This window comes from Ostrinia furnacalis, unplaced genomic scaffold (assembly GCF_004193835.3).
Source record: "Ostrinia furnacalis isolate ACB-3 unplaced genomic scaffold, ASM419383v2 OfSCF2259, whole genome shotgun sequence".
NCBI classification, from domain to species: domain Eukaryota; kingdom Metazoa; phylum Arthropoda; class Insecta; order Lepidoptera; family Crambidae; genus Ostrinia; species Ostrinia furnacalis.
The window spans coordinates 74365-146453 of NW_021132498.1; the positions used below are offsets into that span (position 1 = coordinate 74365).

The 72089-nt window shown below is 35.5% G+C and overlaps 3 protein-coding genes across 5 annotated transcripts; 1 reads left to right on the forward strand and 2 right to left on the reverse strand.

The window, feature by feature from the left end:
• Nucleotides 1–13242: 13242 nt before the first annotated feature.
• Nucleotides 13243–41554, reverse strand: LOC114354909 (chaoptin). 3 transcript variants are annotated; one of them, XM_028307502.1, is made up of 6 exons: nucleotides 41328–41554; nucleotides 20662–20835; nucleotides 19053–19197; nucleotides 18863–18973; nucleotides 15784–18776; nucleotides 13243–13803 (listed from the first exon to the last, which is right to left on the reverse strand). In XM_028307502.1, the coding sequence occupies exons 2-6, from the start codon at nucleotides 20831–20833 to the stop codon at nucleotides 13517–13519; spliced, it is 3708 nt and encodes a 1235-aa protein (XP_028163303.1). In that variant the 5' UTR covers nucleotides 20834–20835; nucleotides 41328–41554; the 3' UTR covers nucleotides 13243–13516. The 3 variants fall into 3 exon arrangements, with proteins under 3 accessions (XP_028163303.1, XP_028163304.1, XP_028163305.1); XM_028307503.1 differs by lacking the exons at nucleotides 20662–20835; nucleotides 41328–41554 and adding an exon at nucleotides 20389–20470; XM_028307504.1 differs by lacking the exons at nucleotides 20662–20835; nucleotides 41328–41554 and adding an exon at nucleotides 20104–20163.
• On the forward strand, nucleotides 24620–26397 carry LOC114354910 (uncharacterized). The gene is made up of 3 exons (XM_028307505.1): nucleotides 24620–25067; nucleotides 25156–25265; nucleotides 25348–26397. Exons 1-3 carry the CDS (start codon nucleotides 24999–25001, stop codon nucleotides 26006–26008), a joined length of 840 nt encoding a protein of 279 aa, XP_028163306.1. The 5' UTR covers nucleotides 24620–24998; the 3' UTR covers nucleotides 26009–26397.
• On the reverse strand, nucleotides 26724–27691 carry LOC114354907 (putative nuclease HARBI1). The gene is made up of 3 exons (XM_028307500.1): nucleotides 27186–27691; nucleotides 26860–27115; nucleotides 26724–26770 (listed from the first exon to the last, which is right to left on the reverse strand). Exons 1-3 carry the CDS (start codon nucleotides 27438–27440, stop codon nucleotides 26724–26726), a joined length of 558 nt encoding a protein of 185 aa, XP_028163301.1. The 5' UTR covers nucleotides 27441–27691.
• Nucleotides 41555–72089: the final 30535 nt, after the last annotated feature.

Sequence of the window (72089 nt, forward strand, 5' to 3'; positions counted from 1 at the left end):
AGTATTCTCAGCACATTGTCTCCCGCGATATTATTAACACGGTGTAGCACCAGTTCGGGTGTAGTCGATGTCAGGGCCGGATTAGGGACTCGTTTGCGTGCACCTGCCGGCAAAGGATCACAGTGCAATTTAATGCAGAAAGTTTGCGAGGAGCATCGATGTACATAAAGCGAAATGGACATACTTTTTGTAAGTTATACAAAAATGGTGCAATGGTAATTTTGTAATGCTAAACTATGATGACACTTTTTCGTCAATTTTATTGACGTCTTGTCTTGGCCATACAAAATAAAAAACAGTTCACAAAATATTAACTTACCTATTGGTAAAAAAGCCAGTACAAGAAGTATTATTGAATGCGTCTGTGATTTGTGTAATTCGAATGTTTTTTGCAAAATATCTTCATTCTTCATCTGTCGTGAAAAATGCACAAGCAGTGCGTGCGTGCCATTAAAAAATGTCTTCAGTTTACGAAACTACTTATAAATTATACAGCTTTATGGGAGTTTTTCTGTGACTTGGCTTTAGCTTGGTTCACGGGCCAATTCGCTGGATTGAATTTTAAATATTTTTTCTTTCAGCAACTGAGCCCACCTTCAATGTTTTATGAATAAATTAAACATCAAATCAACAAAAATCTACTTTAGAATCTCAGAGTGGTGAAGATGTGTTCAGACTCATGCGGGACAATCTGCAATCGAAGCGAGTTTGGTTTGACTCGAGTATGGTTAAGTCACGTTACTGTTTAATTTTGTACTGTGACGAGATGAATTTAGGAGGCTGAGGCAAGCGACACCTGTCTGACACGAGATAATACGCTACTTATTCGCCGGTGGAATATGAAATTCTTTGTGCGGGATTATCAGGCAAGCTGCCGCCGAGTCGTGACGCGCCAGGGTTTGAATGACATGGCAGGATGTCGCCGTATAAGTGCTTAAAGTGACAAAGGTGTGCATTCTGGAAATCTGAGGAGGATACGTAAGAAAATGATTTCTTAATGTGTCCCTGAGTCAGCTTTATGAAGGCAATTCGTGGAAACTAAGTTTTTTAGTAACATAACATTCAACTGTTCACATAAAAAACGCTTTTTATTTCCATCAAACGATATTTGTATATATTTCTTTTTTCCTTCGCAGAGTTTTTTTAAAAATAAATAAACTCAATCTAACTTATTTTTATAATGGTGTGTACTACACATAATGCTTACACGGTTTTCCGCTAATTCGTGAACTCAAATGATTTAAACATCATTACAAATTAATATTTGCGTCAAGTCCCATAAAACTCAGCTTACACAGAAAATTCGTAAATGAGAAACAGAAACAATAAAAGTTTAATCATCAAAATTTTAAGTCATGCAAATTAGCTTGGAGCCTCTGTTTACGCTGCTCTTTTAGGATAACCCTAATTTTTCCTGCTCAAAAAGTAATTACCTCGTAAACATGACGACTTAAGTATGGAGTGCTTAAACAAATGTGTAAGTCGCACTTATTACCTAAAATTGGGAATTTTCTCCCGTTAAGGTATGTTTTATTTGCATTGTATTATTCGTATTTGAGCTATTCTACAAAACGAATGCAAATTTATTAGTTTACGCCTTAAAGTTTGATCATTACATGCCCGGACACACTGTATAGAGCCGGAGGGCCACTGTCGGATCAGATTTGCCTAACATCTATAAACATTGGCTGAAAACCTGCAATATTCAATCCAGTCTGTTTGTGGCGATTTCTGTAAACAATTAATGGTTTTCGACGAAAAGCGGTTTCGTAAAACAACTTAGCTGAATTTACGCATGAAAAAACTGCGTAATTGTTAAAACTAATTTGCTGTGAAGCTTATTTTATTGTACATTTCATTATAATTCGACAAAAAAGTAATCAAGGTAGATTATAAACAAAGTAATATCTAATATAAATTCGTTAAATATACGTTGAATAGACATTTATCGTAATTTGTGGTACCTACTACACTCTCATAAAGACCGAAAACTTTTCGGACACACGTGTACGCTATACGTTAATGTATTTATAAAACGATTCACGGGCGGCTGCGGTTGCCCTATACCTTATTTATGCGACACGTTTTTTGCGAGGAGCGGTGAAACAAAGGACAATAAAACAAATTGCTCCTTTTGAATTACCCCATCAAATACCACTCGGCAACAATAGGCTTTCTGATGAATTATCAATTTTCTCTTTGTCACGCGCCAAACAAAAACTGCGATGATCGTGCCTCGGGAGCGTGTTATCTTGGCAGAGACATATGACCATTATTTGTTCAGGTGATACCTATGTGAGTGCATATGTGTGTGTGCTTAGATATCCATCAATCGGCGAAGACAGATCCGAAGATGCGAGCAGATTCGGTTTAATGATAAAAGCTACAGTGATATGTCATTATTATCAGTAAATATCTACTATTTTCCTTTTCGTCAACCGCATTGATGGGAAAGTATAAATCTAAATTTTGAAACGTTCAGCGTCTTTCGTTGTAATTATTCTATTGTTTTACAAAATGAGAACGACATTACGTTAATTTAGGCTATAATTATTTTTGAGGTTCACGCAGAGCTGTGTGGGAAGCATCAGGTGTTGACTATACTGAATTGACAATAATGTTGAAGAAAACCAACATCTAGTAAACCGACCGGAACAAACGCTCGCCCTTCTCAAGAAGCCGTGACATTGTTCTACTCGTATTTCTTTGAAATCCTATTAATAATGTCTCGTCGCCTATTTGTGGCGGGAGATAAAAAAGTATAAATACATTTTTATGGCCATTATGTCATTTGTTTTTTATGTTAGATCTTTGTCATTGATACAAATAAAGACTTTTTGCCGATTCTGTCGGCTAATTGGATTAGTGTAATACCAATCAGATGGTTGTGATAAACGAGTCCCAAGATAAAAGGCTCCACGCGGGTGTATCCTACTCACCACTCCTTGCCGATTAAAGAACACAGCGCAGTCTTTTGTTCGTAATTAATTTGATTAAAACATCCAATTTAACCTATTACACTTCATTAGCTTGATGAAAGTTAGTTTTTGTTACTGCGTAACTGATCGGTTATTAGATACCTATTGGGCGGCGTTGTTTGCGCAGCGCTTCCTGTCGGTTCAGCCTAAACTAACAAAGTAATGATGGCCGTCACTAGCAGCCGCACCTCAATCCTCATTCCGAATGTCCTTGTTTAATTCCATCTTCGTCTCCGGATATGAGGGGTCCTCTTAACCCGTTATCCCACCAAAATTCAACGGTAAATATTTTCAGTCCTAAGTCCATTAAATAAACTACGCTACACTCGTTCCGACCCGATTTGTTTGATTTATTACGTCCAACTTCCCTGCTCATTTCTTTCCATCTTTATTCTAATATAAATCTTTAGACATGGGTGCCCATTGAAGTCATAAGAGTCGTTTTGAGCTTTTTTTATTATACTCTTTTTGCTGTCTATTTTTTTTACTGCGTACGTTGCTCGTTGTATCCCCGTGTATTACAGAAAAACAATAAAAGAAAAGTTGTCGTTAGATCAGGTAGCGAGTGAAGTGGCTCGGAATTTTCCTCCTCAACAATACAAAGAATTAAAGAAAACGAAAGTCATTGGTCGTTCATTTCGTTCTCTTCTCGCACCATCAGTTTTTACTGGAAGCGAAAAAGTAGCTATTATGTGGCTGATAGTTTGCCGAACTACCTAATTGTTCGTGTCTTAAGCACATAAGCTCCTGTATTGATTGATTAGCACTGCTCGATACTGCAGTAATTTGTGAGTGATAGTCAAGTTATATTACTATCTATAAGCGCCATGAATCTTATTGGTTAATACCTAAATAGCCTGTGGAGTTTGAGCCCATTACGATAAATTAATTCGGACTTTAACGAAATATAATTAAATGTTCTACAAAGTTTGAAATATTAAGGGCCTGTTTCACCACTTGATTGTCAGTGATCTATTAAGAACTTATCCTTAGTTAAACTAAAACTTTTGGATTCATAGGTCTCGGAGAGATATCTAACATCACCAGCCTTTATTTGTAGATATCCTAACCTTTATAAAGAAATAATTAAAATGAATCAAGAATTCATGACACAAGAATTCATTAAAAATATTTATTAAATTAGCTGTACGTACGTAGGTATAGCTTACTTGTCTAATTAAGAAGTTCATAAAGGGTAGTTAAATGAGTAGATATTACGCAGTGAGTTTAAACAAAAACCTAATTATGTAATGCTATAAAAGGAGAACTCTTGATATCAAAAGGATTAGTTAATTAATAAAACTCTTTTGTATTGGACTAAAGCCTATAAATTAAGAAACTCGCGATAAGAAGAAGTTTTCATTATTGTAGACGGGAAAGTTTGAGCCATATATTTTAAATTTTGCTACGATAAAGAGCAGTGAAGCGATTAAATAATATTTTCACAAATGGTGTCTTTGCCATTAATATCTTACGCTAGCTCTATTTATTTCTGCTGGGGCAAGTATTACAACTTGTGCAATGTGCAATGAGTACGAACATTTTATACTGAAATGTATGTTTATTAGTATGTTTTGATAGGTACTTATTTATTTTAATATGCTCGTCGATTGTTATCTGCCATAGTAGACAGAATATCTGTCAAATCAAATGTTATGTGATTTGTATTTAGTGTTTCTAATCCACAGATTCTCCTCATTGTGTAGGTACCATACAAAACTGCCAATCATCAGAAGTACCTACAAAGCAATAATATTGGACAATCTTGACAACACTAGAATACAACATAGCCTAATAATATCGGTCCCACAAAATGAACCAATTCCAAATCACCTGAATAATGAAGTTACTAATTGTGAACTCTGATACAAAGTCGGCTGTCTGCCGAGTTATCTAACTTTGAACCATTAATTTTGCCACACAATCAAATGAGCTCATGTAATAATTAACTTGGGGTATCTACGACCGATACAGAATGCCCGATTTTCAACCCAATAAGGAATGGGCATTTTAATTACAATAATTTATGCTGGACCGTGTCCGAGTAGTTTAAACGTCAGCAGTATCGCGAATACAATAAATGAAACCATTTTAATTCATACAGTCGCTTCATTTTGCGGAGTCACAGAACAAAAGCTACAGTAAATAACGACCATAACCGCTGTCATTTTCATAATTTTCCTTCTTTCCTTGTGACTATCTCCGCATGTCTAAAGCGGCGTCATAAAATTCAGTTGTCCGAGAATAACATTAAGATAATTGCACCCAACCCGAGGCAAGAAGCAATAGCAATCGTTTGCTGCGAGCACGGACAATTACTTTAAGGCCCGAAGACGATTCCTCTTTCCATTTACCATTCTTTATTGGACTCGAAACTACGTTAGATCCAACTGTACCTATTCAGTCAGTGCTTGAACTCGAAGCAAATCTATTGCACCAAATCTCAATGGTTTTATTAATCCCATCTTAGGCTTGATCTATGAGACTACTTAAACAGACAATACAATCACGGTTGATTCTATCCGTTCCAGACTATTGTCTAACAAATCTCTTTGATAAGTCGATTCTATAGCTGTATATTATGTTACGGATTATCCTTTAATTCTAAATGTAATTTTGTAATGAATGAACGTACTGAACGTACCTGTCGCGGGAAGATTGTCGTTGGAATACTTTGAGAAAATCTTGTTTGATTGCTGGTTTCTTGAGCTTTGGGTTCGAAAGAAACTTTTTGAGATTAACTAAAAAGCTTTCTGAATGAATCGTATTGAATGTTAGCTATCACATGAGATTGATTATATCAGAAAGACCTTGTGAGTAGACGTTCACAAGATTACCCGCTGGTAGGACTAGATTTGCTTTTGTAAGAGTGTTTTCTTTTCATTTTGACTTTGGCTAGTCGTTATGATATTTTATTCGCAACTTTTGTTTTATATCTTGATGAAGGTTTACTTAAATAAATAGTTATTGCCCCATAAAGCTTATAGTAACCTTTTCTTTTTGTCGATACGAGTTACCGCGTCGCCTCGTGCACACACTACAGTTAAAATGGACGTAGGAAAAAATGACCGAGTCATCAAAATAAATGAAGCAGATTTCGTTGAACCGCTGCTGTTAGAATTTGTGTGATATAAGCGTTAAATTGAATGACAGTGGTAGTGTAAGAGCTTACCTTTGTTGCCGATTCAGGCAGCGTATGTGATAGGGATGTGCTGTGTCATTAATAACAGAGCTCGAGAAAATTCGTTACAGTTTTCATTTGTTTGCAGTTATTTTTTCTTCTTAGCTTATATTTACACGGATATTGCTACCTTTTACAAAATTATACATAAAATATATTGTCATATTAGAAACTTAAGGAACTGAATAAAAATATAAGTCTGTTCATATTACAGTTACAGTGATAGAGTTCAGACAGATGTTAAGGAGTCAAATAAGTAATACGATGTTCTAATAATCAATGTTTTAATTTGAGCAAAAAATTACTGACTGTAGTAGTACTTTGGTGTTTACCTACTTTTCTTTTTATGATGGGTTACGTGCACCTAAGCACATTGTAAAATATCGATAAAATATGACACATCACTGGTACATGGAATGTAATTGAAGCGTGCCAGTCGGGCTCCACCTCTTGGGACTTCACCGACAGAACATATGAACACGCACGCGCAAAAACGCGTTACAACTGTATGATGGAGGCACAACTAGGTAACCATCAATATTCTACTAAAATAATACAGTATACACTCTGGGAATTCGTTATGGGCACAATGAATTCAATGGCTGTCTCAATTTGATAATAAAGGTATAATTATGAGTTTGAGAAGGGTGGTCTAGCTACTAATGTGAGTTGAAGTGGGAATTCACTGCGTGAATAAAGTAGTTAACAAATAATTCTTCTTCTTCCCTTGTCAATCGGCTCACTTGGAACATAGTTCGGTTTATATTGCAACCTTCACCTAACTCAAATGTACTAGAAAACTTTTAGTTCAAGAATAATTTTATTTAATTTGAAAGGGGCGAGCAAAAGTAAGTAAAATATATTTCAAAGGTATCTATCACACTTTTGATTTATAGATCAAAGTTTTCTGTATTCTGAATGTGATAATATGGTGTGTATGTAGTGTTTGATGCTTACCCAGTTGTCTTTTTCCCTCATGCAGATGTGTTTAGTCATTTTCGTCTATTCCTGCTTAGATAGCCTCTGGTTCTACTGTTTTCATGACGTCATAAAGCAAGTGTGAGCGAATTTCTTGCTTTATATCTCAAGCTATCGCAGGAAATGTTCTCTTCGTAGAACTAATTCTTCATTAAACTCGGTGTAGAAAATAGAGTTTAGAACATTTATTTTTCTAAAAGTATCGTTTTAATTTTGTAATCTGCAAATCCTTACTCCATACTTATATAAAAAACTAAACAGACTTTTGCATATTCAATCTAAAAATACGATTAAAACATGTCTGGTTTTAGTAAAAGCGAGGACAGAGTGTTGGATAGGTACTCACATTTTTATTTCTGTCGTAAACAGACGAAGCATAAAATATTTTTTATAATATTAGATTTTAACTGTACGGCACTAACGTCTATTTTGCTGAAATAGCATTTTTCCTACACGAAAAACTATCGACGTTAAAACTATTTTTATATTTGTTTTCTGTTTTTTAAACTTTCTGTGTGTAACTTTTATTGTATTGTTTGTACCAAATAAACGTTTTATTCATTCATGCATAGAGTAGTAGTTTTCTTAATTGATAGACTTATTGAGAGCTCTCCAAAACAAATACGAAAACAGAAGAGAAAAAAAAGAAAGATCGAAGACAAAAATGATATTATCACTTGAAGACTTATATCGACGTATGACAGCGCTATAATGAGAATAGAACTGACTAACAGGCTTGCAGAAGTGTTAAGTTATTTTTGTTCGGAGTCAGTTGTGAGTTAGCGCTGGGCCAGGCTATAAATTGTGAGGAGCGTGCGAAGTGTTACGGTTGCAGATGAACAGTGAAATATGCCAGATGAAATAAAACCTCCTATCGTTCTGCTAGACATAAGAATTATTCAGACAGCTAAAAAGAATAGTATAAAACCAATAATTAATAGACTGATCGGTAGCCATTTCTGATTTCACAAATATATTGCTTGCTCAGTTCCGTTTTTATCGTTACTATAAAAAACTTTTTGACAATTTGTCCGATATGAATTACGTACCTTCTAGTCAGTGTAACTTTAAGGTTACTTACTCATTAAGCTTGTGAAAGCCCAAATTCATCAAAAGTCGTATTCCAACCTAGATTATTATCAACGGTTATTATGCATTGTAGATTGAAATCTCAAAATTACAGTAGTCAGAATTAATAACGTCCACAGCATTGTTGCTATCATTATATTCAGGTAAAGGTAGGTCACGACACATAATATACGAGTACCTATTATGTATGACATTTTCTGTGTGGCTTTGAAAGTAGGTTAGTTAACATTGGTACCTTCGTAAATTATTATTTATTTGCTAATTTTGCCTGCGTTGAAAAACAAATTTTGAGTGGCTAACTTTAATACTACTTACTATAGAAAAATTATCATCTGGACATTCTGAAAATGTCGGCAGTTTCCCATTTTGCCTGCAACATAGGCACTTCGATGTCGGGATGCGAGATCGCTGCTTGAATCTGTAGGAACGCGGACTGTGATTTAATCCCGCGTGTGGAGCGCCGTCACGGCGAGATATATCACGGTTCTAATTGCGAATATTATAGATGTTTACTTTTGCATATTATGTTAAAAATAATTTTTATTGGCTAACTTAAAGACATACTATAGAAAAATTATCATCTAGACATTCTGAAATGAATGTCCGCCGGTTCCCATATTCCCCACAACATAGGCACTTCGATGTCGGGATGCGAGATCGCTGCTCGAATCTGTAGGAACGCGGACTGTGATTTAATCCCGCGTGTGGAGCGCCGTCACGGCGAGATATATCACGGTTCTAATTGCGAATATTACAGATGTTTAGCTAAATGAATGCCATCTGCTCTGATTGCCCATTTAGCGTAATATCTTAGTCTTTCGTGTAAAGGCGGGTAATAAACTGTACTTACGCGTCATTTTGTAACGATCTTTCGTTTTTTCTTAAGTGTTTCTTTTGGTAGATATTTTTCATAACCATTTTACAGATATACCTGTATTTATTTTGGATGCTTGTTAATCAACCGAGTTTGTTAGTCATTATGTAATATAAACCTTTTAACATGATTATGTCCTAACATTTTATGACAATACGCTATGTGCCCCTATGGAATAATTGTGACTTACGTAATGTAGGTACGTGCGTTGTAACTTATATCTTTTAAGAGGGATGTTTTACTGAAAATACAGCGTTGTTTTAATTAAGTAAGTGACACGAGTAATAGAAACGTTGTTCGTACAGTCTTGGGGCGTGACTCTGGGACAGCAGAAGTAGAACAGCCAGCTGATTCAAGTCCGACTACAATAATGTAATCTACACGGGACAAAAGGTACCATAAAGTGAATCCGTAGCTAAGCATAAAATGAACGGCAACTAAGCACTATATTATTAATGACGACATAATGTTTAATGGAGTAGTAATGACACAAATTAAAGGTTAAAGGTATTTTTAGCCATTATTGTTCAGTAAATAATTCAACTCAGTTTATTTGGTTCAATACAAATTGATGACTCAGGGTAAATATTAGTCGTTTATTAGTATCTACAGAATATTCTGTGGTTATGCAATATTATTAAAAATATAATGTGTTGGCTGTTTTATAAAGTTTCTGCACGTTTGGGCGTATAGGACCGCTGAAGGACTCGGTGCCTTCATAGTAGGTACTCCTTAACTTAATTGCAAACATAGCTACAATGATTTACGTTGATCCTACCGTCACGTGTTGCTCTGCTCGGATATACTCTATACTCACTTGGGAGTTGTGGCATGGATCGCATTATCTACTGCCTAGATCTTTGAGTGTATTAGCTCCGTATTGGCAGGTAGTAGTTGCAGGGCAAGCTATATTTGGGACGTGTACTGTATAAGTGCCCTGGAAAGGGCCTATGTAAATAGGCCCTTTTTTCCTACTGAATAAACTACATAGGTATTTGAATTTACTAATAATTACTAGTACTTATCTAACAGGATATCGTGATGAAAATTAAAACTACTGCAGCAGAATAAAGCAAGTATTTGAATGCAATCACACCTGATGATAAATGAGATGCAATCTAGGATCATACCTGCCTTGTAAGTGCCTGTTCACTATGCCTTGAAGATTCATATTTGCGTACTCAGATACCCAAAATTAATTATCAATTCAGTGGTTTATGTACCTCGTAAGTAAACACTTAATCATAATTCATGCGGTGAAATTTGATATGACTGAACCAAAATATTAGCAGTTATGTGATAATATTATTATGTAGAGTGAAGTGCAGGATCGAGTTTGCCTTTGCCGTGTCGTGTATAGAACTCGAATTCAACCGGGTGTCAATGGGCCGAGCAGGTTGGAGTGTTCACAGTAGCTATTCGGATCGGTTAGATTAATTCTGGGAAGCTAAAATTGTCCGTGGCGAATCGATGCTGCAAAACAAGAACGTTCTGTGCAGTCAGGAGAGTTGTGAAGCTTGAAAACGGTTTGATAAATATTTAACTTGGTGTACTACTGTATCAATCAGCGAGGCATATTGAAAAATACTAAACTTACATATAGCATTGATTGTCCTACTGATATTATAAATGTGAAGGTTTGTGAGTATGGATGGATGTTTGTGACTCTTCCAAGCTTAAAACATTGAACCGATTTATTATTCGAGCTAGTTTGAGACCTACCGGTTTTAGAAGGAAGACTCTGAACCCATAAAAACCGAAATTCACGCGGGTAAAGCCGCTGACTAAAGCTAATACCACATATTGGTGTTTTAGTATGTTGCCCAAAGTATTCGGCGTAATTAATGGTCGGGATAATTTGTAAACAACACTTTGGGTGAGTTTTATTGATCGTGAAGGTCGAGACAGCTGACATTGCCCCAGTAATATAAAATAAATAGCGTGTAAAACCACTAGTTTTAATTAAATTGGGTCTAGATAACTTTATTGAAGAGCTGTAATATCACAAAGATCCCAGGTAATTTTATTAAAAATATCTAGACCAGCGTCTACCTTAATGTTGAAAGACGAGAATTCTAAGTAATTTTAGATTGCGATAAAATTATATTTCGGACTCTAATTAATGGTGGAATAGATAAATGATTTATCATGAAATCTTTTGAAATATTTTCTTATGTAAGAAGAATATAATTGGCGCATTTGTTAATATGACTTCAAGGTACTTATTATGCGTTAAAATAACTTATTTTATTATTGCTATTTATTTGGAAGCTTACTCTTGAGAAAAATAATAAATATAAATAAAATTACTAATAGAAATTTTCATTTGCAAACAGCCCATTTTTTATTACAAGAATCAACCCATACAAGTTTTTTCACTAATCATTTACTTTTCTAGTTTCAGCATAACTGTCATTTATTAAAGGACAGAGGTATTCAATTTAGCTTCGATAATATACTCAACATCAAATAAACCGCACCTTCCGCGACGCGAACTTTAACGATTTTCTTCTGACACAATCATGGTGCCCCAACAATATTGGTGTTATTTGAAAGCCCAATAAATATCCTTAAAGAAAAACACATTTAATTTCTTAATAAATGATTAACATTTACCATAAATGTGACTTGAAAAAATACCTCACTTTGGGCCCACCTATGGGATCAATGAGACCAATTTTTATGGTTATAAAACCAAATAATGATCTCACGTGTCCTCTTTAACAGATGGATAGCGATTAATCCCAACTTAACAGTTTTATAGCCATAAAAGTTGGCTCTAGCGTAACTACCTATTTTTTGAAGAAGTGACTCTGTATCCTTCTAAAGACACATTTTTGGGGTAAAAACCTTTCCTTTAATGAAATGAAGGTTAGAACTAGGCCTTTAAATGGTGCCAATATTGGTGGGAAGTGGGGATGCATACGTTTGAAAATGCTTGTCGCGGGAGGTGCGATTTATTTGATGTCGAGTGTATTATCGCCGGCAGCTCAATATGTCACAGTCAAGTTGCATGGAATACCAATCCGCCTCTACAGATTTGCTCAACACGCTGTCAAAGCTGGCAGTCCGGGCTAAATTAATTCAGGCGAATTAGCAACAGCCAAAATAGCTGAATCGATAAACCATCAAGACCGGCACGGAAATTAAATGTATTCATTGCTAGTCTCTTGATTTGTGGCACACGCTTCGTTGACTACCAACGTTTTATTGGCATGCACTATTATGCCTCTGCCAATAGGATTCGTCGGAAATCGATTAGCCTTGTTAGTAATGACAGTATTTTCCCAAAATGAGACCATTTATGTTAGAAAATGATTTCTCAAAACTTATCTAATTACTTACTCACTTAGACCCAAATTGAACATGGCTTGAAAACGTAATTTTGGGTTTACATACATCCAATCTCGTTGGACCCGTTTCTCGCGCCATTGATCGTCTCGTTTTCTCTATAAAGAGGATAATTTGAAGAGCATGGGTAAGTATATTATAGGTCAAATCAATCGAAACTTTCTTTAAGCTAAATTCGATAACCATTCGTTAAACAAGTTACGTAGTACATTCCTATTATTACCAATATTCTCAAGATGTGATTTCAATTTCTGCATTGATTCCCGCTTTGTATAAACAGAATGTTGGAATACTATTACGTTGAATTCAAACTTGTTAGTTGCTTCACGAACTATTATAATGTTACCGGGGATTGTTATTATTTAAGTAGCAACAATTTTCGAACCAGTTCGACAGTGCTAGAACAAAGTGAAGCAATTTGCTTTGAGCTCTTGCACGGGGATTAAGCATGATGCTCCGGGGAGCGGGTGCTGTTGAAATCACAATGCGCATTATAATGTAGCTGCGCTATACTATCCCCCAACAAAGGCCCACTTAAACACTGTTACACAATTATTAAAGACATCTCTCCGGATTACCCACGCTTGACCTACATTCAGAATCAAAGGCGGAATAATATTTTGGAAAAATATTTAATTTTATACATATTTACAAAGGTAACACATTGTCAATAAAATTCACTACTTAAAATTTACAAAACGATAACTTATGAGATCGTATTCACCTAATAGGTACGCTTAATATAGGTAGTTTGTAGTATACATTTAAAGTAACGTATTGAATTCTGCGAAACTATTAATTGACTTTAATAAAACAAAACGTGATTAATTTACATTTACACACACCTTATTAGAAAACACGTTCCTTAGAGAATTCCATGCATTAGATGAACTCTTATTAATTACACTACCTATACACGCCGACATTACCTACATAATATTCCAGTTGTACCGTGTATAAAATTGTTTTCAACTACAGTCCGTCCAATTAAGTAATTTTACTATAGACCTTGTGATTGAAACATATTTACAAGTTATCTAAAGTGTAGCAATGGTTATCGTGGTATCATCTAAGGATGAGGGTCCAGAGAGCTATGACGACTGTGTAAACTACGTCGGTGTAGTTTGGTTGGGCGTCGCTGGAGAGAGCGCTGGCGTGGCATTCTGCCTCGTCGGCGCGCAGCTGAAGTAACGGCACGTGGCGGCCATTTTGGTCTTTGCAGGTGGCGCTGCGGACGGCCCGACGGAGCTCCGTCCCCGCCTCGTTCTCTTGTAGCCATCGACGGAGCCAAGCCCCGAGCCAAGCTAGCTCGCACTCGCAGCGGAGAGGGTTGCCAGTCAGTATTAGACCACCTGTAATAATTCAGCCATTTATTTTTCCATCATCGTAGGTACCGAAAAAGGAAACTCGTGTAAAAGGAAACTTTTCAAATAGGTATATAAAAAAATTTAGGTATTTGATAAATGAACACGTCCCTAAATTATATTCAAATGTTTTACCATTTTTATGGTGACTGTACATTGAGACAGACACATGGGAATTTTGGTTTCAAAACTAAAGTGCAATGTTCGTGTCATATAGATAAAACTTGCACTCGAAAGGAAATATGATTCTTTTACGTTTTCCAAACGTGCCTGATATACAAAGGTGGGCTTGCAACTTATTACATTTTCAGGCCACAAATCTTACGCCAGAAAATAGATGCCCAGCATACTAAGTGAACACTTGCGACTTATATTTTTATGACTACACCTTGAAAGTAGTTCGTAAACTTGTAAGTGTATTATAAATAAAACAACATTTCTCGCACCACAATCTGAATGTGATCTCGTAAATAATGCGAAGGAAGTTAACAACCTGCCTTACAACGAGATAAGTTCCTATTAAAAATTAAAACCCATTACGAAAGACTCCATAAAGTTTAATAAAGATTGCACAAAGTCTTCAATGCTTAAATTGTTGAAGAAGACAGATTGCCTAGTTAAGTTATATGGTAACATTATTCAAATAAGGGAGAGTCCGCTAATTTGGACCAGTTTTTTTCAATCCCATTTTACACATAGTTTTCTTTTGTTTTTGTTAATGTCCTTGGTATATAATAAAATATACATTATTCAATTTACTATTTCATAAGTATTAATTAACACGATTGTTGTATATTTAGCACAAATCAATAAAGTACGAGTTCAGAGCTTCGGTCCAATTTAGCCAACCGGTTGGATAATTTGTACCACAGGGTTACTAAATTGAATTTCAATAAATTTCAAGCCTATAAAAAAACTATGGCAAAATATTATACGATACATTCTTAACAAATTAGGAAACGAAAAGGAACAGTAGTTAATAATATAGACAATCGATATTGTTTTACACGTTATCACGATTTTGAGTACAAGTTTTGTAATTCTAATTATCATAACGCACACTTGTACCTAATCTACTTTGCCAGTCTTTTGCTTTCATTTATTGTTAGTCAAACATAACTACGCTATTATAACTTCAAAATATGATTTGCTAAAAAAAATTTCAAAATCCTTTGGTAAAGTTCCATACAACTTGATGTGGTACAATTTAGCCGACTAGGTGATAGTTCTTTTAAAAAATCGGTAAAAAATATAGCTTATAAATACTGAAAAATGTTTCAAATAATTGTAATCCACACTAATTTACGCTTCTAAATAATATATTAGAAACACCCTGTGATTAAATTTAACAAAATTACAAACTAAACATGTATTGTCAAAAGTTACTTGAAAACAATGAAAAAATACTTTTCAAAATAAAACACACGTGTTTGTTGTCACGGCAAAAACCACATGGCCGATATTAATTTATTTAAGTTGTGTATCGCTGAGTGTTGCAGTTACAGACATTCAATAAATACTTTACGAAATATGAGGGTGGTACAATTTACCCGGCGGTACAATATACCGAACTCTCCCCTATGAATGTTTTGTATTCGTACCTGCTACCAAATCAGTAGTTTGTGTTAAATTTGAATTCCTGTCAGGAAAACATTATTATGTCGATAGCGTTAACGTCGACAATATTGATGAACTTTGGCTGCGGAGCGAGCAACAGTAATTCGACCTTATTTACCTATTCACTGAACTATTTTGATTGATTAAACCGTGATTAAACCACAACACGAAACCCCATCTATCATAATTTATTATTAAATGTTTGTGTACCTGTCTACACACGTATTATCAGTTATAGACGCACACGTAAAACGTTTTGTCGGTAGCTTCACACAAAGTTATTAGAACTTTTCTTATTACATTAATAGGGCAAGTAGAAATTATTACACCATTGGTTAACTTCATACGTACCCGATAGTAATTTAGTTGCTACGTGACTCCAGCTCGTGAAATTTGGATAGAAGATGGCAGGATTAAGTGTCGTGAGTTGATTATAACTTAAGTCGACGCCCAATTGCGGAATCTGCCCTAAATGTTTCATAAACTCCGTCGGTAGTTTCGTCAGAGATGTAGCAGTTATCTTGATGAATATTTCTTGGCTGCTGGCAAATGATTCGAATGCCTCATCATTTATTCGCTTCAGGTTCGCGCCTCTTATTTCTAAGTAGCGGATGTTTCTCGCGTCGACCCCATGGAGCTGCGTGTCCATGACATTATCCGTCCAGTGTATCACTAACTTGTACAGGGATGGCAGGGACGAGGTGATGTTACAAATGCGGAATGTGGAGTGGTTTATGGTGGACCACGACTGGAGATGCAACGATCTCAAAGATATTAGGGGACGGAAGGAATCTTGGTCAACTATGTCTAAGTATTTAAGTCCATTTAAATTCAAATGAGACAAATTATTCAACCACTTGAAGCTATTTGGCGTGATTCTCACTATAGGGTTGAATGATACATCGAGTACGTTCAAATTGGTTAAATGTATCCACATCTTTGGCACTAGAGAGGTAAGACGATTATGACTTAGATCTAAACTGCGAAGGTTCCCTAATCGTTTAACATCAGTCTCTTTAAAACTGTTTATGTAATTTGAAGTTAGATTGAGACTAGTTAAGTTTGTCAAAGGTAGATAAGGCACTGACTTTAAACTTACATTTGCAAGATTCAAATGCCTCAAGTTGGGGAGGTTGTGAAACAGTTCCTTAAAGTTTGCTTTTATAGAGTTGAACCCCAGGTCCAGTTCGCGCAGCCCTCCGAGGCTCGAGAACGTGTTATCAGATAATACAGTTAGCAAATTGTGGCCTAAATTTAAATTTAATAGGAATTGCGTGTTCCGGAATATGTTGCTATCTAAGTACTCGATCCTGTTGCGAGACAGGTCGAGGTACCGCAGCGTGAAGCCGATCTGGGACAGCGCCGTGACGGGGAACAGCGATATCTCGTTGTGACTCAAATCTAAATGCTCTATTATAGTGTTTTTAAACACATCTCTTGGAAGTAACCGTATATTATTATGATCTAACTTTAAATATCTTAATTTATTTAAATTACAAAATTGCTCTACGGACATCTGAGAAATTATATTAAACGAGAGATCCAATATTTGCACAGATATAAGATCAGAAAAAGATTTTCTTTTAATACTATTAATATTATTCTTGTGTAAATCTAGAATTTCCAAATACATCGACTCTCCGAATGCTTCACTGTTAATATGGGTGATCTTATTATGAGATAATATAATTTGTCGTATTGAAGATTCTATGTTCATAAAGAAATTGTTTGGCACATCTTGGAATTCGTTATACGAACCGTCAAATATGTTAATGGATATCGTGGAGTCTCCGTCGATATATTTAATGTGATTTCGGCTAACGTTCAAAGTAAACGTTATATCTGGATGTGAAACGTTATAAAACGAATTTACTGATAAATAAGTGAAGTTGTTGCCTTGGAGTTCCAATATTTCCAATTTCGGTAAATTAGCAAAGGTCTCAGCTTCCATCGAATCGATTATGTTACCCGCAAGAGATAAATATCTCAAGTTTGGTAAGTTTGTGAAACTGTGCTTAGTTAAGTTATTGATGCGGTTATAAGATAAATCCAAGTTCCTTAAGTCCGGCATATACGCGAACGTGCGACTGTGCAGCGAACTCAAAAAGTTGTACGCTATTCTAATATTACTCAAAGGTAATGAAATGTTTTGATAATCGTCGTCTACAACAATATCTACGATCCTATTGTAATCTAAGTTCAGATATTTTAGATACGGAAATGTAGAAATATCCGATAACCGAAGGATATGAAAATCGTTATTATCAAACGATAAAACGTTAAGATTTTCCAGACCTTCGTCCACTTCAAACGGAAAATAACCGCTGAAAAGAGTCGAAGACGACTCTAATACTTGCAAGGAGCTAGTTACGTTGGAAAAAGATTGTGGATGCACATAGTACAGGTCGTTAAAGCTCAGATTAATCTCCTTTACTGGCATTGTTGCCGGAAAAACATTCTTATAAATCTGCGCAATCCTGTTACCCCTCAAATTGATGGTACCGAGAGAAGTGGTCCAGTATAGGAATTCGTTGGGTAACAAATTAGATATCCTGTTGTAGCTTAAGTCGAGATAACGAATGGAGCCGGGTTCCAGCGTTTGAAGTGCAGTGGGTATTGAAGTTAAAAAGTTGCCGGCGAGTGAGAGCGTCTGAATCCGGCTGGGGAGGGGAGGGGACTCCTCCAGCTGGTTGTAAGCCAGCGATAAATGGCGGAGCCGCGCGACCTGGGCCAGGCTGTCCGGCAAGTGAGACAATTTGTTGTGCTCCACTTCCAGATGCTCCAGTGAGTTTCTCAACGACAAAAATACGTCCCGATAAATTGAACTCAATTTGTTGTATGAAACAGACAATTTCTCAATTCTGTTATTGGTATACACTAGTCTCGGTATAACAGTAAGTTCGTTAAGATCTAATATAATTTGTCTAATTTGAATTTCTCTCAGCACTGGAATATCTGAGGAGTCATTAATTTTATTATTACTTACGTCTAACTTTTCAATCTTTTTGTTTCTGTTGCTCGAACAAGTGGAATTAATGTTGAAAGTAATAAAATTATGCCGCAAATGTACGGACTGTAATCTGGGAAGATTAAAAAGTAAGTCGCACGAGACTTCGTGTAAGAAGTTGTTTGATAGCTTTAGGATTGTGATGGAGGCTGGTAGGGATTCAGGACTGATGGTGCGGAGATGGTTGCCGTCCAGGTCTAGTTGCGACAGGTGGTACAGGGTCGTCAGGGCTTGCGCCTTCAGGTGAGTGATTTGGTTGTTGCTCAACGACAAACTAGTCAGCGTTTCTTCCAGGTGATGCCATCTAACTTCAGCTCCAACATGCGCTATGTTATTGCTAAAACAATTTTATTTTGTTAATGAAGTTAAGTTAAACGCTCAAGTAAAACTTTTATACAATTTAGATTCAAAACTCGTACTTACTTCTGCAGATTTAACCAGTTTAAAACTTTTAAATCTTTCAAGCCTTGCTGCGGTATTTCAGTAAATTCGTTGTAACTGAGGTCTAGCGAGGCTAGAGTACCAGCCATAGAGCTGCAAACAAATGATGGTTATTAAAAAGTGCATTCGGGGAGAAACGTTGCTAAAGTTTTGCTATAATACTAAAGCTTACCTAAATGCATGTAATTCGATGTGGTGCAATTTGTTAGCTACTAAAACTAAAGTTTGTAATCGTAAACCGTCCAATGCACTTTCAGGTAACACTTCCAGATTTGACATACTTATGTCCAAATGTTGCAGTTCTATTCGCGGCCATTCTGTAAAAGAAATAATCGATCAGTAGGAAGCAAAAAATAAAAAAGCTCTTTCATAAGGTTTTCTCTTTTATTTTGTGGGTGCTGCATAATACAGGAAATGTTCCCTCACTCTGGTTGAAATGTAAATGTGCTTGAGGAATTCAAAACCTGCGTTTGAGAGTGAAGTAACATTCCGACAATATTTCGTCAGATGCGCCTCATAAAACTGGCTCAAGCGCGAGTGGCCTTATGAACAACACACATGTGTTGTACTGTTCTTTTGCAGTTATTACTAGAATATTTCGTATTCAGCTAGAAACACTGGAATAAATCGCGTGTCAGTTGGGAATATTCATCCGAATGAGCGTGTTGGAAAGCATGCCTAGAGAGGATAAAATAACACTAACTCACGGAAATATTTAATTGAGATAGGGAAAAACCAGTTAATATTTTAGCAAAAGATCTTTAACAGTGTCGTAGCCAGGAAGTTAAGAATATTAAACGTAGATTTGCTTATCATGCCGCGATCGCTTCTTGTCAATATTTGTATTTGTTGGTTTACTTGAGTTATTTACCTTTGAAACGCAAAATGTGGCTCTTTACTGTAGCATGTGGTAGCTTATGAGTAAACTGGACTTCATGTTCTGCCCGTTTATTAGTCCTACACACACTTTAAGGCATACGTAAATAGTTGTTTATTGCTATAAATGGCTTTCTGGAAGCCATACGAGTAGACAATTTAGAACATAGGCAGCGATTCAGCACATAATATCGCATATACAATAACACTGCAACCTGCTGGCGTACTTCTCTAGTCACTACAGAGACGGTGCACTTAGGTCTGGGAACCTGTGTCGTGCCATGGCTCCAGCCGCTGCATTTTCACGCATTATTACTCGTGGACCTGTGCAGTACCGTCATGTGTATCTGGGAACCTGTGCAGCGGCACGGCGATGCAGGACATGTGCGCAGCGTGGCAGGAGCACAGCGGGCTGTTAGCGCAAGGCTTTAGCCGTTGCATCACAATGTATAATTACTTGTGGAACATCATTTTTTACCTGGTAACCTGTGCAAGTTTACCTGGAAGCCTGTGCAGCGGTACGGCGATGCAGGACATGTGCGCATGGCTTCAGCCGCAACATCTCAACGTACAAATACTTGTGGACCTGTGCAGTACCATCATTTTTTACCTGGGAACCTGTGCAAGTTTACCTGGGAACCTGTGCAGCGGCACGGCGATGCAGGACATGTGCGCGACGCGGCAGGAGCACAGCGGGCTGTTGGCGCACGGCTCCAGCCGCTGCATCTCAACGTATAATTACTTGTGGACCTGTGTAGTGCCGTCGTGTGTACCTGGGAAACTGTGCAGCGGCACGGCGATGCAGGACATGTGCGTACGGCCTCAACCGCTGCATCTCGATGCATCATTGCTTGTTTACCTGTGCAGTACCGTATTTTTTTACCTGGGAACCTGTGCAAGTTTACCTGGGAACCTGTGCAGCGGCACGGCGATGCAGGACATGTGCGCGGCGCGGCAGGAGCACAGCGGGCTGTTGGCGCACGGCTCCAGCCGCTGCGGCGCCAGTGCGCCCAGCAGCAGGCACACCAGTAGCGCCGCCTTCTGCAGCGCCCGCGCGCAAACATCGCCCAACACCATCACTGGAACAAAGATTAATCAATATTCAATATTGATTTCTTATTTATGTATTAAAAACAATTGACTGCCATGACAGGATAAACATAATGCGCGATAATACTGTGTTACGTTGCCAAAAACAGAGATTAATAGAGTTCTGTGGTATTCCTTGAGTGATGCTATCAATGTGATACACAATCCTTTGAAAATTGAAATAAATGGAAAATATTTTTAGTATTTAATAATTGGATGAACAGCAACGCAATAAACGTATCACAGCCCAAATTGATATTTTATAGGCTCAGTTTTCATCCTAGGATAACATGTTGGTACGATGAAATCTTCCTGTAACAAATTGAATACGACGCGGCCTGTGACCAACTGAATGTTTCGTGTAGAGCCGCAGGCAATGGCGAGTTTTTTTATATTTCCACTCCACGTGTATAATTACTGTAAACGCCGCCTCTGTTCCAAGAACGCGTTGTTTTCAAACTAATATGAGTGGAAGTCTTGCGGCTGAAAATGTTATTACGGCTACTTATAAATAAGTATACAACAAGGGAGATTGCCACACCCATTGCGGTTCAATGAGGGTTGGCGGAATAGTGCGCCCAGAGTGGACATTCTCGCCAACCTTATGGGCTCTCCGACATGGCTTAACGACCTCTATCATAATTAATTATAGCCGAAGCTGAGGTCAAGAATTGGGGATATAACTACGGCCTTTATAAAAGAGGGCTCAGAATAAAGATAGTAGTTATACTGAATGAATACGATATTTTATTATCCCCAATTTCGTTCGCTCCAAGCCGCGGAGTAAAGCTAGCTAAAATACGATCGCGGCAACGTTGATTCAAGTGTTTCAATTGTTTGAATGACTCTCCCAAAGCTACATCACTGCTTTGATACCGATTTGTACTTTTTGTTCATAACATTCGATGTGTCTGCGTATTTTCAACTTAGATGAACGAAGAAGAGCTACTACGTTTATTGATACAAGTAGGGTTGTGTTTAGTCTTGCAAACGTTATTACATTATAAATCCGATGTTTTCCCGAGGAAATACGTATTTATTTGGTATGCCAAATTGCTAAGGTCTGTTACGTAAATACTAATTAATGTACAGTCACGGAATGAAAAGGTTCGTCAGTTTTCAAATTGATTCCTTCAACGAATTGCGAGCACATATTACCTTTTGAAACTATGTTAGAGAATAATCTCGAGTTAGAGAAAATAATCTTTAACTGTTTGTCACTAAAGTTCAAAATTATTCAGATCAAAGTTGTTTGACGATTTATCTTGTCAAGATTATTATGATTGATAAACTAAAACCTTCTTGTGGGTTCAACCTGCCATTATTATTTCTATTAAATAAAAAATAACTACATTTTGTAACACTGCATGGGATAGAAAATTAAACAAGCAAAACCTTATTCGTTAGCAAACGTCATATTTATTTAAATGTTAGCAGCACTGTTTCTTGCACGGTTATGTTGGCAGGTTTGACTCTTACAGTACCTAGTGCAAGCGAAAACCGACACTAAGGTGACGAACCTTTTCATTCCGCGACTGTACTTAGGTATTAAAGTAAAATACAAGGTCATTTGTATAGGTATTATTAAAACACTGTGCATACTTATATTTATACTTATGAGTGAATATTTGCAAAGAGGTAAATGAGAGCAAAGCTTTGATACAGCGTATTGTAGGTACTTCCATTATTGACCACAACATGCCCAAAGCCAAATTTAAAATTTATTGGAAAAAAATCATGTCATGTGTTGAGCGGCATTCGTCGAGCGGGATTAAAAATGTAATCTGCCTCGGTGTGATTGCGAAATTGCATATCGACTGCAGTCGATCACAGTTCACCATAGCACCATGCTCGTGGATAGAAGCCGGCGTAAAATTGCATCACGAATTCTGTTTGCGACCGCATCTATTCATTGAAATTTCTGCCCACAACATCTACACATCTGCAGTATGTTAAACAAACAACACTAATCATTTACGTGTTTTGAATTTATAATAACTGACACTACTAAACGGCTATCTGTAGATAAAGCCTACGTTGTAATGACTATTCATAAAGTTAAAGTTCGGTTTTACATTCATATTTTAATTCGAGCGTGGTTTGTAGGTAAGTTAGATATTCTAGATAATACGTTGGGAACTATTTAAGTGTTGAGCCTAACTATGAAAACAAAGTATTTTATTATTAAAATGGTATTAATTGTGTTTACTGGTATTCTCTTTCATGATCTATGTACTTTTGGATGTGTCTGATACACTTTTCATAGCAGTTTTTCCTTTCTGCCTGAGGCACCTCCAAAGCATGGTGTTTGTTTTGTCCACTTAAATCGCTGTCCACGCATTTAATTTTAATATATGGGTATCAAAATAATAGTTTGGATTCCAAGTAAGATTTTAGTAATGACTCACCCAGTTTATTTCATATTTTAAGTGTTCTAATAGTCAGTTGTATGACAAGACGTGGAAAATCCCACTTTTTCATCAAAAATGACGATTTTACTGTGTTGGTCAGTTTTTCTTATTATACTGAAGACTTTTGACAATTAGTAGCGATTTACTATTAAATTTTATAACCATTATAAATTCCTATAGTGACGTTTCTGTCAGATTATCAGGTATTCCGGAAAAATAAGCGACCGTAAGTTTTAAAGTGTTTCGAGCGCTTGGGACTTTTGTCGGAATTGGTTCACCTTAAAACACCTCAGTAGCCGATTGCTGTTTATTTTCAGGATCTTAAGCGTAGTTCCTTGGTTCGTCAACTGTCATAATTTTAAAAACTGCTTTTGAAGCTCTTTAAAGGTATTTTGCAAGCATTTACAAGGACTAATCGACACAAGCATCCTTTTGAGCGTTTGAAAAATTTTGTGACATTCAACGAGAAAAAGTCTTATTAATGATAATAATGATCATGCAATATTTAATTACTGCTAGTGGAATTAATGCCTAGGGTTGTCTCAATCCTTAGATTTTTCTGACAACATCAATGTTTTCTGCCACTATTATCTACTCATTTTGGACGACTTTCACAAAGTTTGCTGGTGAGCCAATGATATACACTATTATATTTACTAAACTAGCGTTTGACAATTGTAAAATATAGCTCTTCATCACCAAAAATTAAATTTAGCTGACCGCTTCAGTTTTGTATTGATTATTATCCACGTCCTAAGTCATAATAAATCTCCGCACGAAAATTTCCGCAAGTCAATTCCATATTCATGTGGTCAAGATAATTTTCAAATTTATATTAATAATATAAAACGTGCTCAAATGATAAAAAGTTTTGAATAAGGTTATAGTCAAGAATGACAAACTTTTCAATAAAAGTATCAGATATCGTCTAACAACACGTATGTTGTCAAGGCTCACAACTTAAATAGTGCCCTACGTAACATAAATTGGTTTAAATTACAATGAAATTACGTAGATTTAGCTAAAAATTACTGAGCAAATATTTTGTTTTGTGTAGGCGTTTGTCTATCTTGTGGGCTGAGGGCTTAGAGCCAATGTCAGAACTAATTGGATGGCCAAAAATAGAAAATAACCACATACACGGTTAAGACGAGGAAAGTGACGCTTGTCTTGTGGTGAGACAGAACAAAGAACTTTGTGTCGTTGCTTGGCTTGGATAATACTTATTAATTAAACATTCAAATTCCGCCATTAATAAAATTTAATAGTAAACATTTAACGGTCTTATTCATAATAAAATGCTAATATAGGTTTAAAACCTACATTAGCTAAAACGTTTGATAGGCTTAAAACACTCTTATAAACCTCTGATAAAAAACGTTATTCATAATCGTTTATAAACCTTTGATAGCTAAAACAGAGTTTAATATTTTCTTTCCACAGACTATACAAAAAGAATGAACGAAAACAGCTTTTTTGGTGATTTAACTTGATGGACCATGTAAAATCATAGACAAATCGCAGAAAAAAAAAACAAAAAATTGGCAGCTGTGACGTTTTACTTACTGACATTGACATTTGGCACGAAAATTTAATAAAGTTTTCGGTTTTTTCGATCAACTCCCAAGTTTTATCAAACTTTTATAAAACTTGGGATTGTATGTTCTGGATTCTGTACCTCTTACCCTGTACTCTGCAATAAGCTCTTACGACGACCCGGCTAGTTACATCGGATACTAATTATGTCCATGACGAAGGAGAACAGACCGCCTAAAAGGCAACGATCAGAAAACTGGTTGGAGGAAGATAAGGTAGTACTTATTTTTAGCCTGATAAAGTGCCTACTAATTTTTGTAGCATGGTTTTATTTATGTTTGACGCCTAGTGTTTGCTTTTCAGTATTTGCTGAAAGAGTTGGTGAAAGAAAGAGTAAATGCAATCGAAAATAAAAATACAGACACTAACACGAATAAACGGAAGGTTGCGGCTTGGGCTGATTTACAAACAACGTTGGTACATCTTTTGATTTCTGCCTTCAATATAAAATTTTGCCTTTACCTGTAATTCAAAATCCTGTCATTTCTTTTTCAGGTTTAATTCAATGTGCGCTGGTATGAACCGCTCCATTACCCAGTTAAAATCGCAATGGAGCCTCATAAAAATCAGTGCGAAGAAAGACAAGACCATTGCTAGGCAGGCTCAAATTAAAACTGGCGGTGGTCCACCATTATCAGTGCCTGACGATAGGGCTGATGATATAGCATCTTGGTTGCCCAATGAATTTGTAGTCGATGTTAACAGATTTGACTCGGACTCAAATAAAAGTGAATTAATTAACATTCAAGAGGAGGAATCAACTCAAAATACGCAAGATCAGGAATTGATAAATAATGAAGAAATCCAATATGAATTGGTGGTACTTGATGAAGAAATAGAAGATACACATGCTTGTACTACTAGAGGCATATTGGAAGATAAAGAAAATAAAAAAGTAGAGGCAAAAGAAAATAAAGCAAAACCTAATTTTAAAGCACCAGCAATCAAAAAAAAAAGGAAACTGTTAAACAAAGAAGGCTTAATTGATTTAAGCAAAGTTAGGATTTCCGAAATTGCAGAAACAGAATCAAAATGCCGGATTGAACTGCATGAAGTTCAAATGGAAAACGAACGGAAGAAAGGGAGAAACTTGGATCTTGAGCATCAATTATTACAGGAAAAACTTAAATATTACACTCACATTAATAAAGAATAATAAGTCTTTTGATGTTAAAGTTTTTCAAGTACTAACAGATTCTAAATAATAAGTTAGTTCCTCCCTTACTTCTGTTTGTTTTTAATTTGTATTTTATGCAGTTCCAATCCGCATTTTGATTGTGTTTCTGCAATATATTTAGACGGCTATGAATATGTTTACTAGTCATAACTTAATAAGAGTTTGAGATTACTATTAACTAGCTGTTGCCCACGACTCCGCCTGCGTAGACTACTATTTCTGTAACCTACAGGATCTGTGCATTTTTCCAGGATAAAAAGAAGCCTATATGTTATTCGAGACTATATAATCTATCTGTTTTAGCAATTTATTTGTTTATAAGAATTGAACTGTGATTTTTAGTAAGTAAGTTTAATAATTGTACTTAAATTAGTGATATAAAGTAAATACACATATGCCTAGTCACAAACATTCGCCTTTATAATAATAGTGTAAATTATGGTTATTTTGTTTTAAATGTAGAAGGTTGATAACCTCCGAATAGAAACGTTTATACTTAAGCAATTTCTTTGTTTTAAAGAATTGAACTGTGATTTTTAATAAGTAAGTTTGTTGAAACTAATTGTACTTAAATTAGTGATATAAAGTAATTTGTTTTGAATTTTTGCAGAATAATTGCTTTTTTAAAGAGAACTACAGGTTTTGTTTTTGTGATAGTAACAAATTGGACTGAAAATTGAAATACAGGTATTTTTCAATCAAATATTCTTTTTATTTTCATTAAGATGCCAGGAACAGTATCTGAAAAATTAAAATACAACATTTTCATGAACTCAAATGACATTACATAAAAGTAAATCGTTGGAATTTATCAAAATGTATTTTAGTACCATTCAAAAATGTTGATTTATAAAATTCACCTCCGGTTTTTTTAATTTTAATGTGGGTGCAATCTATGGCTCCTATCACCCCAGGAAAATTTTTAATTGCTCTAAATTTGGCACTAATTCTTTCCTGCTCTCCTATAGTGATAGGCATTTTGATGAAGGAATTTGCCTTATTCGCGATTGCATGCGCGACTCTGGCGCATATCCGGCTCACTGTCGGCTGACTTAGGCCATGGAGGTCACCAGCATCATCTTGTACCTGAAAATGTATGAAAATAATTATAGCAGCCACGACAAAGGGATAAAATAAAACACTTTTTTGTGCTTACCTCACGACGTCCCCAACATCTTATGGCCACTAAAACTTGCAGTTCAGGACACGTGCCACCACCTCTAGCGCTCTGAACCAGATCATCTTCCACCAAATCTATGATGGTGCGCACTGTGTCCTTATTGAACCTATATTTTATTTTAAAATTTAGGTCCCGCAAATCGAATGGGTTGCTTCGTTGGCGGTAGAGCTTTCTACGTCGCGCTGGGTCGGCATTATTGGCTAAATGCACAATTGCATTTATAGCATTCATTTTCACAAGCAAGGATCACAGCAAGGATATTTTGAATAAATAAACCAACGAAGTGACATTCATATGAAATGACATTTATAAAAGTTAGGTTAAAATAGGTTTATTAGAGCTTTAAACAAGGCCCGAGCTCTCGATAACTTATCACACAGTTATAAGAGGATTTTAGCGCTAAATGACGATTATGAATAACAATTTTTATCAAACGTTTTATAAACCTCTAATAAGCATTTGATAAAATGTGAAAAATGATTATGAATAAGACCGTTAAAATATCGCTTTGGCTTGTTCATTATGTTATAATATACAACGTGTCCCAAAATTCAAGGATAAGCCGGCGCCGCAGGGTGGACCTAGTCATGACTGCTTTAGGAAAAATAAGAAAAAAAATCTATCTCAATTATTTTTTAAGTTACACAATAAATTATGAAATTCGTCGAAAATTGACACCCCTTATGATATTTTACATTACCACCACTACAATTTTTCAAATACTTCAGTTTTTTTGTTTGTATCGGCAACTTAAGTAGTGCTGCTGTCCACCCCAATTCTTAAAACCCTCAGAATCCTTGCAGTTTTTACACAAAAGTTAATCAAAATATGATATTTCCTTAAAATTTTGAACGATTTTTACTTACACTCCACTTTGACTCGTCGTTTTGTAAAAAAACAGTATGAACACTACTGCGGCAAGTTTTTTATAAAGTTGACGCAACTATCCAAGATTCCGAAATGGTATAATACACTAAGAAAACTAGTCGCAAAAAAGATATGCGTACCATTTTTACAAGCACTTCGCTTGTTAGTTAGTATGGGATAAATCTTGCAACTGAATTTAAAACCAGTTCTCCTTAACCAATTGAGCTGAAATTTGGTATACTTGTGTAAGTACGATGACAATGCAATATTATGGTACCATTGAGCTGGATGGAGTATGGAGGTGGCCATAGGAACTCTTAACGAAACGGCGGAATTACATCTAGTTTGGGTTCGTTGGACTTGTCTTTTCGAGCACTTTAGTGCTAGACGATGTTCAGGGTCCTGATGATGAAGTCAAGAGGTGGCAGGAGCTGGCCATAGGAACTCCTAAACGAAACGGCGGAAGCTTATCGAGTTTGGGTTCGTTGGATTTGTCTTCCCGAGCACTTAGGCCATGAGATTGAGAAACAACTAAAAAGCTTAAAATAAAGTTGTAATAAAAAAAACTTATTTAAAAACAAGCTTGACTTCGTTTGAAAATTATAATTGACTTCATCATCAGGACCCTGGACATCATCTAGCACTAAAGTGCTCGAAAAGACAAATCCAACGAACCCAAACTCGATAAGCTTCCGCCGTTTCGTTTAGGAGTTCCTATGGCCAGCTCCTGCCACCTCTTGACTTCATCATCAGGACCCTGAACATCGTCTAGCACTAAAGTGCTCGAAAAGACAAGTCCAACGAACCCAAACTAGATGTAATTCCGCCGTTTCGTTAAGAGTTCCTATGGCCACCTCCATACTCCATCCAGCTCAATGGTACCATAATATTGCATTGTCATCGTACTTACACAAGTATACCAAATTTCAGCTCAATTGGTTAAGGAGAACTGGTTTTAAATTCAGTTGCAAGATTTATCTCATACTAACTTACAAGCGAAATGCTTGTAAAAATGGTACGCATATCTTTTTTGCGACTAGTTTTCTTAGAGTATTATACCATTTCGGAATCTTGGATAGTTGCGTCAACTTTATAAAAAACTTGCCGCAGTAGTGTTCATACTGTTTTTTTTTAAAACGACGAGTCAAAGTGGAGTGTAAGTAAAAATCGTTCAAAATTTTAAGGAAATATCATATTTTGATTAACTTTTGTGTAAAAACTGCAAGGATTCTGAGGGTTTTAAGAATTGGGGTGGACAGCAGCACTACTTAAGTTGCCGATACAAACAAAAAAAGTGAAGTATTTGAAAAATTGTAGTCGTGGTAATGTAAAATATCATAAGGGGTGTCAATTTTCGACGAATTTCATAATTTATTGTGAACTTAAAAAATAATTGAGATAGATTTTTTTTCTTATTTTTCCTAAAGCAGTCATGACTATGTCCACCCTGCGGCGCCGGCTTATCCTTGAATTTTGGGACACGTTGTATATGTTATAATACAAACAACATAAAAAATTTGATTTAGGTACGCTTTAAATATTGTCATTCTAAAACTATTATTTAATAAAAGTTTTTGATACAGTACAAAAATTACAAAAATGAAATCGACAAGCTACAATCTTTTACTTTTCTTTAATTCTTAATCTAATAAATTAAAGAAAAGACAAAGATTTAAAAACATGACTACCTATGTTCGAAAATACTATGATTCAGAGAATTAATTTTACAAATTAGTCAAAAGCAAACTTTAAAATTTATCTGCCTGGACCTTGAAAATAAATATTGAAAAGCAAAAACCCTAAATTAAATCTTGAAATTTGTTTAATCAACTAACAAGAGCTTTCCTTTACAGGCTACCGAACCAGTAAACTGATATTAATTAAATTTAATTAACTGAACTTCGATCGACTATAATTAAAGGAGTGTCTTGTGTTCGTACACTTATTTTCCCTGGGGTGTGAAATGTGAATGTAAAAATTAAAATTACGCTATGCCTGCGTGAAATACAGTTTGTCACAAATCGTTATAATATAAATTATAGCCTATAATTATGTTATTCTGATGTTAAATAATAATACTGTAAAGTTTCATCAAAATCCGTTTAAAGTACGGCCAACGAGAAGCAATACCAAATGTAAACAAACCCAATGTCATTGTCATTAGGAATAGTAGGGGTGGGTTGCACCACCTATCCTTAACGGTAACTATGACGATAACCGGTGCTTTTTGTATGGAATTTGAGAGAGTTTTGACGTTTGTCAAAGTTAAAGTAAGATGTTGCAACCCAGCTTACGGGTTTGACTTTGACATATTTTGGCGGGAGAACGAGACATTACGACAAATACACAAGATGGGAAGAGACAGAATAGATTGTCAATGCAAAAGTCGAATCGACCTTTTGTATCGCTTCTCGTTGGCCGTACTTTAGTAGTTTTTGCGTGAAAGAGTAAAAACATCCTTACATACTTTCACATTTATAATTATTAGCAGGATAGGTCGATCTGGGACTTGCATGAACCAATTAAAATCCAGGCACAAAATATTTTATAAGTAGGACATATTTTTTTACAGCCGTTATATTAATAACAGAGAATTTAATCCGTAGTTAAACTGTCCAGAAGATTGGACATTTCTGTGTTTTGACAATACATATATTGATCACTAGAATATATTTCCTATAATTAATATTCGTCGATCATCGTCAATTTATCATCAAACATCTCTAGGGGGAAATACACTTTGAATATCAAATGGGTGTAGGATTTTCTTTTGTTGGTATTTGTGGGGTATTATGTTATCAAAACAAAGAAACAGACGTCTTGTATATTCTATAGACCTGTCCAGTTGCCATAACGGTTCCCAATATTACAAAAAAGGTCTTGGAAGTGGATTGTTAAAACAAACAGCACGATTTAACTTAATGAGGATACAAAGAAAGAGATTCTAACTTTCCGGTTCAATTTTATACTGTTAAGCAACGGTTTGCAGTTCTAGGTTGCAAAAAATAGATAGCAAGATGTACTCGTATTTGTGAATTACGTAGTTAGATTTACAATCTAACTTAGCTCACTGTTAGTTTAGGTATAATCTCACGCGCTATTATAAACTGTCAGAGTTCGCAATTTCACGTTGACATCACAAAGACAGAGAGAAATCAAAATGCTTTCACCGTCCTAAAATATTCGTTAGCTGACTGCAGTGATGGTTTCTCATAAGTTCTACACAAACGAGTATAGGTATCTACTGCATACAAGAGCTTTGATGAAAATCATACAGAAATATGGGCTATCAGATCCAGAATTATTAAGGGAGGATCCGGTAACAGAGAGGACATAGGATTCATTTCTGACCTGTTATGTCTTCGGAGAGACGTAGCAGAACTATATTATTTAGGTAAAGCTTTAGAAATGTCAATTTTACTCGTAACTTAAACTCTGTATATTATGATTCAAAATCAAAAATATCTTTATTTGTTTAGACATATTAAATTAGTTCTTACAAATCGTCAAAATGCTCATAGGAGCCTTTAATATCTTAATATTTTGGTTTGTATACGTAGGTGGTTTCTAGTTGTGTATTTGACGTTGTGTATGTTGATGTGTTGTCTTCGCTGTCGCAGTGGGATGTCCTGTGATGACAGTGTAGTGTTGTTGTCGTTGTAAATAAATAAATAAATAAATAAAATAATTTTTTTGCACTAAGTACCAGAGCAGCGAGACAAAAATTTGGCAAGTGCTTTTGAAGAACGTATTCCATAGACTTATACAACTTATTTAGGTAGTTTGGAATGATCACAGCCGAGATCCTTGTGCAAAGACTAACTATAGTTGTCTGTTTGTAAAGTTTTCCAGGATAGAGAAACCTAGTTTGTAAGTCGGAACTCTAATTAGTTAGCGTCGCGTTCTAGGCATTCATGCATTGTTAATGTTAGTAGTGGTTACAACAACTCCACTTATGATATTTTGGCCTAGTTGTATAAATGCAATATTTTGACCCCCGTTTGTGATATTAATAATACTTACTTGGAAAGAAAGTGTTAGATGCTGCAAATATTTATAACTTTAGTAACCATTTACGAGAGCGTTGTCATGTTATTAATAAATCAAATAGTTACTTTTGTTGATTTTTAATTAAGTGAATTCGTTTAAGCTGTTTCGGAAGGTAGGTATACAACTCGCCATAATAGTAATTTTGTATGAGAGCGAGAATTTTTTTTTTCATTCTATTAGAAACATTTTAGTACATTCACATAGTAGCCAATATTTGATACATGAAAGCACCAAAAACCCAATATAAAACATGTGGGAAATCATTCCATTAGTTTTCAACTCCATTTTGCCAAATTATCCCTCTTACTTAGTGAATATTGGATTAGGTATACCTATCAGAAACCAACTTACAAAGTTATGTGCAAAAATATAGGGAAAAGTCTTAGCAAGGCGTTCTCAAATGTCCTTTATCCGATTCAAATTCTTTGAACTTTTGTGTTCATTCGAAATCAGACAGAGAGGGAAAAAATTGATTTTTTACACACGAACTCTCAAAGAGAATTTATTTGATAGCAAAAGTTGTCGGGTTATTTACGTCCTGTGAAGGTGTTTTATGGTGGGCTAAAAAGTAAAGATTGGAGAGGCGCCAAGCGGGAGGACTAAATGCTCCTGCTTCGGAGGTTGACTTACGGCAATGCGTTTGCGCGATGCACGACGAGCGTTCATTTTGATGACAGTAAGTGGAATATAATGCAAGTACAGCGACAATAAACAAACCACATCTTGCTAAATTATGTGGCATATTATTTTGTTTAGTTGGTATTTCGACTTTTTCGATTTCGATTCTTTTAATCTTTAGATTTATTTACGACATTTGGAAGTTCAGTGAGTGCGTAGCGATATCGGTTTACGCGTTGTTCCCTCCTAATGATTTAGTTTGTTTGTTTGTTGAAAGATTGTGTATTCAATATCGGTGGTAACTAAATGTTTTATTTAATATTTTGTAAGTTAAAGGTGTTTTTGCTACAGTCATATATCGTCTGGTGAGTTGTTTACTGTAGGTACATTGGGAATTATTCATAAGCATGAAATTTTCATAGCTACAAAGGTAATAAGAGAAGGAATGGAACGACTAATTAAGTAGATAACTCTAATAATTGAAGGGTACAGTAAAATAATTACGTCAATTTGACTTTGGACAAAAAAATATAGACACGCAAGTTATTACGGTGGCCTTGGACCAACATTTTTATTGATTGTTTACTCCTAATTATTCTAATACACTACATTTTGTCCACTAACAAAACTTTTCCATCATACATTGATAACCCTTTATACCTATAATGCGGAGTATCGATTGAAGTATGTAAAAGTTTTCCATGTCGTAGATATACTTACTTGATACGTGTAAAAGCACCGATTGATTTTAAAGAGATGATAAAAAAATACTTCAAAGTTACTTGTGGTTTAATAACAGTAATGTAAGAACAAACGTTTAAAAACCTAATTTGCGTTATTTTGGAAATGATATTTCCAACCTTATTTACCTGCAAATAAAAGCTAATTTAAATAATCTTGGAAAATAAACAGTCACGAGCACGACTCTCCCGAGGCTCTGGGCCATTAGTGCGAGTTGGATCAAGATTGTAGTAGTTTGCCGAGACGTACACACTCGTATACGTGCCGTACTTAGCCGCAACTTTTATCCAGCCTGTGTAAGGTATGTACTGATTACTTAATTTAAACACTGTTGTATTAGTCCGAGGTTTATTCTTAAAAAGTTTGACATCGACAGCGAATTTAATATCAAATACTTAATACTTACAGCTCGTGATCTTTTTTCATAGCTTTAATATAGGTAACAGATTTTAGGTAATACTTAAAATCTGTTAGACAGTATTCGATATACGTACCTAAATACAATTGGGTAAGAAGGTAAGCGAAGAAACTGAATGAATTTACAATTTTTTAATACTACTACGAGTACATAACATTATCTTGCTGATAGATTTGAGAGATTAATTTGTACGCTTCTTGTTCTTTATTCGCCTCAACGATGCGATTAGATTTCTAGTAAATGGTAGAAACATTTAGTGTTAAAAATCAGAACTTAAAATGAAACTGAAACTTTTTATACCTTTAAATTCTGTGTTATTGCAACAACTACCAATTCAACCCAAAAAACTAACATTTTCACGGAATACAAAACAGAAGAAAAACTTTTTTGAAATGTTTAGAGCCTTTTTCGTTCGTAAAATATCAGCAACGTATTTAAAATAACGATAACTTCTATTCTATCTACAGGGTGTCCCGTAATGTAACGTCAAGCCGGAACTGGGTGTTGAGGCAAGTTGTGCTGGTTATCAGAAAAATATAAAAAAAAATCTATGTGGCATATTTTAAAAATAATAGGCATTTAAAAAAAATCAAAAAATTCTACTCCAGGTGACGGTCCTTTTACTCGTGTTGCCACAAATCTTGACTTTTTCCAAATTTTTTTTTTGTTATGTATCCCTGGATAATGCTTCTCTAAATTGTTATCAAAATTACAAAACCAGCTGCTCCAACTTGGATGAAAAAAATACATAATTCCCAAAAAAAATATCAAAATAAAAATTTTGCCTAGTTTAAACTGACTGTACTGAAAAAAAACATACATAGGTGTCGTCTTAGTTGGTACATAAAGTAGCTATGTGGGTCACGCTCACGCAGCATCTTGCTATTTGTATTATACCTACATTTTTGAAATTCTAATAATTCCGTAACCGAAATTATCCGAGACTTTCGGATAATCTGAAATGATTTCATATCCGTGACCGTAACCGAAACCGGTATAATATTATTCTAATATCCGTAACCGTATCCATAACCGAAACTTCATATCCTTATTATCCCTGTTACCAAGTACAAGTGCAGGCAGAGCAGGTAGTAAAGGCGCGCGCGCACGTGTGACTTTTGTCACAGTATGTCAACTACTAATTACTGTCATGGTGACAAAAGTTTCTGTGACTGACTGTACGGTAGTCAGTCACAGAAACTTGAATTTTGGGCACATAAGAATAATAATTTTTAACCAAGGTAAATAAAGTTAAAAACGGGACTATTTCCAAAAAACCAAAAATTGTCGACAATTACAGCAAAAATTTACCAAGTGTTATACCATTTTGGAATCCTTACTAAATGCGCCAAAGTATGACGTCACATGCCACACTCGCGTAGTACTTTTTTTTTTCAGTACAGTCAGTTTAAACTAGGCAAAATTGTTATTTTGGATTTTTTTTTGAGAATAATGTATTTTTTTCATCCAAGCTGGAGCAGCTGGTTTTGTAATTTTGATAACAATTTAGAGAAGCATTATTCAGGGTTACATAACAAAAAAAATTTTTGGAAAAAGTGAAGATTTGTGGCAACACGAGCAAAAGGACCGTCACCTGGAGTAGAATTTTTTTATTTTTTTTAAATGCCTATTATTTTTAAAATATGCCACATAGATTTTTTTTTTATATTTTTCTGATAACCAGCACAACTTGCCTCAATACCCAGTTCCGGCTTGACGTTACATTACGGGACACCCTGTATATAGAGGATTCGCGTTATTTATTAACAGCTGTATTTATAGAGTCGCCGCTCAAAATGTTTTTAATTTGCGGGCAGTTTGACGGCGCCGCGAACGTTATTCACATGGCAACACCATTCTCTATTTTAATTTTGTCCACTGCATTTCCTTTTAGCGCAGTAATTGAAGCATTAGGCACTGGGGACTGGGATGTGAAAAGGATGGAAAAAATAAACGAAGTAAAGAAAGAAATTAAAAGATGAAAGAGACCGTAACGAAGTGCTGCGTCGAAAAAGTGAGAAATTATTTTAAGACATTTGAAGCAGTAATAAGTGGCACAAAAGTTTTTGCAGAGATTTCCACGTTAAATGGTAATCTGGGAAATTTCCAAGTGCCACAATCGGATTAGCCGTCACCTTAAATGTATTTGGGGAATTTCGGGATTATTCAGATTGAAAATTTTATCTCATCATTATTAGCATCGTTGTGGCGGATAATGTTATCTTTGAAATTAACTGAGGTACGAAAACAGACGCAAAGTCAGAGGCACGGGCGCAAAGTCAGTGGCACGGGCGCAAAATTACGAACTCTGATTGATGGGTTGCTAGCAATTTTGATAAAGATGTTTGAATTTCGAATGGCATGAAATAGCTGCGGGAAATCGCGTGTACGCTCCGTTTCCTGAACATTCAACAGCCATTTCGAAGTAGGTAATAAAACGGGTTTTCTAATTGCTCGTTGTTTATTTTTGCTTTTCCCAACCATGACCAAAGGTCTATGAAAATAAGTCTGTCATTTTGCATATTGTATTTTGATTTTACATTAGAAATGATTCACATTGACATTATTTCAGCGCTCGTTATAGCTTCTTATGCGCGCGAGCCATCGTAACGCTTTGAAATAGTACGTGTGTGCACGCCCATTTGGTTTATTGAAGCGCGAAATGTAGCCCGAATTTGCATTTCCACATGAAAACGCGTTGAAGAAACCGCTAATCTGTAAGAGCCCATATACGTTATGGGATATGGTTGAAAAATCTGCTCTTACTGAAGTAATCATTTACGAGCACATATCATATTGCCTAAAGTTTAAGGTCATCATAATTATCTGATTTATGATTTGATAGCGTTACCTGAAATCCAAAGGAACATTATTGTAATTTTATTAATATTTTTCAATATCAATAGACATTTATGTACCTTCCTTTAACAAGACTAGTGTACTAGTTTGATTTCGTAGAATTTCGCATGAGATCCCTTTTTGTTAAGCCTTGGGGTATAATTTGGAGTTTACCTAAAGGGCGAACAGAGGTCTGAGGTTAAGGTAATACTATTATTTTACGAACAAAAACTTTAATGAAAACTTAAACATGAGAAAATCTAATACAAAAAAAGGAAAAGACTTTCCTAATTCTATTTTCCTTTTGAGACAGTAATTGACGTAATTTTCAGATTGCTTTGAATGATTATAAAAAATCTACCCACATATTTTGAAGAAAAAATTAAATAAGGTAGTCTGTCACTTTATGGCCACACAAAAAAGTCGTTGAGTCTACGCTCGCCGCAGAGCCTATTAGGTATAGCTACTTTACTGCTAAGCGCTGCGCTTAAGCGCGGATTTGGTTATTTTCGTGGCTGTTAGAATTACATTAATGTACCATTTCCCAAAAATAAGCAAAGCTTAAAAAGTAAATGAGCGTAAATACGCTTGCCTGCCGCTTAATGGCCGGGGAGATGTAGAGCTTGGGAACTGATTTGATTGACTCATTCACGCCGTCGAGTTCTAATAATGTAGAAGGCATACGCAAAATACTCGTTTGAGAATCTTGCTTTATTTGGGAGTAAGGTTCAGAATGTAACATATTGCTAAGTGACATAAAGTCATATTGCTTTCATTTAAGTAGAGTGCTATCTGTCTATCAGATATCTTAAAGCTTTTGACGCTTTACGTTCTGTTATATAAAGAACATTTCTCTACAAATTCATTCATTTCACAAACGGCGTCATATTTTGTATAAACGATCACTGGTTCACAATTTGTCGACTACATAAAGAATACCATAGTACAGATATTTCTTGCTTCATATTTGAAGAGGATCACAACCCAAGCCAATTTAGGGCATACCGTCTTAAAAGCCCTAGCCTACTGTAGCCACAGTTTTGTATAGTAAATATTCGTATATGATGTGTATAGTGTTCGAAATATTTCATTTCTGAATGTAGAGAAAATCATAAGGTCTACAAGGACATCCATATTCTTGAAAGATGGTTGTAGAATTGAAATTTCAATTCCACAACCTACACACTGTGTTGATTTTGTAGCAGTTAATATACATACACGTTTATATTTCTGACATGTGATATGGGTGAGTGAGTATAGGTAATTCAAAATAATTTATGATGTCAATCGACAGTCAAGGACAATTTATTTTATATGTGCTCCAATCCCAAGTTGTGATAAGAAAAACAATGTTTAATATATCAAATGTTGTTAGTTCAGTTTGGAAGTTTGGAAGATGTGAGCCATCAAGAACAAATTCTTTGTGTCTTTACGAAAATTCAATGCTCGAAACAAAGAAAAAAGTTTCTTTTCAGGGTCGATTTTCAAGTTTGACATATTATTACGATTATTACTGGCAGTTTCTGTGGGATTAATGTCAAAACATCAATTTTAATCTTCTTAAAGAAATTATTTTAAAAATTAGCCCTTATTATAATTTAATAAAAAGTTATAATAAAATCTGTTAGCAAAGTTATAACAACATTAATGGAGGATAAACTCAAATTATTCATCCATTTTCATTAAAAAATTAACAACCAACAACAAGGTTTTTGTTAATGCATATTTCAGTGTACATTGACGTCGAAATACCTATTAATTGGATCCTTTGCAAGTTACTACAACTCTCGAGCTCAATTTCCACACAGTGTATGCAAGGTTTATGTTATGATACTTGATTGTTAACAACTTAACCAGTGTTATTTTCTGTTGTACACGGTTGTATTATTATATATACAGTGATATCTGCTTTTGTTAGCATATTTTCGCTGGTTTTAACGTGGGCTTATGATATTTTTTACGTGATGTAAAAGAAATCGTACGCTAAAAGATAGTAAAGTAATTGTTAACGAGCAACATTAACAGCGATACGAGTATATTGACAGCAAGCACGTTTGACAAAGTTGCAGCCATATATTCGTAAATGGTTGCAATGTATTACCTACTTATTTACCTATTGGGGAAATGCACAGTCATAACACATTGATATGTCAGTGCTAGATTGCAAAATATTGGAGCATGTCAATTGGAATTTGCCGAAACATTTTGCTTGCCGAGCAATGAGCCAGAATGCAACAAAAATAGTGATGTGTCGTCATCATCATTGTTATCATTTCCGTCTCAGGATTCCAATGATAGACGTATTACAGCCTAACAAATTTACTTATCGACAAAGGCTCCAATACTAAAATATGTATATTTAAATATACATCTGTTGAATACGAGGTCAATACGATTTGCTGATTCGCAAGCACTTTACTAGCAATAATAAAATCTGCATCGTGTAAATGGCTAACGTAATACCAATATTTGCTCGTATCATAAAACAAGTGTAGAGACGAGATAAGTTTCCAGCATAACCAGAGCAGTTTTTCCCAAAGGAAATTGGAATTCAGTGCTTACTTGTACTTTCGTGTGAGGTACGAGTAAAACAGGGTAAAATTGTTCGAGGCAAGATATCGTTGCAGTTTTAAACTACAAGTTTTGTCAGATTCCGAAGTTCAATAGATTGGAGTTGCAGTAAATCTACTGGAAAGCTTTTGCGGAGAATTGGAAAGAAATATTGTTATTTTGCTCTATATTTTGAAGAGATCAGCCAGATTATATTTAAGACTTTATCGAAAAATCATATTGGTTACGTTAGTAAGTTGTTTGATATTTATTTGGTATTTCTATCGTGAATGACATAAGAACCCTGGTTTCAGATATTATGAACAGTCATAAATACCTGCCGTGTATACATTGGAATCGGCTCTGTGACCTCTTGAAGATGTCCCAGTCAATCTTGAATCAAAATCATAGTTATATTTGTGCATCTCTCCTGATAAATGATTTAGGACCCGAATCATGAAAGCTCATCATCTATTCATATACTAGACTATGAAGAAAATGTTGTAAGTTGAGCTGAGCTGAATGAGGTTCGGGAAAAAATACAATCCCCAGAGCATCACCATAGTTCCTATATTGTACTGGAATCTTATAGGTTTTCTAGTGTTAATTGAAGACATCAAGTTAAAGCCATCAAGGACTAGTAGGTAACCCAAAGTGGACATAAGACAGTCTTATCTGCCGTAGACTCATAGCCATTGGGGCTTATGATTTCTGAAGAGAAGACCGTGTCTTGTAAATCTAGAAGGGAATAAGCCCAGAGCTAAATGGCGTGGGTTGTTCAGCAAAGGACTAATGTCAGGTAAGGATGATACTGAGTTATGTGATATAAGGATATGTCTTAGATGGTTATTTACCACCTCCCGTCCACAGAGCCATTGAGAAAAAATCAATGATTTTCAATGAGGTCTCTTTATGTTGTTAAAGTTATTGTGTGGAAAGCTATTGTCTTATTTTATTTTATATGTTACATTCAATCTACTGATAACATCACGTTCATTTCATATTGTTTCGTTTCATAGTGAACAAAACCATACTCCATACACAGTTGCTTGTAAATATTATGTCTTGTATTTGAAATGTCAGATATTCACGCGAGTATTGTAATAAACGAATTTACTACTTAGAATACACATCTCGACTGAGAAGCACTTAACAATAAAATGAAGACGGAAGTTTTTACGACTCTCATTTACGATTCGACTATCTCTGCCATAATTATTGGCATGACTTTTCATATCGGCCTCATTAATAAAGATTTACCGCGTCTTGCATTTCAATAAGGATTAAAATTGTATTTGTAATTATTTTGCCTAATTAGATGTCACAATAAGTATACTTGAAATGCACTTAAGCCTTATATTAGAACGTGTTTTATATAGAACACGTTTCCAACGACATATCCCGAAATATGGCAGTACTTCGCGGGTTATATAAAATGTCAGAAACAATAAATAACCCTCCGAGATTTTCGCCAGCTTCAGCTCGTATTAAGAAAGTTTAAGTCCTCTTCAGATGGGTGGCAACGTTTTGAGTGCTGTACCTATTCTACTCTCGCAAAAAGGCTTTTAGTTCTGTATACATGATTAACGACGTGTACTTTTAACGTGATAGTAATAATAAAAGTGACAACGTGAAAAACACTGTGTCAGTTCCAACCTATTATTTGTGCCGCTGCAATTTGTTGGACTGCCAATATTTTATTTCCAGTTGTTGAAATCCCGATCCGATTCGAACATGGAAAAGATTTCAAGCGCGTAAATGCAACCAATTCCAAAATATATGAAAAATCTTTTTTACGGTGTGCGCTTCCAACTAAATTTACTTTTATATTGGATCACAGCCGTTTTTGTTAACCCGTAAACTAGTCGATAACTTTTGACGGTGATTAATTATGTTTTAATTACGTTATTCTTATTTTAATTAATATTAATGAACTATTTAAAGTAAGACATACAATTTTCGATCAATTGTGGAGAATATGCATTTATGATTATAAAAAATTAACATTAACATAAAGGTATAGCAAAGATACTTACGAACTATTAATCACATCGCATAATCACCAATACGGGACAAATCCAAAGTTTGCTTATAACTATTTATGTTTTATTATTCCGCAACTTCATCAGTCACTTGCTTTATCAATCACTGGTAACTGGTTTCGCGAGAGGAACATTTTAAAGTTGGCGCACTGGTGAGAGCGGCGCGCGGAGACGCGAGAGAGGAACGAACAGGAACGAACTGGCACGTCCGAGCCATGCGAGCTTCGTCGTCCAACTAACGCACGGGCCACGGACGGACCAATGCCGAGGGCGGCACGATCGACACTTCAACTCACCTTTCAGGTAGAGCTGCGTTACCAAAGTCCTTCATTTTTAAAACATTCGTCCCTCTAATAAAATGTAAACCATTCTTTACTTTGTACAAGATCAACAAAGCATGTGATTTTATTACGTAGTTCTTAAACTCACATAAAACCCACGGTCCCATTTCACATAATTAAATTAGGCGGCTCCATAATTTACTTAATACTTATGTGAGCATTTACGGACTTTTGCCATTTGCGGAGGGTCGTATCTTTGTCTTTGCTGCAATGCTTTTTATTCTGTTCCTTATTGTTTACAAAGTTTTTGATGTATTAAGGCGTCCCACGTTTGTATTAAGTCGTGACGAGCAAGAAATTTACTACAATGTTTTGAAATGCTTACCGACTCTGTTGCTTTGTTATGGTCGGATTTTCCTCATTCGCGCGGTTAAAATAATGAATGGTATCATTATTCTTCATGTGATCAACAAAATCTGGTTATTGTATTCATTTTGATGGAGGAACAGTTGAATTTACAAACGCATTCACTTGGAATCCTGTTGGCATATACATGTGCCCAGGTAACCTTCCTGTTTCAAACACATGTTGGGTTTCCATCCTAAGCAAACACACCTCACTTCTTATTACATACTTACCTACAACTACAAAGTAGGTAGTAATATATTATACAGGACGGAAGGGATGATTTTATGAAAGGAAATTATGCGTATTTGAGTTAGACGTGTAAAGCAAATACAAATATTATTAGATGATCAAACGAACTTACCAAGTGAAGTTCGATCTGAATTATCCTGTTTTCGCCGAAGAGATTTATTTTACCGTGTAGTACCCCTGTACGACAAGCCAATCCGCACACAATATTCAGCGCAGTAGTAGTAAAAAACAAAAGAGCGGGCAACCCCACCCCTACCACGCTGTGGGCTCGGTGTCCGAGCGGTCTCATTATATTTAGAGAAGAGATGACATTGACGTTTACCTCCAGGGAAGAAGATATAGAAATCTTCGGGTTGGGAGGGACCTTAAATCTCTTCGGCGAAAACAGGATAATTCAGATCGAACTTCACTTGGTAAGTTCGTTTGATCATCTAATTATCCTGCTTTCGCCTCCGAGATTTATTTTACCGTGTAGATGTTTAGAGCATGGATCAATGTCCATGTTAAATGGTTAAGAGAGTAAATGTCAATGTACTAAATACATAATAAAGCAATATTTTTGTATTATAATCGTATTGCATCACTTATTCATAACAATAACAAGTATCACGGTCTCAACAAGATTTTGTTCATTATAGAGTATTATTATATAAAAAAATGGCTACTGGGTAACATCTCGCATTACCTCGGAGCAAAAGAATGGCTACTGGGTAACATCTCGCATTACCTCGGAGCAAAAAATGGCTACTGGTTAACATCGCGCGTTAACTTGGAGCTAAAAATGGGTCAAAGTTACGCGTCGTGTCACAACGCTTATAATAAAAATGTACGAGCACTTACACAAAATAGTTGTTACAACCAACCTTGTGTTGGGTCTAATTCTCGTCACTACACTGCACAACTTAAAATAATTACGTTTTTTGTCGGTAAAAACGTCCTGGTGACGTCACTTAAGCATTTTTCTTATTCTGCGTGCGGTCGTTGCGCGTGCGCACAAAGGAATGAGACCGCTCGGACACCGAGCCCACAGCGTGGTAGGGGTGGGGTTGCCCGCTCTTTTGTTTTTTACTACTACTGCGCTGAATATTGTGTGCGGATTGGCTTGTCGTACAGGGGTACTACACGGTAAAATAAATCTCGGAGGCGAAAGCAGGATAATGAATAATTTAGATCGATAATACTGGCACGCTTCACAATAATGGTATTCAATAAAAGGTTGAGAATAATAAAGGTGATTGTAATAAAAATGTTACCAAAGTAAAAAACATGACATTGCAGACCTACTTACGATATAAGAGTCCTAAGTTTTCCGAAGGTTTGACATTATATCAACGTACTTACTTACACAGGTAGGACTTATCAGAATTTGATCTTAGTTGCCGACATTAAAAGTGTTCTTTTTAAATTTCGTTGGCTTTGATTCCTGAAACAGAAATACATATATTCTTCAGTAATTACAGCACATATATCTCATTAATTTTTAGACTATATCTTAATTTGGCTTGAAATTAATTTGAGGATTTATGGCTGTTTCTTATGTATAATTTAAGATTTTATTTGTAATCGATATTCCTTAAAAATCATAGGTTCGTTTAGTCAAACAAATATGTATATGAATAAGAAAGAACCTATAATGTAATCTAAATCTTATCCTGTTTAAAATAGGAATAATTGTAAAGGTTGTCTTTCACCGGGAGCACTCGTGTGTAGCAATACAAGATAAAGTTCATCTCTTGTGCTACATTTTCTGTTTTATGGTATACTAGCGGCCGCCCGCGACTTCGTACGCGTGGATCCCGTTTTACCCCCTTCATCTATCTTACGCGGTTTAGATTTTTTTATACAAATGTATTTTTCCGCTAACTCCCGTTCCTGTGGGAATTTTACAATATCCTGTTGTAACTAAGCTTTAAGTTTACTAAGGTACCTGCATGCCAAATTTCAAGCGTCTAACTTAAGCGGTTTAGATTTTTCATACAAATGTTTTTTCCCGCTAACTCCCGTTCCCGTGGGAATTTTGCAATATCCTGTTTTAACTAAGCTTTAAGTTTACTAAGGTACCTGCATGCCAAATTTCAAGCGACTAACTTAAGCGGTTCAGATTTTTCATACAAAACGATTTTCCCGCCAATTCCCATTCCCGTGGGAATTCCTAAGTATCCTATAACCTGCCCAGGAGTATGAAGAATAATTGTACCAAGTTTCGTTAAAATCCGTCGAGTAGTTTTTGTTTCTATAAGGAACATACAGACAGACAGACAGACAGACAGACAGACAGAAAGACAGACAGACAAAAATTTTACTGATTGCATTTTTGGCATCAGTATCGATCACTAATCACCCCCTGATAGTTATTTTGAAAATATATTTAATGTACAGAATTGACCTCTCTACAGATTTATTATAAGTATAGATAGATATACGAGTAGGTGTAGCTGAATTCTTTGGTTGTTACGTTAACAGGTTCATGTCTTTTGGTGTAGTTATTTGTGCAGATGCAAATGTATAAAAAAACTCTGGTTAGTAAAAATAAAAAAAGTATTAGGGTTTTATTGAGGACCTGTGGGTTCCTAAACTGACAACCATGACTGTATTGAAGAAATCGATAAAACTAAACTGTTACAAAACTCTCAGAGCAAACCAATGAATTATGCAGCAAAATAATTACATTACGACACCAGTTACATAACCGAATCAGTTCCAGAGGTAAACGTTATTATAATTTCATAATGCCTACTGGTATGGGATTTCCGAATATGCGAAACTCGCTGAGAGTCCTTTCAAATATTCAACATGAATCTCTTAAACCTCAGCCGTACAAATGAATCCTAAAAGCTCGGAGAAAAAATCAATAATGAATCCATCTTCCAGGCTTGGCAAGTTGGGGAAATGTTAGGAAAATTCAAGATTAGACGCGTGGGAGAAACTTGTGTAGTGTAAACTAATCAACTAACACAAACTGGACTTACCTAGTTCTGGTCAACGAATGTCTTGAACTACAAAAAATACAAACACAATTTCGCAAATTACTTGTGCTATGTACCAAATAAGCATGATAGTAACAGAACTGTTTCTTATCCCAAATATACCCGCGTGTTTCATTTAGAATATGCACGAGATTTTACTGAAAAATAATAACTAATTTTCATCGACCTTACTATCGTGTTTAATTTAGTGCCAAACAGGAAGGATGTCCCGATGTTGGTTTTCAGCGGTAGCTCATCAAAATGCGCCATTATCGACAAAGTGATTACCTACCTACTCATAGTATTTGTTGAAATCATAACAATATCTAAACCAGGTTTTTCTATGAAAAGATTGCCTTAGCATATCCCACATATGAAGCTAAGTTCTTTCGCTTGCTCGGATCTACTTAGCTACGGAAATCCATCGAGCAAAAAATCTTGTTTCAGATTTTCTTATTCCTTTAGTCTCCAAAGTTTCAAGAACACTCCTCTACAGTGTTTTTGATACAGACGTCATAAAAAGCGTCAGACGGAACACATAAAGATGCGTGACGAGTGTGTTCCACTCCACTCGCGAGGGATAAAGACAACGGGATAAAAGTCGAACGCACGTGAGTTCCACTCCGCATTGCACGCAGTGCGTGAGCGAAGCTGTGAATGCGTCTAGACGCTATTGTGTCCCACTCGTGAAGGTTTTGCAGACCAATTGGCATGTTATTTTTAACTAAAAGACTATTCTAGGATTAGAAATGTTCGTTATCTCGACGGTTAGTAAGTGGATTTAACTGCCTATTACATAGAACAGGATACCTACTCGTGCTGTTTCTGATTGGTATTAGCTAGATTTTCCCGGGATTTATTGACTATGAATACAGGTTCTAAGAATCGATAATTGACTTGGTTTTCACGAACGAATAAGTGGTATTACATTTGCGAGGCTGCAGGCAGTCTCAATATAGGTAAGTAAATAAGTTATCTTCATTGCGCACAGAGCATACCATACGTATTAGATATTATTATGACACATCTACTCTATAAAATGAAAACCTTATTGTGACATATCCACAACAACCCATATGTGAATCTTGTCTTCTGATATTCGTGCAAAATTTATCTTTATTAGATACATATTAAAGAGGTGCAATGTGATTTTTTTCGTAGAAGCTAATCGAACCACTAAGCTGATTTTGAAAACTTTTTCATTAGTAGAAAGCTACAGTGTTCCACATAGGTATCATTCTGTGACAGATAGAAAAACTAGTAGGTAAAACACGAAGCCGTGGGCAAAAGCTGGCATAATTTTATAGGTTCACAGTTAATAGTTTTGAATTGAACTACTTAGTAAAGTTTCGTCTATCGAGCTGGGTTGTCTGTACAAGGGCTCCACGATTCATGCGCTAAGTCGATTGTGAGCCGGAACTAATGAGAACGCGTTTTGAGGAAAACGATCAAACGGGACCGACGTGTATAGTGTAGGTTTTACGGTGAATTGCAGAAATGAGGCCTTTTCTGGCGTTCAGAATTGAAAACTGTGGGTACGTAACTTTAACAATCTATACTTATAATAAATCTGTAGAGAGGTCAATTCTGTACATGAAATATACATATTTTCAAAATAACTATCAGGGGGTGATTAGTGATCGATACTGATGCCAAAAATGCAATCAGTAAAATTTTTGTCTGTCTGTCTGTCTGTATGTTCCTTATAGAAACAAAAACTACTCGACGGATTTTAACGAAACTTGGTACAATTATTTTTCATACTCCTGGGCAGGTTATAGGATACTTAAGAATTCCCACGGGAACGGGCATTAGCGGGAAAATCCTTTTGTATGAAACATCTAAACCGCTTAAGTTAGACGCTTGAAATTTGGCAAGCAGGTACCTTAGTAAACTTAAAGCTTAGTTATAACAGGATATTGCAAAATTCCTACGGGAACGGGAATTAGTGAGAAAAAACATTTGTATGAAAAAATCTATGCCACGTAAGATAGACGCTTGAAATTTGGCATGCAGGTACCTTAGTAAATTTCAGATCCACGCGTACGAAGTCGCGGGCGGCCGCTAGTATGTAAATAACTTGAGAATTACCTGTTTTAAATTTTAATAAAATGTATTAATTAAATCGATTTCGTTAACGATTGTTAACGTGCATTTATTCCAATGTGTATTGAATGTGCGATACATGTTAATATTCAGTTGACATGCCTGGTTCACGAAAATCCAATGTAAATAAAATAATACAAGTAAAGCGAAAATCGATTACCTTTACACTAATTATTGTTTGAAGTCTACACAAGGGTTGTTCATTGGATGCAATTCATTAGATTACGAGTGCAAATTTTTTGAAATAAATATTTAAAACAGTTTAGAATTGATAAGTACCTAATAAAAAACCGTTTAAGAGACTTCGCAGTCGTTGAAGTAATAACGAATGCACCAGCTATCAGTGTCGATCAGCAGATTGCTATATAAAATAGTCATTGTGTGCACCAAATAGCTTTGTTTCGTGCTGGCTTTTGCACCTACACAATTTCCAGGCCACTTCATACAAAGCGTTTATGAATGTAGTGGGAAAACCGACTATATTTTTACCTGTAATTATACAAAAGCTGTTTTTAATAAACGTTTTTGTTCGGAAAATGCATAGGTACAGTTTTTTGTTTCATACGAATTTTTATTGTTTAGCGTTTTTCATTAATTCAGAAAGATAGCAACGTTTTTTAATTTATTTTAAAATAAATTTATAAACGTATATTTGCTTCACTTCTGTCTATCTTTTCGGGTGATATCGTCGTATACATATTATACGAGTACACATAAAAGTAACCGCATCTGGTATGTTATTATTTTCAACGAATACGTAATAACCTCAAAAATGTTTAAAGAAGTTACGGCGTAGTCGCAAAACTACGACATTTCTCTTTTACGTATTCTCTCAGCTACGAAGGCAACTAGTGCTACGAGTCACAGTTGCATGCTATTATTATTTTCTCATGTTTACAGAAAAGTTCGAAAGTCGGCCAAGTTACACTAAAAGCGTACGTACAGTTTGATGCAGAAAAATATCTTCACATTTAGATTTTTGTGCAATAAATTAAAAGTGAAAATGACTTTTACCAACTAAACCGACAGTACACGTAACTGAAAGTTCATCTTAAATGGAAAACGTAGCGCATATATTTCAGAATCTTGAGAACAGCTGTGAAAATATGTAAATTGAGATCGATTTGAATATTATGCGATGCGCTGGACTATTGGAAATCAACTGGACTCTATACTAATGAGACCCAGAATATCCCACGAGGTGAGGCGGGGAACTTATTCGTTCGCAGAACAATGAATAATAGATTCGCACGATAGGCCTGGGCTTTGAGCCCGAAAACCCTCTATCTACTCTATTTATTTATTGCGTTTATAAAATAGCACGTTTGTATGCGTGGGATCGTGTTTCAAACTGGATTTATTTAAAGTTCATACGTGTGCGTTTCATGTCGGATTATAGTGGATAATTTGTTGCAAATTCAACTGGATATTTTTCAAAGTGCCATAGTGTGGTCTGTGGTCTAGTTTTGATGAAACGATACGGTGACAATGGAGGCAATCATGAAATAACGTATACCTAATGAAATTGCTCAGTGGTACCTAGTCGAGAAACGAGCATTCCATGGCATAAGCCTACCATAGACCTACCTCAACAATACAACAATTTATTTCGGTCGGTTCGGTCTGTGATGGTGGAAAAACTTTCTTCGGATCACTAAAGACAAAACAATTGTTGACATAAAGAGAAATTAGTTTGTTAAATTAACAAAAGGGACAAAAGTAGAATAGGATAAACGTTTTATTGTAATTTTAACAAAACCCAAGCTAAATTAGTAAATTGTAAAAAACATGAACAAGAAGTTTTTCCATTTATAGTTAAAGAAAATGTTACATAAAATCTTCTGAAATACGAATATACTTACTTGCTTACTATTTGAATTCATTGAAAATTGTATACGAATACAAATATTGACTGAAAGTTCGCCATTTATAGTCCGAGTAACTCAATACACACATATTTAGGTAGTTACTAATAACGTTGAGTTCGTACTCGTATTTCTGAAAGATTAATTTAAAACGCGTCCTTTGAAAATAAAACTTTTAAATTAAAACTGAAGCTAATATCTCTTCACTAACAGATTTCTCTTTTACTTTAGGACTAAGTGGTTTGTTCTTTTGTGCTCTGAAAACTTAAATCGCCCTTACCTCTGCCGACAATGGATTTAAACCGTAAGAAAGAAGCTGTTATAGGTACTTATGTGTTCAAGAGGAAATGCACCGGTTATTTTATTGTGGAAATAATAAAATGGAGCGTTGGAAAGTTAAGCCATGATTTTATTGGACTAAAACTGGTAAGACTGTTGTGGTGACGGTACTATTTTTTATAGAACTGAACCATTACATTACTTGTGTCTGTTTCACCTTTGAGACAGTATTGGCAAAAACTACTGACTTAATGGAGTGTAGTAATTTATTAGGCACAAAGATGCATTTGGAGATCTAACACCTTGTGAAAATAAAAAAAAAAACTTTGAATAAGTTTTAGAAGGTTGATGGCAGGAGCTTTTCATTTTGTATTTTAACGTGTGTTATTTGTAAATCAAAACTAGGAACAGCAGCGTCAAATAGACCGAACCTCAACCTCATTCCAATTGTAAAAAAGACGTTTGCGAACTTTTTGGCTACTACTTTGGGTCTCACGAACTATTTGACGCTGGCTGTACTGACCTATAAATTTAGGTTTACTTTACGGCGTAGAGTGATAAATTTAGTCGGTTACATAAAGCAATTGAGGAGAAGAATCACTTTTTCAAGTAATCTAAACCAGATTGTAATTTATTTGAAAGCAATTAGTATTTACAAATTGCACTTACGTTCAATTCAAAGTAGCGCTAGTGGCTGGTGATCCAACACGAAGCCACAGCGATGTATTTCACCGTGATGTAAACAGAACAAAGGGAAATGAGCATAAAAACTAGTGTGACGATGTAAGTAAATAATTCTAAACGGGAATGTACGTGTGTAGCTGTTTTCCGTAACTTTGTTGCTATTTATAGTGGACAGCTTTGTTCTCTACACAAAGTCGCACAAATAGAACAGCCAGCGGATGACAGAGAAATTTTGTGGCTATCCCATTTTGCTTATTCCATTCTGGTAGTCCGCATTCTAAATGGGAAGCAATTTGTTTATCAAAGCATCACTTACGTCGAAAGCTTTGTAAATAAAATCAAAACAAGCCTACTTTAAATGAAAGAGTATTATTTTCTCACAAAGAAGACTTCATTCACAATTTATTGTTTGAATTATTCGTGTCCTGGCTGATCTTACACTAACTGTAACAGTACAGCGTTCGGCTCGACTAACGATTGTAGATTAACTGACCTACAGGGATTTAAAACGGAAACGAATGGAACTTGAAAAATATTATCTAGTCACGTAAGATTTAGTATTAGAATTTCGAATAAACTTTCCTTAAAGAGAACTTGCCGTGTCTAAATCTTAAAAGGCCACACCAGTGATCAAAAGGCACTATAGCCGTTTTGCATATATTGGCAAAACCTAACAATTTTGATAATGAAAATTCCCTGTTTCCCTGTTAATATCAGTAACTACTTTTGTCTTAGTTATTTGTGAGAAACCGCCACGTGGCTAGTATTAAATGATTTTCTTCCCAAGTTTACATTTTTATACCGCACGTGATTTCGCCATTTTAAAATTGTGAGTGATTGGTATTTCAGCCGATCACGTTTACAGTTCGGCTCAGCGCTCAATCTCAAAGCCAGGATTTTTTTGTTTGCTAGTGATCTCCACTCCTGGCGTTTTACCGCCATTTTTTCCCACTGCGAGGTCACAACGAATGTAAGTTATTTAGTTTTCTATTTATCATGAAGCACTGAAACACAAATCTACATGTCAATGTTATTCGTTTAAATATTTAATCATTTGGAAAATTAGTATGGCAAATAATACCTAGTTATCAAGAATTTAGGTATTTTTTGCAATAAAACGATTCCATATTCCGTAATTTATTAAAGAGAGCTTATCCAAGAAGCAATTACCTACATAATAACTAGCACTAATTTTATCTGTTTCAAAATAACGATAGTCCTCATATTTAAGGTGGCATTCCGTTATCATTTCAAAACACAAACTTTCAACGAAGTAATCTTACCTCCGCAAACAAGTCCTATTTTAAGTGGGGAAAATATTTTCTTGACAATTTACAATAAAACTCAAAAACACTCAGTTAAACAGCTTACTGAGATCGACTTTTAAGTCTTCTTGGACGCACTAAGTTTCGGACTTTCAGGGTTCGAAAAGACGAAGGTCTAAAGTACGACATAATTACAATTTAAACAAAGTTTTATGGTCGCCTTTCTTTGTATTGTTGAACTTTAATTGACTCTTGAATTTCTTTATAACAAGGTTTATCAAACTTTTGTTTCCAACGCATGTTATTTCGAAACTGTAGCATAAAATTAAATTGGATAGGCTCCTAAAATCTAATTACACTCGTGATTGTTTAGCTAAACGCATGCATGGTAGTAAATTAATCGTTAGGGGGCGTCCATAAATTACGTGAGACAATTTTGGCTATTTTTCAACCCCCCCGCCCCCCTTGGTGAGATTTGGTGAGATTTTGCCTGACCCCCTCCCCCACCCCCAAATCTCACGTGATATTAAAAAAAATCTTGAAAATTAAAGATTTTTGTTCTTGAAAGTATCAGCTAGGGACGCTGTACAATCATCATACATTTAATGTATGTCATTTTTTACGCTGTCGCTAGCGGATGACGATCGATATAAAGTCGCACTAAGCCCACTGATTACGAATAGATCCAGAAAAACACGTGTAGTAACAGCGGTTAGTACTAGGGTCACATTGTTTTTTTACAGAAGTACCTAGTCTAATTGTTTGTTCCTTTCTACAAAATCACTAATAATGTAGCAAAATCGATTTTGATAAAAAAAGAACTTGTTTTATAATTTTCTTAATTTCGTCATTTATTCTGCATTTTAGTATTCACACATGCAGACGGAAGCATTTTTAGTTTTATTTGTTCAGACTGTATACAGGGTGTTAGGTAAATGGGTATATGAGCCGACACTAGCCCATGTTAACATGGGCATATAAATGGTATGGTGAAGTCAGAAAATTTACATCATCATTTTTAATATTTTAATTTTCATACAAATCGGATTTTATAAAATTTATTTTGTATGAAAAAGAAAAAAAATCAAATGATGATATCAAATTTCTGACTTCACCATACCATTTATATGACCATGTTAACATGGGCTAGTGTCGGCTCATATACCCATTTACCTAACACCCTGTAGAATTAAATGACATTATCATCATACAAAATTTTTTAGTCCTGCTGACAAGGAACCCTTAATATAGTTTCGATATGTCTGGCTGTCTGTCTGTCCGAGGTTTTGCTTGGAAACTATTGGCACTAGGGAGCTGTAATTTTGTAGAGGTATGTAGGTATATTAATCACGCCGACAAAACGGTAGAATAAAATTTTGAAAAAAAAAATATATTTTTTTAGGGTAGCTCCCCTACATGTAAAGTGGGGATGATTTTTTTTTCGTCTTCTACCCCATCGTGTGGGGTATCGTTGGATTGGTCTTTTAAAATGGCTTAGGGGTTTCTAAGACCATTTTTCGATTTAGAGATCCGTTTGCAAAATGTTAAAGTTAAAAGTGCCAATTTTTGTCCGAGTAGGGCATCCCCCCGCTAAAAACTAAACTGTTGGCTTGATAAATCTGGAAAAATTCAAGATTATAGTGCCTTTTATGAACTTTCAAGGAAAACTATAGCGGTTAAGATAGACCAGTTAGTTCAAGAGTAATAGTAGTTTTACTCATGTATTATAAAATTTCATATCTAATAAAAATTCCTTAGAAGAAAATATTAAAAGTGACTTTAGATGAAGTAATTGTTTAAACCAGTTTTCTGGCAGACTCTATTTCTCTATTTCTTGTGGAAAAAAATACGTGATATTTCCCGAGACCCCCCCTCTCCCCCACGTGAGATTTGGTGAGGTTTTTGTTGACCCCCTCCCCCCCCTAAAAGCCTCACGTAATTTATGGACGCCCCCTTAAATGTTTCAATAACGATCAAATTAATGAGTTTGATTGGTGGTTGGTAACGGGAAAATTTGTGAAAGTAGGATGCTATAATATGGTATGTAAGTTTATTGTAGCACGCGTTAATTACTAATTGCAATTTCACATTGAATAAAAAAGTAAAATTGTATAACTTGTACAAACTAAATCTCATATTTGTTTACGTCATTATTTTATTAAAGTAATGACGTAACTTAAACTTTATATTCAAAACAGCTTCTATAATAGTATATTTAGAAGTTTATGCATATAAATTACAAGTTGCTCCAATTATCATAATGTAAAACCGTAAAAATTTGAGCAACGAACTCAGCACTTATACGGCAATGTTAATTAATAATAAAGGTAGTCATTAACGAAAAACCGAGGAAAAGCCACGAGCACGACACTGCTGAGCGCCTTCAAATAAAGTGCACATAATTGTCAAGGTGAGTGCGGCGCGGTACAGTCGCAATTATTTACCGCTAGACATAGGGGAAGTTGAGGTTACCACAGTTTATTGGATTGCACGGATGTGAGTATGACTTTGTTATCAAATTATCAATCAACATTTGGCTAAAATACTAGTTGTTTAAATTCTTCAACTACAATATACTTAGACACGTAATACCTATGAGGTTCCCAAGACATTTTAAGTCAAATAACTTCGAAGATATTTGAAAGTACCTAAGTATGTTATGATTAAGTACTTGTTTTAGGTAAGTAACTTAGTTATTGTAAGATAAGTCTTTAGAACTTTGTAATAAGTAATTAATTTTGCTTGTGTTAAAAGCACCGCTCCTTCATAGCTTTATTATTCTTCATACTTTTTCTATTAATATAAAAAACCATTATGAAATTGTAACTGAATTAAATTAAGTTATAGGTCTATTATTTTATCATAATTTAAAGCTCAATGTTCTTAACGTGCATGCAATGCTTATCAATAACACGGTAGAAAATAAACCCTTGATTACAGTGAGATTATGAAAATGCTTTTTAATTTAAGTCTTCAAAACCGGGCACGATAAACCTTGACATGTCAAGATATGCTGACGTGTGGTAACCACAAATGAAGTGGACTTGAGGCCGCGCCAAGCGGGCCGCCCGCCCACCGCCGTGTTAAGAACTGCGTCTACCCGTAAGTACCTATTCATAGGCCTTCGTATGTGCACGCCTTTACTTGCTCTAAAGGCTTTCCATACGTCGGCTACATGACTATCTGTAGCTTTAACGTAAAGAACAAATTGTAAAAGTTTTGCTTTCGAGATACTTAAAGATTACATAATCAGCAGCAACTTTATTTGCTTTCGTATACTTTTTAATAAAACAAAAGAATGCTGAATAACGACCCAGATACGTAAAAACTGGCAAGAAGAACATACTGTTTACAAGTTTACAAGGAAGATTAACAAGCTAATTTCGCAGACACTGCAGTTTTCTCGTTAATGGTGCGGCTGAACAACAAAGTTGTTTTTTATGAAAAAGCTCCGATAGTAGACTGCCGAAGATTGTGTAGTGCGAAGTTTGCACTTTCCGCGTAAAGAGCCAAGTTTGCATTTCAGAATTGCGCTGCTAGTTTATAGGGTTTTTATGCACCATGTATTATGTTGTCTAAGCATGCATTTACAGGATTAATACTTTTTGTTTTTTGTTATAAACTGTGTGTTAACAAATATAGAGCAGCTATTCTATTTTGTATTTAAATCTATTGCGAAAGATATTTTTTGTATACCTAATATGTAGATTTAGTTTATAAGGAAGGAGTCGGTAGAACGCCTGTGTGATTACCTAAGTTTTTACATAATAATTACTATCAGTCTTAAGTATTGGGGTTAATTAGTAGGTGGATCATTAAAATTTATGTGTATAAGCAATTCATGTATTTGTTCCACCAATAATAAGGAAAATTCCGGTTTGGATCAATTAAATGTGAATAAGAAGACAGTCTTGTTTGGTTTGCAGTCTTGTCTTTAGTTGATATCATCCACGTTAGAATAATTATTTAAATCCAGTACAATTTGTATCTATCTTATAGTATTTCTTACTAATAAACACAATACCGATTCTACGATTGTTGTAAGGCAAATGCGGTGTGATTAGACGCCGTACCAGACGCTTCCGAATCACCGACATAGATCGACTTGGCTCTAATTTGCCGTTACGGTGTAGTCAACACACTCGCATGTACAATATGGACAAATCAACAGTCTTGCAAGGCTATTGTAGGCAATCGGGCCAGAGTGCATATATGTAACCGTTACGACAGTAGACCAAAGACAATCAAAAGGGATGTTGAATATGACTTTGAAGAACAGATGACTTTGTAGATTGCTCTGCCGTGAATCGCAATTTTCTCAATAAATGACCTGTGCGACTCTACATAATAGCTATAGACGGTTGAAACGGCATCTCTAGTTAAGCGTAAAACAAATCTGTAATAGAAACTGTGCCGTTTCACCGGCAAAGACCGACTTAGCTCCAATTGACTGTTATGCATGCTTTAGCTAACACACATACACAGTACTGGCATATTATACAACATAACGCTGACTTTTGACTGTAGGGCCATTGTGGCAGTTAGAGAAATCGGATCGGAGTGCACAAATACAATCACGGCACTAGATTTTAGACATCACGTTGGCATTGTTATTGTTTAATTCCTTTGAAAATCAGTTGCAAATTATTCTGTTGTGGATAACATACTCGACTAGTTGTGTTAATACATCACCGACGACTCTATCTAATCTAAAGTTATAGAGGAGAGCTGAAACAGCAAGAGCATTCACATGTTGCTAAACTAAACTAAGCAAGACGCAAACGTTAGGCAAATCTGTACCTACGATTCACCGTCATAGATCGTCTTGGTTCTAATTTGCTGTTACGGCGCTCTGGGCTGGCACACACAATACGGACAAATCACACAACTCAACGCTGACTCGGCTGCAGGGCCATTGTGGAACTTGGAGCGATTAGGCCAAAACTCACAAGCCTTACAACGGTTTCAACTTATGTAACGTAACTCTCACAGGAGTAATAAACAAATGAGTGATGAATTTCTTACGCATGAAACAATTTCAGCATGACGTTTTCGAATTTAATAATCTAATTACATACCTTGGCATCATAAAGAATTTTAATATGTAAATAGGAAAATCTTATCAACAGAGGTAGGCAACATATTAAATAATAGTTTCAGCAACTTGCAAAACTATCCCACGTATTGCGGTGTAGTTGATCTTGGGAGTTAAAATTATTGCATTTTGGAGGTTGATATCTTTACCATTCTCATGGCATGTTCCTCATTTTTAGAGAAGAACCTGTTCTCGTACTCTTCCGTTTATTAGTTTAGTTTATATTAGACTAAACAAACTTGTGTAGTTTTCGCATGAACATAAAATATGCCTACATGCCACGCACTCGCTTAAGTGTTCGTTCTAATGTAGCTCATCATACAAGCGTAGGAGAGTCTGTATTAGCTTGTATTTTAGTAGAGCTAGTCTAATTAATTCGCGAGTTTCCGGATATGCTGTTACCGTAACGCGAGCGATATTCAGACAAACATATTTACGTGGTGTACCGTTTAAAGTAATATAGTTTCGAGTTTGAATATTTCGTAACACGTAGTCTGTAAATGCCGCAGATTAATGGGTCGCGATTAACTATCATAAGTGGCGTATCTCGCCGTTGCACGTAACACGTTTACTAAAGATATTAATCGCAGTTGTAAACTTGTATAAATTACTAATTTGCGGTTCAATTGACAAATTCGTTGAAAATAGTGAGAAAGAAAAATCCTTTTGTATTTTTTTTAAATAAAATGACTGTAATTATAATAGTGTCTTCAAGTATTAATATCTCGTTATTTTGTAGCATGCAAATAGTTAAACTTAATATTTTACTTTAACGACTAAGCCAAAATTATTCATATTAAATTTCATTGTGTAACTATTCTGACCTTACACCCAGAACCAATTTAAAATGACCTTCCACTCTATAACTAAAACAAAACTTCAAATGAAGTCTGGCAAAACTATTATTTTTCTAGTAAATAACAAATATTTGTTCAAAACCAATATCTTTGTAATTGGATCCAGCATAGCTGGATATAAAAACAAAGGTCGCTTAAAATACGTCTGCTAATAAGTTTGTTTGTTAATTACAAACCGTATTTCAGTATATCCTAATTAATTGGCATCAATGAGTAAGCCTCTATTTCCACAATGAAGCTGTCAATAAAGAAATTAATTACAACTCGAGGCTGGAGTCGGTTGTCGAACGATGTGTTTTAATTGTGACTATTATTCGAAATTACTGGTTAGAAACTCTTTAGTATTTGTGGCGCAAAGGGATGAATGGCTCAATGTTGAGTATGAATGTATAGCTGAAGAAGAGATGACTGGAGACAGCGATGTGTGTGTTTCAATTTTAATAGTGATCGATTCGCTACGTTTATAAATGGAAGACGTGACTTATCGAGAGGAAATCCATAACGTAGTCTATAAGTGTTGTGTGAAGAAATATAGATTAAGGTTTGGATAGTAAAATAGCCAGATGCTGAAGCTAGTAAGCTCCTGAAACGTAGCAAATAAACATGCGTTAATTTCTACCCCTTTCATTTCTGAGAGGAGTCCGAGGTTGAGTAGCACCAAAATATTAATAATATAGACCATTCTCGTTTCTTGAGAAACGTTTAAATAGTGAATACAATTGGGCAGCAATTGTTTACACTAGCAATTAATTGAAAACTCCTGTAGAACTGTCGAGACGTGATTTGATTTCAATATTCGATTATGTCTCGTGGGGTTTAGATTTTATTGTTTTTTTACAGAATCTGTGCCTTGGATTTATTGCCAATTAAGTAAAACGTAACATAAGTAACATTTATTTAGTCTCTTATGTTACCAAAAAAAGATTACAAAATATTATTACACTGATAAATGAGGGGTTTTTGTATCACTTGTTCCAAACAACTATTAAAGTAAGGGCTGAAAGTAGTTCCAAATCAGATACACAGTTACGGCACGTAGAGTCTAATGGTTGTTTCGTTACGATGTGTTGCCAGCCTCCGAAATAGATGTTTGTTTCAAGTTTCACCCTGTATTATTGATGTCTCTGCTTCTCCCAGTTTGTTTGTGCCGGAAGAAGCGTTTGCAAGCCGGTTAAAGGATAATAAATAATACACAAATTCATTTTGGAACACTCTGATATGAAAGTTACTGCAATGTTTCCTTGTGTTGATACTTTACTATTATGAAGTTATTAAAACCATGCATTCCGACTCTCGTAATTTAAAATCTATGATTATTATCAAGTGATTCACTATCCATCCATCTGTTTCAGTTATCATAAAATAATAAAAATAATTATATTATTATAAGGTTAGTCGCAATGAAAAGGAGACGAACTATTTCAATGTATTTTGATGTTACTTTTCAAAGTTATTTTAAATCATACGCCCTATATACCAGCCCATAAGCAGCATCTATGCGTTTATTTGCGTTTAAAATTGGTTTTTCACAGAATCTTACACCTCACCTGTATTGTCTACAGGCAGCCGTGTGCCAATTCAATTTCACCTCAAAGACTTGAAGTTCTATATAAACTTTAATTTAATTTTGTAAGACAGATTATGTGTCTCGTATCAGTTTGTAAAGACTTGTGTATAGGAGTTAGGGACTCGCGTTGATCGAATTCAATTAATTCACGAGAAGGTGTAGATTAATCGCTTTGTAATATTGTTATCGAGCTCTAAGCTATAATTAGAATAGTTAGTAATGGACTTGTTTGTTAAGACCTAATTACAACAAGCTTAAATTATGCCACATATGCCTAGAACATCAAACAGTTGACAGATACAGGTGTTTAAAACTTCATATACTTAGTTTAAATAAAATTAAAAAATACAAGGATATTTATTTATTTTTAAGCAACCTACTTGGACGAATTTATTCGTCCAAGGCAACCTATCAGCTGATTTGTAAAAAAAACACATCTTTTAAAAACTCTCTTTTGATGACCTCTGACCTTAGGAGAAGCCATTAAATTGTGTATTCCATTCAATTACCAATTAATCGACCAAACAAGGCAAGTTCAAACAAGAACAATGGATTTCAAAAATAAATGGATAAAATGTCAAAAGGCTACATTGGGAAGCTGAAACAAAATTGTAAAATTTTATTACTTTGTAAGATATCTCAATAAAAACGATCCTGAAATTTTTCAGCAGCAGAATTATCCGGCCAACTGACTGGTCACGTCGTTTCATAACATTTAATGCATCCGGATATAGCGGACCTATTTCCTGGCCCGGATCGAAGCCTGCTATTTTAAGGCAGTGTATATGTTATGTATATTGGTATAAAACCCTCTATATACAGAAAAAAGGTTGTTACATTTTACTTTTTACCAATTTATAAGTCACTAGCTTTTCGCCCGTGGCTTCGCCCGCGTGGAATTTTTCGGTTTTTTATACATAGGCTATAATATGGCTTTCTATTGGTGAAACAATTTTTAAAATCGGTTCAGTAGATCCCGAGATTACGTCTTACAATTTAACAAATATACAAGCACACAAACTTTACCTCTTTATAATATTAGTATACCTAGATGTATTACATATTATAATATACGACTAATAAAGTAATTTACACTTATGCACTGCACTTTGTTAAGGTGTAAGCTATTTCTAGAGAGTCATAACATTTTAAAAATATTGTTACTTAACAGCTTACGAGTATCATTAAATGCGAATATTCCAAATGCAATGCATCAGTAATAGCTGAACATGAAAACAATTAATGTTTATTGTATTATTTACTAATTCATAATACAAATAACGCTACGGAAATAAACAATAATTTGTTTGATTACCGCATACAAAATATGACCCGTGTTTTCAACAATATGAAAATTTGGAAGTTTATGTAATTTGCATCCACTAATATTGTGTGGTCTACCATAAAAATCTTTTAGATCTTTTTTTAACCGACTTCGTTTACTTCTATGACCTTATTGCAACAATAAACTTCTGCATGAGAGTAAAAGTTTGTTCTCAAACACCTTTTACGTAGAGTGTGTTAAAGGAATGTCTTTCTGGACCACATAAGTTAAATTACTTAAAATATCCCATAAATTTTGCGCGACTCAGTAATCAGTATGTGGCTCAAAGAGACAAGTGGCTTTGGGCATAAGGCCTCAACATAGATCCAAGGAAACAGCCACTCGATTTAATCTCTAATCTTGAAATCTTTTGAGGGGTTGACATAACTTAAGAGCTGTATACAGGCACCCATAGCTGCATACTATACAGGATGTAATTTTTATACTTGATAAAAATGGGTTGCTTATACTGCTTAAATGCTACAACTTTCCACAAGAGACTTTCCATTCAAATTGTCATCAGCAGACAGTCCATTTAGGTACCAAATTTTTCATGTATAAAAATTACACCTGTAGAAGAGTGGTGAAAAAATGTAAAAAATATGATAAAAATAATGTCCTATTTCTTTCCAACGAAGGACTCTCGCTCATCCCTCGGGAACGGCGTCTATTCCTGGAATACAAATCCAATACCCTTCGAGAATGGTGTATCTTTATATCAATGAAAGGTTTCAAGAAACGGATCGGTAGTTTCAGGGATTACCCTCTACGCTCACATTCGTGAAAACTTACTAGGACTTTTTAATGTTACATATAGGGTTATTTACAGAAACATGTTTGTATGGTAAACATTTGCTGATAGAAAACAAAAAAATAGACATACGCAAGCTCTTCTCATCTCCGTTAATCAGTAAACAGTATGTATGTACCGAAAAGTTTCAAAGACTTTGACAAAGCCATCAAGCATGCTTCTGGAATCATCAAGTCTGTGATTGGTCTAAATTAAAACATTATGCCTGCGTTTGATTCTAGATTTGTGCAACTGTTCTGAATCCGGGCCTGAGTGAGTAACAATCCAAGTATTTAGCAAGGACTGAGGGCTGAGTGTGAGTTTACATGAAACGTCCTCACTAGTGTATAAATGTAAATTTTAGTTCTTGAAAGGTTCCGCTAGGGGCGCTGTACAATCCGTCATACATTGAATGTCATTTTTTACGCGCTCACTAGTGAGGGCGTTTGATGTAACTCACACTAAGCCCTCTAATGAATGTAAAATAGTGATGTGGCCGTTAGTCGCTGGTCTGTGCCTAAACTTGGAATGAGGTCAAGCGGAGCGGCTCGCGGCACACCCGCTCGATGTCGACGGAGCATTCGTTGTTCTCAAAATAACAGGCAGCGGGTGTGCTATATTTGAAGTGCCTCACTACTTGAATAATTTATAAGTTCAACTCGTCTCGTTGCATTTCCGTTGCAAAGCTACCGAAGCTCCCTCAAACTGTAAGACGGCAGAGCAAATTCACCGAAAGGCGGCCGGATAATTTGCACATGGCACAACATTAGTGCCAAGTTTTATGTCTTCTATTGCTGTGTCGTAGATATTTTTCATCATTTTCCATATTTTTAAGTAGTTTAGTAGTTAAACAAGTATATTTTAAGTGCTTATTTATCTAGATATACATAGAGATTCAAATAAACGATTAAGACGTTAAAATCATTTCAGCCACAGGACGTCCACTGCTGAACATAGGCCTCCCCCAATGACTTCCACATCGCACGGTTGGTAGCGGCCTGCATCCAGCGCCTTCCTGCTACCTTTATCAGGTCGTCGGTCCACCTTGTGGGTGGACGTCCCAAGCTGCGTTTTCCGGTACGTGGCCTCCATTCCAGAACCTTGCTGCCCCATCGGCCGTCAGTTCTGCGTTCTATGTGCCCTGCCCACTGCCACTTCAGCTTGCTGATCCGTCGGGCTATGTCGGCGACTTTAGTTCGTTTACGGATCTCCTCATTTCTGATTCGATCTCGTAAAGAAACACCGAGCATAGCCCTCTCCAGACGTTAAAAACGTAAGATTTAAACTTAATTTAAGAAGAAGTAACCTCAAAAGGTTTAACTTTGAATACTTTTCTTTTCCAAACCGCAACATTCAACGTCGGTTATACCCATATCACTCTCACTCGTCTCAGATTTCCGCGGTGAATGAGAGCGACGAAACAAACCGAAAAAGAAAAGAAGGCATATCGGAATCCCTTTGCATTTGTCAGGGTTCAGTTTCACATTACTGAAAAGCAAAATATGTCGATGTAAATTGGAATGAACATCAAGAGCACTCGTACAGCCATTGATTGCAGCATTAAAGCTCTTTACATTTGTGTACGTATTTAGTACTTAATTAATTTTCAACAAATGTCCAGATTCATATTTGTTTAACTAGATCATTGAATAAAACAATGTCAATTATACGTTATGATAACCTCTTCATTGTTGTGCATGAATTCAAAACTAATTAAATGTGCACTTAGCTAGAAATCAAACTGGATTTACGAATAAATAAATATTTATTTAATGTGGTTTAACTTCTGGCATGATTTTCGCTAATAGTCCGCAAATAATAAATGTTAATGCTCTATTCCAACAATCAAGTTAGTGTAATTTTGAAACTAATTACAATTTTGATACAGACAACAGAAATTATTAGACTGTTTTTTTTTTGTTGCAAATTGGTGCCTGTTACAAACATATAACTTGTTTTTGCCTGATATTCCCTCGTCTGTAGGTACGTAAATTAATAATTTCATTTCAGTTACTATAAAAGTAAAAATTAAAGTATTGTCAAAAGCTTATGCCTCATCTCCTCCCATACATGATATTTTAGGCAATTCTTCATATCGTAATCCGAGTGCAGATTAATGGCACCCACCCCGGGTGTAATGCAAATGACTAATAAGGCAAATGGCCTGTTGTCAGACGTTATCAAGCCGCCTCAAGGCCGTGATTAGGTTAAAAAAGTGATTATACTAAGTATCGCCAATCTAATCTCATCGTATCTTATAAAACAGATGCAAGCAGCAAGTGTCAATCATTTTATAAGTAGTTCAACCAAAATGTTTTCAGATTAACCTGATTCAGAAAACAGTATCATTTATATTAAGCAAACTGTGTAAACCTGTTAATTAACCATTAATTATGACGCATATGACAAGATTTTTTATTAATGGTTTCAATATTTCGCAAAACCTGGCAATAAACAAACGAATGATACACCGGTGTAACTCCTTCACACGACGCGCACATTTGTACAGCTCCGTATAATACTCGCTTAAATAATAATTAGTAATTTGCGTGACGGGAACAATAACAACTTTCCGTATAATTGTACAACACATGCGACGCGGGTACGGTAATTGTCGAATTACGACGCTTCTATGCATTACATATTAGTGGGCGGATCGTTCAAAACATTCAGCTAAGTTATTTAGGTGCTTTGAGGATTACCGCTTGCTGAACACCAATTAGATATACGAATCCATAGTTTTAATCGAAAATGTAATTTTTCGACCTATTCCTGGCATTGTAGAGTTAAAATAACCACAGTCCTGTAACTTATTCGAATATAATCGACGGGTATGTTCTCTTTTCTGTCTAAACGTTATTCAGTCGAATGTTTTTCTATTCACCGCTCCGTGTGAATCTCTATGTAACATCGTTTTCCGTCGTTGGTTCAGATATTTTTATCAGATTTCATGCGCAAGATGTGGCAGTAACATACATCGTAAAGTGGCACTTGTGGAATCGCCATTGAATCAGTTACGGAAACAAGAGAACGCTTTTGTCGTAGCGCGTAGCATGTGCCATTGCGCTTCGCTGTAGTACTCGTAGCATCGTAGTACATCGTAGCACCGTAGTACGGCAACGGCATGTTTAATTCCATTAATCATTATTTCCGAATGAAAACATTATCGTTTAGGTATTTGTATCAATTACTAATATCATTTAAAATATATTTTGCCTTCTATTTAAAGACACCAAGGAGATAAAAATACAAATGCAACAGACGGTAATAGACACGATTAAAAATATTAAATCGTCACGTCCGCAATATTTAGTACCAAATCGGTTTGGATTTTTCCTTCTCAATAATTAAGAGTAAGGAAGTGTGCTCAGATTAATAATGGAAATAATCATTTTAATTATCAAGAGGGCCTCATTACGTATTCAAAGAGCCCAGTAGGCCGACTTTAAAGTATGGACCCGCGCTTATTTACTTAAAAGCCGGATTACGGGTATTCACGACACTTCCCCACTTACTATTTAATTCGCCCTTGGCTTATAAGCTTCTTGGTTTTGGTACTGCTTAAGATTTTACGTCTTGGTTTTGAGTAAAATTTATTTTTAGCATACGTTAAAGGTTGTTAACCTTGTCACCTTATTCGCTGTAAAGTTCAAATTTTGAAATTCAAACCTTTGAGGTGTAGCATACGTTAAAGGTTGTTAACCTTGTCACCTTATTCGCTGTAAAGTTCAAATTTTGAAATTCAAACCTTTGAGGTGACCGCAACGTTTCTCAATCCCAAAACACAACATGAATATAAAATTTTAATGAGAAACGTAAATATTGCCTGACACTAGACGATTCACGAGAGGCGTTTCTGAAGCCTTAGGTTAGCCAAATTTTAAATTCAAATGTAAAGTTACTCCCATCGCGCTTAGCTCAAAGCTTAGTTGAATCAAAACTGAAAACTAGGTGTTACTCATACACTGAATATTTAATTTCTTATTTATTTTTTACTAGCTTTCCGCCCGCGGCTTCGCCCGCGTGGAATTTTATCTGTCACAGAAAAACTTTATCGCGCGCGTCCCTGTTTCAAAAACCGGGATAAAAACTATACTATGTTCTTTCCCGGGACTCAAACTATCTCTATGCCAAATTTCATCAAAATCGGTTGCGAGGTTTAAGCGGGAAAGCGTAACAGACAGACAGACAGACAGACAGACAGAGTTACTTTCGCATTTATAATATTAGTTGGGATGTGTGTATGAGAAATAACAATATCGAGAAAATGTCTCTGATTAATGAACCTGTGTTTCAAAAACCTTTTAACTATTAAAAATTAAAGTTTACTGACTTCACTATACCTAGTATTATTTTATGTGTTATCTGTTACTATGTATACTATAAAAACGGTCTACCTGACCTTTAAGTAGATTTAACGTTGTGCATAAACGAAACGAACCTTTTGAAAAACAAGCTTCCCACTATTTTTTGTGGAGATAACAGAAATTCTTAATACTATCTCATATAATTCTGAACTAATTAATATCGTGTAAATGCAGAAATTCCAGAAAAATATTAAGTGTTCAATCCAATAAATGATTGACCATTAATATTATTTCAAGTTTGCAATAAAACACATGAGTTTAAATTGTTTGCGCAAATGACTTTACGGTTTGAAATAAAATTTTCGGTTGCGCTAACAGCTCGTCATGTTTCAAGACTATTATGTGCCCTGAAAAGATAGGGGAGACGAGGAACGATATAGGGTGAAAGTACCAGTAGTTGACTACGCGGCAAAACCTAACCAACATTTAAATGTTAACGGAAATTATGAAACTACAAATACGACTAGATGATAGTAGGATATTGTTTTTTTATTAGTAGAAAGATAATCGATACGAAGTGTCAATCAAAGTCTGCCTTTAATGGTTTGTAAAAAGTATGGAGCATTTGTAAAAAGTAAACTCTATCTGTAATATTTATTAAATCTTTCATACTTGGGGAATTACAAGCACATCATTAGTTTATGAGTACATTCCCAAGTAAAACTCTAGAAAGCGACAGTATTGCAAGTAATGTAAGCTTTTCTATGCATCTAAAAAACTGCTTAAATGGTCAACTAGTGTTACGTTCACCCTACCTACATACCTACCTACCATCCTATTACGGCATCGCGACTGGTGCTGCCAGCAATTCATCTTGTTTCTGAGAAGCAGCTTCCTTGCATAAACATTAGTCATTACGTAATTTGTGCCAACATTTTGCGAGCATGATACCGTGTCTTTGAAACTACAGTAACGGGCAATTACCAGGTAGATTTTATTAGCAAGTTAAAACATACATTAAGCTCAAACAGCGCAAAAAACCGACTAATTTAATACGAATAAAACTTGTAGATAATCTTTGACTGACTTCGAAAAAGCAGGAGATTCTCAATTCGGTCAAAATTTTTAAATATAACAATTTCTTATGTTCCCAATATGTCTTGGCTCTAATACGCCGTGTGTCACAACAACAAGGTCACGGGTTCGTATCCCTTTAGGGGAAAATAATATTGTAATGATCTCCGATTTATACTTGAAGTGATAAGAGTTCATGTATAGTTTAAACTGACATATTTATTGCCATGTTGTAGTGCTAGGTATTTACTAGTATGTCTATGGCACGATCAGTGTGCGATTTTATAGATTGACTAGCGGCCGCCCGCGACTTCATACGCGTGGATCCCGTTTTAGCCCCTTAGAGGTGGAGTTTCGTAGAATCCTTTCTTAGCTGATGCCTACGACATAACATCTACCTGCATGCCACAGCCCGATCCGTCTAGTGGTTTGGGCTGTGCGTTGATAGATCACTATGTCAGTCAATCAGTCAGTCATTCAGTCAGTCAGTCAGTCAGTCAGTCGGTCAGTCAGTCAGTCAGTCATCATTGAGTTATATATATATTTGGATACACTTTTCTTTCAAGCATGATACTCGTAGATCCATCGATACAAACATGATTCCCGTAGGTTCTCGGAACGCACGCACGCTCTTATAGCTTTGCGAGCTCTCCGCAGACCCATTCCCCTAATTGATTACCGAAGTAGCCAATATAAATAATGCGGCTTGTCCGATTTGAAAAGTCCAAACTTTCTTTATAGCTTTACCCGCGTCGGCTTTTTTCTTCTCCACCTTTTTACTTAAAAGTTATAAAAACTTTTAACTAATTAAATTAATATTCGTACCGTTGATTAAGTAGCCCCGGAATGCTTTTAGCGTCAATGTAGCTACGGGAAATTTTGAAAGGAAGAAATAATTTGGTGGAACATTTCGAGGAAATATTATTCGGGTTGAATTATTGCAGATATTTATGTAAGTAAAGGAATTTGAAAAGGAGTGGTGATACACTGAAGATTTGAGACTTGGACTTAGCATATTTTTAGTAAAAACTGCATCTTTTGGTTTATCAGACTTGTTAAAATTGCATGTAACAAATTTAGAACTAAAAATAAATCCGTTAACCAAAAATGTTTATAGCGGACGTGCTTGATTGAAATGACCGCCGCGAAATAGGCACTTGAGCGTAGCGAGGTCGTCCTGCTTTTAAAAATAAAACCAACCACCAACTAGTTTAAATCGCTAACATTCAAAAATGAAGCTACAAATTAAACATTCACGAAAGGTACGTGTACCTACAAACTACGGTGAAGGATTATTATGTTGTTTGGCGAGCCGCGGCACAAGCGAGTTGACTCGAGCACTTTGCACTTCCCTCACAAAAGAATCTAGTTAAAGGGCCGGAGGCTCTCGGCGCCCTTTTGAAATTACACTTGCTGCTGCAAACTCAAGGTGAATAGTATGAATGAGCACGTGTTCCTTTTTTGACAGTTTAAAAGATAACATGCGACAGTGTTTTGTTTTTATTAATGTTTTCAGTGTTCTAACTTCATTTTTGTGTGTCGTAGTGACGTAATAATTAAGTGTAAACTATACTTGAGGGTGATTCTAAATGGCCTAGCAATGAAGTAAAGAGGTTTGTTGATCGGATCAGTCTAAATAATAGCTTTGTTTTTAAATTGGATTGGGTTGCTTGATTGGGCTTGATCGTAATCTCGGTCAATGGGAACTATATTACTACAATCAACAATTACTCGACTTTATTAAGTCATTGATACGCCACAATTTGAATCCTTAAAAGCTTGTTGATTAGGTACACCATTATTAATCAAGAATTTATATTTTCAAACTTTCTAAAAGGAAATGTAAATATTTATGGAAAAGTTAATGCGCAGAGATAGAGCTTGTTAGTTATTTAAAATGTAATCTGAAATTGCATTAAGCAGTAGATATTTCGTTGGTTTAAACTGCTAACTGGGTTTTGTCGTGATCGAGCTAGTTTGGTGCCGTTATTCGTCGTACGAGCTGGTGACAGGCACGGCACACAATACCACACCTCAAAGGAAACGGCTGGGTTCATTTTGAATTTAAACTTTTGTTCCCTTTTTTATGCGAAAAAAATAAATAAGATTACACAGATTGAATACAGGGGCGCCTAGATTAAAAAAAAATAAACCACAGATCGAATCATGGATGTAATTTTAACTTTATCTGGTAAGACGTTTGTTCCCATTTCACCTTTGAGTACAAGCTATTTACAGTAGTTTGATATAGTTCCAAATGCTATATCCACCAGGAAAGGGACAGCAGAATTTTGGTTATTGAGTACTCATATTTCTGTAGCGTAACTTAGCCCTTGGCTAGTATATTGTGACGCGGATAAACAGGCGGCGACCACTTGAAATATTCCCCGCTTACGACTTTTCAGTATCAGGTATGGTATAGTATGCCTAAGTATGATCAGTATGATCCATTAAACTATTAATTCCAAAGGAATGTTTAAACAAACAGTTCAAGGGTGGTTTACCAGCGAATGCCAAGCTAATATCTCTTCCAACATAGTTTTTTTTTTACTTTTTTACATGTTTTGGCTGTTCTACCCCCTAGCCAGTGCTAGTTATCGCACATTAGGGGCCGGCCGGCGCGACGGGCCGCGTTAACGCCACCATTCCAACTTCCTCGGCGCTCCCGGGGAACCCCGGGAATACGGCCCGGGCCTCTGTACTTAAGAGTCTAATTAGCCGTAAATTGCATCCAAAATTGGGCTCTTGCCTGAGAATTGAGTTTTGAATGTCTAATTTTCCAGAATAAAGGCGAATTGTACCGCAATTTATGTGTCAATCCGTATTGTCGTGGACCAAAATGATGTCGTTACGGCCGGCTGTCGATGCCTCACGGCGGACGACGAAAGTATTCATTACAATTGTAATTGAGTGCCCAAAACTTTCTAATCAGCTGTATTCTTGTAACGACAAACGAGAGTACTTGGAGAAATAAGCACAGAGTTTGCCGAAGTTCCAACAAGTAAGTGATTTTTGGGTGGTTTTATTTATTTTATTTGTTAGAGAATAGAGAATCCTGTCAGTTTGGACAATCACAAAATAGAAACGTTACTAAGTAATAAGTGTCAATATGCAGTTAAAATGGTAAAGTATTTTCCTAGAAGACATAAATAGTTAAGTACTTTGTGTTTTGTTGGACTTTCCCATGAGACTAATGTTTACAATTTTAGATAATTTATTTAGTAAGATATTATTTTTCATTAATATTTCTCATAAATTATGTCAACATTCGTCTTTAGCTTTCATTAAACGTAATTACGAGAAGCGAGTTTAAATGAAAACAAATCAAAGGAAATCAAATTGTCAGTAAATTGGCCTTACCCATGTCAATTTGTTAATTAGCCTACGATAGCTAATTGTATTAGGGTGGATTAATAATTTATTGATACAAATTTCTTACCAGAGAGGCGTATTTATTTCGCTTAGTAGTAGGATAGTAAATTGATAGTTAATATTTGAAAATACCAACAACTAGTTCCACTTCTAAGTACTTTCTACGCGTCTTGGTCTAATGGTTAGAATAATGTCATTTTAATTAAAGCTAAGTACCATACCGTACCATAATATTCTAGTTCGCAATTTTATCAGGACAGCGGCCTTTGTCCGACAAGAAAACAACCCTAAGTATGTGTGGTTCATAAAGCTTATTATCAACACGTGCGGCCTACAAGAACAAAATATATGTCTTCTGCTATATGTTTTCATTCACTATAATTCCAAACTTTTATTTATATGGCTTTGAAGATAAATTCATCTAAAAGTTAGTTCATGGTGTTGAGAAATTTATCAAATTTGTGTAAGTTTTTCTCAGTTTCTTAGAGAGAACTTAAAGTCTTCCGATTAGCCGTACGCGAGTCTAAGTATAGGTACTTCTTAAGAGATCGAGTTGAGTATCATTTCTTGATCGAGTTGAAGCTTGTAATTGGTTCAAAATTTTAACGTTTAACCTTCGTTTCACGATATACATGAATAGTTTTTGAGAGATGAATGTAAAAATATGGACAGTATGGTAAGCTGGCTTATACTCGTATGCTTTTGTGGTGAATTGTATTTTTGTTTTATTTTCCCCCCGTTTATCCTTGAGTGTTAATCCCGTCATTGTTGGAACGTGTATTGTTTAATTTCCAACAATATGGTAATGACTTTAAGAGTTAATAAAATTGTTTATTTTTTTTATGAACGATTTCCGCGCCGAAGCACGCTACAACGTAAACAAAACACAAAGGAAATTGTTTTTCGTCGGACAAAAAGAAAGTAAAACGCTTGAAAGTTGAGAGTTAATTTATTTCGAAGTTGTTTGCCAGTAATTTGTTGCGGCCGCGTCCTCTGGGAAGACCGCCGGCGCACTGTTGTTACACAAACTTTTTCGTGTTTCGAAATTTGACTCGGCTACTTGTGAAGTCGTGTTAGGTGCGCGTTCCTTTTGCAACAGGAGCGCGAGCGGGACTCATTAGTGGTGACGTCACCTAGTGCCTGGCTGGTGCGATGTGAGAAAAAAGTTTAGACAATTAGCTTTATTACACGCTCCCGTTTAATGGTTCGAAGTACGAGCCCAAAGTTTGCACTAGCCTTGACCATAATGTGAAAGTCAAACTTCGTCTTAGTAGCTTATACTTATAATTGTCTACATAGTAATTACGATGATGTAACTTCATTGATTTTAAAACTTACATTAAAAATATAAATACTTACCTCGTGTATGTCAGTAAATATTATCTATGCATCTGTCTGTCAAAATGTTTATTTTAAAAGACCCAAATTCAATTCGTAGCATGCATGATACAAACTCGAGCACAGAATATACTCGCACAATAATATTACTCAAGTAAAATGTAATTCCAATATCACAAGATTGCTTTTTCAACATTGTAGCACCTAAGTAGTAACACGATCCTTCTAAGATTGGGGAATATTTTTGGGGAAAATTGGTAATATTTCAGGTAAAGTTCTGGGGCAAATGCGCATGTTTGTCACGTTTCTAAATCGGGCCGTTACTTTATAAGGCGCAGGCATATGTCCCCGAACCTACGGTCCAGCTCATATTATAAGTTTATGACATAAATTCACGTGAGGATCCTTTAGTAGTTGGAAAAAAGACAGTGCCAACGCTATCTTATGAGAAAACTTAAACAGTGATGTCACACCGTGCTATTCAGTCAGACACCCTCACCAATTTATTTTGAACCTTATCATTTTATAAATGATAGTTTTAATACATACTTATTTAGGCACATTAATGACACGTGTTTCGTGTCATTAATATTCAGAAATTAAAGAAAGGTAGTCGGGATAATCTGAGTAAAATTGTTTATTTGACTTCTTACCAATCTATCCTTTTATATCAGAGAATTTTGTGTCTGAAGTTTAGCAGAAAGATAGAGCACTCACTGCAGATACTTACTTGTATTACTATCAAGTTGATTCTATGTTTTTCAGATGGAAAAGTTAATTTATATACTTAAAACTTCACGTTTTAAAATATTTATGATTCATATAAATAGCTCTATACTAAGAATAGTCAAGCTATTTATTCATAAATCATATCAAATAAAGGCATCGTGGTTCTAAGAATATGAAGAAAGGCTGAATAACTCTCTGAA

Coding starts and splice junctions, on each gene's coding strand:
- LOC114354909 (XM_028307502.1), bottom strand. CDS start 20,833: ATGGTGTTGGGCGATGTTTGCGCGCGGGCGCTGCAGAAGGCGGCGCTA. Junction 19,198..20,661: donor GCCGCTGCACAGGTTCCCAG/GTAAACTTGCAC, acceptor TTTCTTTTACAG/AATGGCCGCGAATAGAACTG. Junction 18,974..19,052: donor ATCGAATTACATGCATTTAG/GTAAGCTTTAGT, acceptor ATTTGTTTGCAG/CTCTATGGCTGGTACTCTAG.
- LOC114354910 (XM_028307505.1), top strand. CDS start 24,999: ATGTCCATGACGAAGGAGAACAGACCGCCTAAAAGGCAACGATCAGAA. Junction 25,068..25,155: donor ACTGGTTGGAGGAAGATAAG/GTAGTACTTATT, acceptor TTTGCTTTTCAG/TATTTGCTGAAAGAGTTGGT. Junction 25,266..25,347: donor TGGGCTGATTTACAAACAAC/GTTGGTACATCT, acceptor TTTCTTTTTCAG/GTTTAATTCAATGTGCGCTG.
- LOC114354907 (XM_028307500.1), bottom strand. CDS start 27,440: ATGAATGCTATAAATGCAATTGTGCATTTAGCCAATAATGCCGACCCA. Junction 27,116..27,185: donor GATGTTGGGGACGTCGTGAG/GTAAGCACAAAA, acceptor ATACATTTTCAG/GTACAAGATGATGCTGGTGA. Junction 26,771..26,859: donor TAAATCAACATTTTTGAATG/GTACTAAAATAC, acceptor TTAATTTTTCAG/ATACTGTTCCTGGCATCTTA.